The 72,089-nt window shown below is 43.9% G+C and overlaps 1 protein-coding gene across 1 annotated transcript; it reads right to left on the bottom strand.

The window, feature by feature from the left end:
- Positions 1 to 23,613: 23,613 nt before the first annotated feature.
- LOC8033695 (synaptogenesis protein syg-2) lies at positions 23,614 to 63,925 on the bottom strand. Its single transcript, XM_040213038.2, has 8 exons — positions 63,776 to 63,925; positions 63,027 to 63,171; positions 60,049 to 60,342; positions 51,114 to 51,401; positions 32,559 to 32,861; positions 29,849 to 29,989; positions 28,878 to 28,905; positions 23,614 to 23,794 (listed from the first exon to the last, which is right to left on the bottom strand). The coding sequence occupies exons 1-8, from the start codon at positions 63,914 to 63,916 to the stop codon at positions 23,614 to 23,616; spliced, it is 1,521 nt and encodes a 506-aa protein (XP_040068972.2). The 5' UTR covers positions 63,917 to 63,925.
- Positions 63,926 to 72,089: the final 8,164 nt, after the last annotated feature.

The following is a 72,089-nucleotide window of genomic DNA, read 5'->3' as shown; positions in this document are numbered from 1 at the left end:
CCTTGGTGCTACCTCGTCTAAAAATTTTGTTTGCGACGACGCTTTGAATATCACTCGCGTGGATACGGTTGAAATCTTGGAGGAGGTAAAGAAACTGAAGCCAAAGTTTTCATTAGGCGTTGAACAGATACCGAGCTTTATCGTTAAGGGCTGCGGACAGTTATTTGCGCCTGCTTTGGAGCACATTTTTAACCTTTCTTTGTGACTGCGTATATTCCCGTCCCTTTGGAAATTTCAAAGTCATACCAGTTCACAAAAGCGGTGACGCTTCTGAGGGAAACAACTACAGACCGTTTTTTTTTACTATGTGCCTTTTCTAAATTTTTTGAGAGAGTTTACCATGCCCCACTGTCTTACTACTTTCGGCATGCGCTAAGCGCTATGCAGCATGGTTTCTCGAAGGGTCGTTCGGTGGAAACGAACCTCTTTTCGTTCCTTCAATATTCTGTTCCTTTTGTTCTCACTCGCAGTCAAGTTGATACCGTCAACTTCGACATGTTTAAAGTTTTTGACAGAGTAAATCATAAATTACTTTTGCACAAGCTCTCTCTCTGTATGTTGTTTCTCCTGTACTTACGGAGTGGTTTCAGTCTTCTCTTACTGATCATATAAGCAGTGTGCAAATTGGTGACAGTTTTTCTGACACGTTTGTTCCTTCGTCCGGTGTACCACAGGGGGCTAACCTGGGGCCACTTTTGTTTCTTATATTCATTAATGATGTTGTATTGTGCGTAAAGAACTCGCAGTTGTTGCTCTTTGCAGATGATCTAAAGTTATCTTTGAATGTCCGATCAGTCGCTGATTGTGAACTTTTCAGGACGATATGTCACGAGTGCAAGAATGGTGTTCGTCAAACGTTTTGTTGATTAATCCCGATAAAACGAAAGTGCTATCAAAGTGTAGAAGACGGGAGGCGATTTCTAACGACTATTTTATTGATTCGATAGTTATATTACGTGTGTCAGTGGTTCGTGACCTCGGTGTGTATTTCGACAGTCATCTCTCTTTTTCTTATCATGTCCCTCAGACTGTGGGTTCAACTATAAGGTTGCTGGCCATGATCTCGCGACTAACCCGAGAGTTTTCAAACCCAATATGTATTATTCGATTATTTCTAGCCCTATTCGTTCGCGGCTTGAGTTTGGAAGAGTTGTGTGGATTTCTATTACAATGACGGATGCTTTACAGATTAAATATGTTCAGAAGAGGTTTATTTGAATTGTTTACGACCGATACTTTCGATGTAGGTGCTACAACGACTATATATTCGGGAATCTCGGCACACAAAAGTTATCAAGTCGAAGAACTGCGAGAGATTTACTACTGATGCACAAGATAATTCATGGTCAGATAGATAGCAGCTTGGTATGTTCTTCTAATTTTCATGTCCCGGTACGTTTCAGCCGACAGGCAGGCTCGTTTTATCCTGATTCAAAGGAGAAGCTCTGTCCGACAACCCGTATGCAGCTCTGGTTTAATGACATTTCATTGAAATCTTCTTTAGATGCTTTTACAGATTACATCTCTTTTAAACGTGAACTTGAAATTTCACTCTACGATTCATAGTCATGTAGCATTCCCGCATGTGTTTTGTTCACTGTACGCGTGTGCCCCATACCAAGACTGACTTCAGTCGTTCTGAGGCACGGAATAATAATAATAATAATAATAATACATTTCCCGCCATCAGATTTCTTTTAAACAGTAAGATAATACGGGACTAAACTCCAGAAGAATTGTAAAATGTTAAGGCGCATGGCTGACGAACTGCATAATCGAAAAGCGAGGGTCCGGAAACACGTGCACGTAAAACCTAAAGTAACATGATAATACCAAGGCAGTATTTCGCGAAGTTTATAACTTAAGCTAATCTCCAATTTTGCTGTTTACAGTAGAAATATTAATGGATCTTTATGTCTCTCCTTTTGCTGTGGGCATCGTGCATTAAATTTGTATAAATAATAATACATGTTGTGCATTCACCTTCAGATATGTCATGCAAGCACATAATTCGTTTTTACGCATTTCATGACTCGGTGTTTGACATTGTTCAACAGGGAACATTAAAAAACATATTTCCGCAGGCTCGCTCATTAGTAGGCATATTTTTAAGTAGCGTCCTTTCGTGTCCAATTGAGATACTGATGTAAATTTTCTACAGTCAAATTTTGATAACGATAAAAATGTATTTAATTACTGACGGACGATTTGGCAACTTCAAAGACGGGCCGATTACATTAGATTACATTATTCAAGATATACAGGGTGTCACAAAAGAAAATTTACACGGTCTTTTTTACCGCAAAAATAAACTAGGCATCGCCGAACGCTCATTCTCCGCCCAAAGGTAGCCCTAGAGGTCACAACTAGATGACAAAATTTCAGCTCGATCCGATAACTTAATAAAAAGCTATAAATGATTTTCTGAAAATTTCACTAGGAAAATGGCGGCCGACGGAGTTTTCAAACACATGGGGCTCTATGGCACCAGAAACCGAAAACGGGCAAAAATAGGCTCCATTTTTCCATTGCGATTTTCAGAAAATCACTTATAACTTTTGATTAAGTTATCGGATTGGGCTGAAACTTTGGCATCTGGTTGTGACCTCTAGCTATACCTTTGGGCTGAGAATGAGCGTTCGGCGATGCCTAGTTTATTTTTGCGGTAAAAAAGACCGTGTAAATTTTCTTTTGTGACACCCTGTACATCGTAAAGGAATGCAGACCACGTATACTGAAATATTGTCACGAATGGCGAGGTGACGAAACGAACAATGACTGAACAAATAAACGTTTAATGTGGGGAACTTGCGTCTAAAACCAAAAAAGGACAGAATATAACTGAGCGTCGCGGGCGTCGAAGTTGGTGTAACAGAAGGTTCGAACGCTGGGGCAAGATTGACTCCAGCTAGCCACGCGGAACACCTTTTGTAGCCGCGTGAGTTTCTGAAGCATTCGGTCTAGAATGTTCGGCGCGTAGAACATTCGCAACTCGATCATACGAGAAAGTCTTTGAATTTGGGAGAACGCCAAGCAGAAAGAGTCAATTAAGGAACGTTTCGCTCCCTGGAAACGAACCCAGACCTTCCGCCCGACCGGCAAGCACGGTGACTATTGGGCCATGTACGCGCTCGCTCAGGAACGCTCATTGCAAAATTCTCTGACAATCTTTTCTGGCGCTTTATCCTGCACAAGCACGTGCCAGTGAATTGCTGTGAAACACAGGTCTTATGTTAACGTTTATTTGCACAAATGTGTTTTCATTGCAGGTAATGGACTCTTCAAACATATAAGCCCCTTATAGATTTTTTATATGATAGACAAAAATCAACATGGCTTTGGTCTGTACGAAAACTAAATAGACAAGGCCGTCTAGTGGAACAATGGCGATATTTTGGTCACTCTCTCAGAGTAACAGAAATCCACTAAGGAGCTGATATATTGTATATCGCATTGAATACTACTTGGTTCTATTAAAAAAAGAACATTGATTAGAAAAGAGTTTTACCTTCTTGTAACGTAAATTGATCGCTATCTTATCAAGGATAGAGCTCTACCTCAGCAACAAGAATGGGCCAATTTATCCGTGTAGTAGAAAAGGTTCACATGAGTACGCGCTATTTCATGCCAATTTCCCCCTCAGTATGAAGGCCAGTGTATACTAGAGTGAGCTATTTTGATCACTCCTTTTTGTGTGATGCATCACTATTAATGTCCATTAGAAAAACAAGTTTGTCATTTATCTTGGAAAAAATCAGTACAAAGTCAGTGTACTGAAAACGTACTGGCAGTGTACTTAGATGATGTAATAATACCACACTCATTTCACACGTTTAAGAAACAAGAAAATACATTTTTTTCTGTACTCATAACACACTGTCTTTACAATCCCAATGTATTTCAGGTACACTGTCAATACGCTACATGTGTTTATTTAGTACACTCCGAGTGCCATCCTCGTAAACGATGAGAATTCTTCATCTAGTATGGAAGGATACTTTAAATGGACAATCAGTATTTACAGGGTGCTACGAACAGAGAGACTCGTTCTAACATTGGCTGGAAAAATCGATGCTTGCGCGTAAACAGCTCGAACTTCAACCAAAGGTGAATGGTGGTGGTTAAATTTACGATATGAAATTGTAAGGAAGACGCATTTCTTTGAACATTTACCGCAACACCTTTGGTAATTTGTATGGCAATCTCACAACCAGTGGCGTCGTTTGCTTTGCGTCATGTGGACCACTAGATGCCGCCACAACGTTAACTCTCTAATGACGCAGTTGGCTCTCTCGGCGTTTTCTTGAAATCGTGAAGGATGCGCCTGGTTCAAAAAGTTGTGTTCATAGTTACTGGAAAGAGATCTCTAGAAAAAAAACGGGATGAATCTTTGATGCCAAAAGTGGTAAAATATTAAAAATAATGCAAAAAGGGGCGGCCGTGAATTTAATACGAAATATACGGGATCTTCATCGCCTGCAAACTGGTTCGTGATGTTGGTCCCAGGTGTTCATTGTTTATATATATGGTTGAGAGTATTAATTTTCAGGATTATCCTGCTGATCGCCAGCCTCTGGTGTTGGCTTTGCGGTTTTGCGTTCAGCAAGCCACCCGGAAGCGAACTGATAAACTAGTGTGCAGAATATAAACAGGCTGCTGTAGGACTTAGGAAATACAGGGCCTCCGATTATGCTTTAGTTTTATTAGATCACTACCTCAAAACTGAGTTCTACAGATATTCACGAAAAGTCTTTCGAAACTACGTTCGCGTGTTCAATTTCAAGTACGTACGTTTCAAGTTCAACTTTGCAAAGCGTGCCAAATATGTTAGTCCATACAGTCATACTACGAGTTTCTAAGAACATATTGACAACGGTGTCTCTGGTGTGTTTTCAATGCGTGCATCTCTTTACCACTTCACGAATGACAAACGATTTTTACGTGAATCGCTGAAGCAAGAAGCTAACGTAAAGCGAAGTTTTTGCAGGGATAGAAACCTAGAGCTTCTATTTGCCTACACGTTGGAATTCTTTACTTCTGAGCGCAGGCTGACATAGTGTGAAAAAACGGAAAAATATATCAAACGACTTTTTATTTGCAGGGAACACTGCAAACAGCGAGTAAAGCTTGGAAATCAATACAATTTCAAGAAGTTGCTTCAGGGTGTGACACATCGCACGAATTTTGACCACGCAACGCGCGAACGAACGTTCACTTCAGTTCAGTTGTATTATCTCATAGGTGGTCAGGAGTGCACTGTGTATGAGGGGATGATACGTTGGTGGGAGCTCGAACGGGTGGGCTTCAGGTAACATGTCACGCTTCCGCACTCGCGGCCTGACTCGCGCGTCTCGTCGGTCTTACGTCTCGCAGTTTTGCCTGCCTAGATAATTGGACACTTCGACGATTTCGCCTGTGGAATCAGTTGGGAACCCCTGTGTTTGCTCTATCATCGTGTTAAATAAAACAAATGTGTTTCTTTGTAGCCCTTTACATTTTAAATCGTGGAACTTCCGGTATGATGGAAAACATCGTTTTGTCTTCACCACGCAGAGGGAAGGTGTTCATTATTTTATGGCTACAGTCAAGACTTCTTGTCTGAGTCTTGTACATTTTTGCTTGATCCAAGTTGTACTAATGATTTCGAGTTTCGTTTTTTCTCTCCTGCATGACGTATACGTGGACTACGCGGTTGGGGACGATCGTAAATAGAAATGGTGTAAACAGGTCAATAAAAGTATGCACTTCCGTCGCGTGATTGTCGAAGTTGTTTATAGGCCTGATCTCAGTTTCAGGGTCAGGTGACCCGATTGATTGTGCATACCTTTGATCGCCGCGTGAACAGCGCGTAGCTCGAACGAAAGTTCCTTCTGCTGCCGCCTGTCTTCCGCGCACTTATTTCATCCATGTCGTCGACCAACAAACACTCCAAAAAGTTTCGCCGTGACGGAAGCCATGTTTACACGCGCGGTGGAACGCCAGAACCGGACGCATTGAAAATAGACGTCACATGCCACCTTGGTACAAACAAAGTATAGGGCCGTTAACTTACGCCCCAAACCCGCGCTTGAGTACTGGTGCCTGGAATCTATAGCTCGCTAAATTAACCCGGTTAATGAAGAAAAGTATTCCTTAGGACCTTCGCTCTCGGAAATGGGGTCACCGTTAGCATGAGTAAGATGAATGACAGGGTTGTCATTATTTGGTGAAACCGAATTCCAAAACTTTATTGGGTTACTAAAGTGTCTAGACGATAAGTCATGAAAAAAAAAAATATATATATAGGTATATATTTTTACATTATAAAGCTAAGGGTAAATGTTTTAGGGCGAAATTATAAGCATCCCGAGCTTGTGATGTGCCGTTTCTCTTATTTTTTTTTTGCCTACTTTTTTTCTTTTTATTTTAAGAAGAGCATCGTTTGAGAAGCCGTGAATATTCAGAATTAGTGTGAACACAAACAGTGGTAACAAAAATATATACGAAATTATTCAGTTTAATTTTAAATGATACAAAATTTTCCTCGAGAAACTTTAATATTAAAATAATTAATAAACTGGTAAAAAAGCCAATTCGCGGTTTTTTATTCATAATCAATTTTGAAATTATCGTGAATGATTTTGGCAACGAGATGCTTCTTGAAGACAGGGAGTGAGAGTTCAGTATACAATAGCTTATGATCACTGAGCCCGTCAGCGTTGGGAATACATTTTACAATATCAGATGATATGGTTCGTATCAAGTTGACATTTTTAGCTCAACGAGCAGTTTGATCACTAAATGCATAAAGATTAGAATGAGACATATTTAGGAGTAGTTTTGGCTTGGTAAAGCTTCTCGATAATATATTTGACCGGTGAATAATAGGGAAGCTGAAACCTAAAAAATAGTATACACTTTCTAAAAACAATTTGCGATATCAAACAGGTCAGTGCACTGTTCAGTAAAAAGAGAACACAGTCGTGTAGCTTATAACACACCTCAATTGTGACGTCAATAAATGATGTAGAAGCGCATTTGCATAACAGTTCTAGCGTTAATTCGCTAAACGAAAGTAGTAAGGAAAAAGGTTATTACATACAGTTTGCTGAGCCAGTCAAGCCAAAAACTAGTATAAAATAAATAACCCCCAGATAGATATTTATCTTCAGTAACAGGTTTCAACCACTTTTTTTTTTTTTTAAAGAATGTACGTTTGATGAAGTGTCCTCAAGTAGGTTATTAAAATCTAAAGTTTTTCTCAAGACATGGTGCTGGGAAAGTTTGTGAACACGACAAATAATTTTTGGTTTTTATAGCGTCTTAAGGCATGATGGATAGAATTTAACATGTTGTGCCCCTTGTTTGAAAACATTCTTAGTTTTAAAAGTTGAGCAGCAGAGTGAGACTTAAGGTTAGAAATGAAACAGTTGTTATCGATATGTAATTTTTTGAATGAAGTTTTAAAGGTACGATCAGAGTTTTTCGCGCCAAATTAGTTTGCTACGGAAAATTAGCAGAGACTGAAAGTCATGTACGTGTACAAAAAAAAGAAGTACATTTTAGCATAAATCCGGCAGCCAAGATGTTTTCTTTAACTTTAAATTGGGCAAACTAGACAGCGGTAGTTCTGTCCATTTATTTTTTTTAGACCACTATTTGCCGAGGCGGTGCTACACGTCTAGAGTTCACTGGTCTAACAGAATATCTACGTTGTGCGCACAAAACTCGACAACTTTCTCTTTCGATCTCCCCACGTTTCAGTTCGACTAAAATAGTAACGCCTGTTTCTAATTAAAAAAAAGGAATAGCGGACGTTTAAGATCCCGCGTGAGCACTAGTCAAAACCCCAAAATCCGAAAAACGTTTACCGTAAAAGCGCGTCTTTTGTTTTGAAGCTAGAATACTTAGCAGCTTTTTTATTTTTTTAAGCACTTGGGACGTTCGTTTTAAATTACAGTAACCAAAGAACTATACACGAAATTCAAATAAAACATTTCCGTTGCACCGTCAGAAAAGTGGTCAACTCCAAAGGCACACTTCGGTGTATATAAAAGCGAAAGAGGGGCGAGAAAAAAAAGGAGAACGTGTAAGCACAAAACACAGGAAATATACCAAAGCAGCCCAATAGGGTTTAAAAGGAAGCTTTCGTGGAAGGTTGTGCTAAATTAAACCCAACCTTTGATTTTTTTACCACTGAGGTAAATTGCGCGTACAAGGGATTTTATAAAAACAAAAAAACACAGACACAAAGGGGCGGAACTTGGGGGGAGGGGGAGGGGGGACGTCAGGGGTACCGATCAGGGTAAAGTGAGAGGCACTATCGAAGAAAAGGGAAGGCCCGGTTCTTCTGCCTGTCGAAAAGAGAAGTTTCATTCTTTCGAGATGAGCGATGACCCTTCTAACTAAAAAAATGGCTTCGAAGAGATTGTGCGTGATGCCACTTTGCACCCCGTAAGAATAAGGAAAACTTAAGACCAGCTGCGAAAGTATTTGGATAAGGGTTCATCAGTGGAACAATACAAAATGGAAGCTAGCCGGTTGAAACGGATCATGGAACAACTCTATATTATCCGCTGTACTTAAAAAAGAAACACGAACCAATTTTGAAGAATTATTTAACAGATACTTCTATATATCCCAACCTCATTAAAACTGAAAACAAAAATGCATTTTCGTTTTAAAGCAATTTTCTTTACATGAAAAAAAAAAAACGAAGACTCGTGTCGGTTTTCTTTTTTTTATGTCGGCGGGATAATTAGCCGTCAAGTGATCATGAGATAACGATGAGCTCACAGAAATTAAAAGAGCGGTCATAAAAACCTGAGTCAGATTTTGTTTTACATAGATAGCCGTTAGTCAGAACATCCCGGGCAAACTGCATGATTGTCCTTTGCGAAAACTCCCGGCGACGTCATCAATCACATGATCGCTTCCAGGCGCCGTAACCGTCTCCAGTTAGTTTATAAGAAAACATTTCACACATCGAGCCGTATTCGAAACACTGACCTATTAATGATCGCAACTTTTTATTTATAATTTATTATATAGAAATAACGCACTTCCAAAAACTTTCCAAGCAATCAGGCGACCATGACTGCAGCGACTGTAAAGAAATCGGAATTTTGTAATACAACCCTCACACACACAAACAAATGTTAAACAAATAATACACCGAGCAGCATGAGCAGCCAGTCAGGAGCATCGTTCATGTGCTTGCAAATTTTCCTAACTTTTTTACTTCCCCAATAAAGATAACTTCAGTAGTTCGGGAGCATTTAGCAGTTCGATCGATCATATTACACCTTTAAAGGCCGCGTAAGTCGAGCAAAAGAAAAGGTCAAATGACTTTTGAAGAAAATGGCAGAAATAGAAATCCATACTAGGTAACGAAAATGTTTTCTAGATTGTCCTCTGCCGGACGTCCCAATAAAGGTAGGCATTGGTACAAAATGAGCAACTGTTCATTAGTTTAAGGATGGTTAGAGTCTAGTTCATGGTCCAAGTAAAAAATATCCCTTCGTCTTTGAGCTACGTTTTAACGAGCAGTGTGGATGTATGCAATTGAACATAAAAAAGGTTATAACACTTGGCGATATTCACATTATTTTAACACGTGTCATTACGTCGTCCCCCGATTGAGCAGTTGTCAATGTGCGATAGATTGTAAGTCGTAACACGCAGTCGATGTGAAGATTGCATGAACGCTTTCTGTTCAGTTCCAAACTGACATTCAAAATAGAAACACTTGATAAGGAAATTAACTGCATCAACAACACACAAATTGTTGGGGAAACGTTGAAACAAACCAACGTGCCAAATTTGTATAAAGGTCAGCTTGAACAAATGCCAATAAACAAGTGCACGGGGACAAGCCTTCCCGTTTTTAAGAAGTGGAAAAAATTCTCGCGGAGCAGGGGCTCCCAGTTCGAGCGTCATATGAATGTGGCAACAATACGGTGAAACACGCATAGGTCATGTTGTGCGCCATGTAGCAGTTGGAAGACGTATCAAAGATTGGCAACAAGTAAAACTTTGCAGGTTGCAGCCATTCCAGATAGAGAGATATCGCGTCCGTTGCGGAGGGTAGCTCACGATTTTAGGTTTTTTCCCACATTCTTTTAATAGTTTTCACTGCTTCAAATCCACATGAAATGAGTTTCAAAGTACACGGGCGCAGTGCCTAATCACAATATATCAGCGAACAAGGCTGGAATCGTACCCAGGACCCAAATAAAAAAACACTGCACTTACTCTTGTTGATTTTCGCCCCAGTCACATCACAAAACGTTTCTGTTAGTTCTAACGCTTTCTCGATGCTTGGTGGTTAGTGCAAACGCAGGCAACATCGTCAGCATTTGCTAGCACCTTTATCTCATTGTGGACGAAACGTTATCCGCCTGTTTAAAATATATTTACAGCAGTCAACAAAACCGGTTTTGAGTGTATCGCGAATAAGGAGGTTGATGAAGGCCTCCAGGCTTTACTTAAACATCAAGGCTTATTGCTGATGAAAGAGAGCCGTATATGATGAACCTTGTGCAGCTGTGTTGGTAGCACGTTCAAAAGCCAATGAAAAGAGTCAATTGAATGTTTGCTTCCTCAAGGTGTGAGAAAACGAACGAATGGCTTACACGGTCGAAGTCTCTGTCAAGGTCAATTTGGACTAAAGCTATTTAACCATTTCTGTTCGAGCAATCCTGTGTCACATAGTGGGCAACATTAATGTTGGTCAGTACCCTGCGACTTATAATTCTTAACGTCTCATAGTCCCCAACTCAACGGTAGGCGGGAAACTGTAAGCCGCTTATCAAAATTACAGTGAACATTTTATAGTCCAGATGATAAAATCCACATTACATTACAACCATCATGTTAAGCGTTCTACGGATGCTTGACGCCGCCATTACTGTAGTTTGCAGGAGCAGAGAACAGTGAACTAGACGGCGCGTGGCGCCTTGCGCTCTGCTCGCACGGACCCACGACGGAATTGCCACGCGTGCAGACTACAGTTCTAACGATGCGTGCCGGAATTGGTGGCGTAACGAAACTAATAGGTGAGAGCGGTCTATTAGAGGGAAACCATCGAAGATTTTTTGTGTGTCGGAATACTTTCCCTTTGAAATAAAAACTGCGTGGCTCTGCTGGAGCAATGGGGGCCGAACCTGGGCCTCGAGAGCTTCGAAAAATACAGCACGCATCGCAGGGGGAGCTATTGAAGGGACAAAGTTGAACGAAATAAAGGTAGTATACGTTTGGTTTCCTCCTACCTTCCAGTTCGCTTCGACGTCTAGGTGAGCATGCACTGTGCACGCGACGCCAGTGGAAGGCGAAAGGCACAGAGCGCGTGCTGGAGGCCAGACATTAAAAAAAAACGCCCTGCGGGACAAAGATCACATAGAAAACAAGTGCTGCGCCCCCCCCCCCCCCCCCCACAACCCTAACAAACAAAAACTAAAGTAAAGAAGCAAGAAAGAAGAGAGGTATTTACTACTGCAATTACGCAACGACGTTCCGTCTATCCGGCGTCGGCATCGCCGCCAGTACGTCTCGCAGCGTCTCACGACAAGCGGGACTCTAACCATAGCCTCATCTATACTCACAAAGCCTGGCAGTTCGACGGCGGAGTCATAGAGTGCCCTTTCACGGATTTGGAGCGCGAGGATCTGGTAGTACAGTGCATCAAAGAGCCATTTCCAGGGGAACCTGGGCGTAAGCGCACAGCTTTTGCAGCTGCGAGGATTCGAAACACACGTGTTCGCTTGGGAGAAGTGGGTTTAGGCGTCTCGCCGGAGCGAGGCGCCAGTCACGTGGCTCTCCTCTCATCGGTTGTCTGCCGCTCCGCCTTTTGCAATTCGGCGGCCACATCATGTGGCGATCTACCAGGCTTTGCCAGAATATGGGAGGCTATGCTCTAACCCGCAGCAACGCCAAGACTCCCGCGTCTCCCGCTTTGCGGCGGGTGTTGTCGTGCTTCAGCGTGCTTGCCGCGAAGGGGGGAAGGGGGGAGGGGGGTCGGGGATACGCTAACGATGACGAAATGCGCAGGAACTCGCACGCCGTGTGGCTAGACGCATGGATGTCCGTGGCTGTCCCGAAGAACGCGAATGTAGGTTATTGTGCGCTGAAGAGGGTCGTCCTAAGGGAAGGTACAGATGGTACACGGGAATGAAATCAAAAACGGGAAGCGGAAATAGAGCGAAAATTATCAAAATCGTTGCCAAGAGCCGGCGCTGAAACGACAACGGCTCTTTAAAAGGCTAGGCGTACACCTAAGCATTTCTTTTGAGTTGTAAATGCAAAAGCATCCACGCCGCTCTTCCGCTCCCTTATTCCGTCTGCGGCGTATCATCGACGGTCGAGCGAGCGCGCTGCCCTCGGCGTGGTGACCTCGGGCGTGGGGCGGTGGAGCCGCTGCCTCGCGGACGCGCAACGCCATGGGGTGGCGGTCGTTGAAACTGACGCGCAGCAGCCAATGGGGCCGAAGCCGACAACCATCGGCTTCACTTCGCTCCTTTGGGATCCGGGAAACTAGGTGCCATTTGGCTAGGCTTTTAGCGTGGTTTCATAGCTTCACTCGGAGAAAGGATTTAAGGTGCCGTTTGGCGCGGCTTCAGAGCTGATGACGTCGGCTCGTTCCATGGGACAGTTAATGCTTTCGCGTTAAAAATGCCGAATTATCCGAGCTCTCGAGCTGCTGCTGCTGTGGCTCATTACGTAAATTTATTGTGTGATCGCTCGTGTTCCGATAACCTTTGACCAATACCGCAAACGCGGCCCGGTGTGCAGTGCTATTGATTTTGCTCGTTTTTGAAGACACGCAATGAATCGCGAGCATTTTAAATGTCGCCGTCCACTACTAAATGCGGTACCTGACATGTACTTAAACGGGATCGACATCTCTTGGTGATCCCTCGGGTAAAACGAAGAAAAAAAACGCTTGTTCCTAAAATAAGTGACAAATCTGCAAAAGTTATCGTGGGCGCATCTCCGGGACAACATATTCGACTAGCCTTGTCCATACACCTGAGAGCGACTTCAAACCTACATATCCTTAAGCGCGTTCAAGTGATTCGTGAACGGCGAGGCATCGGCGGTGGGCACCTACATTCTTCGGTTGCCGAAAGTATGCGCCGAGCTTTCCTTCAGGGATTGCCGAGCCGGGTTTTTCTTTTGGCTGAATATCTTCCGCAACATTTTATTTCGCTACCTTTCGCGCGACGCGAGCATGCGTAATGCCTAGTTTTCTTGTGTTTTGAATTGCTTGCTGTGGCAGTCAAGGTTTTTTTTTTTTCAGATAACCATGCACATTGCTTTTGTACGTGCCATAAACGCCCATCGTTGCGCGGAGATGGGCCGGACGAGGGGCCGCGGTGCCGGCGCCACATTTACGCGCTTGTAGCGTTGCTCCATATCTCGGCAGTACATCAAAGCAGGCTAACACCGCCTGCCAATGCCGTTGTCCTGCGATTACCCGGGCTCGGCGGTGTCTGTGGCGTCCGTTGTTTGGAGATAATTGCAATAACTTCACGTGTAACATTTTGTTCTGCCAATATTCATCGGCAAACAAAAGGACGACACTGGTGCATTTGTAAAGCGTAGTTCTCAAAGAATTTATTTTCAATCGAACCTGGCGTCGTCACGCACCCACCCAAACACGACGTAAACATGGAAGAACTGGAAGTATTTCTGTCACCAGTTAAGAAGTCGGCAGACCTCAAAAAGTTCCTAGGTGAGGCGTGCGTATTGGAATTTGAAACGATGCACCAATAACTCAAAAATTGTCGAATCATGTCACCTTTGATTTATGTTTACTTAAAAATGGCTCATTTTAGAAATATATGCCGTAGCAGAATCTTGTTGTGGAGAGCCCTACATATTGTATTTCATCCCCAGTAAAGTTCTCGGCCGACCCCAAAAAGTTCTGGAATAAGGGGTGGTTGTCCAAATTGCAAATGATGAACCTAGTTCCTAGTTTGAAACCTTTTTTTTTTGTTTTTGAGAATTACTTATTTTAAAGTATTTGCCATAGTAACAGGGCATGCTTGATAGCTTTTTATATTCTGAGTTTAGTTAAGTATTTGGGACTGGGTCGTCCCCAGAACGTTCCCTGGCAAAACGCGGGTGCCCAAGTTTTAGGAGATGAACGAACGTATAAAAACAGCCGAAACGTCCTCAATTTAAGAGAAATTTTCTTAAAATGGTCTAATTTTGAAGTATTTATCCTAGAACCAGAATGGATACGAGGGTTTTGTTGCAGTCGTAGCGGATTTATTGTTCTCTCTACGTTCAGTTTGAGCTCGACAATTTAATACTAGTAAGGATATTTATACGTTAAGAGGAAACATCTACGTGGAAGCATTAAACAACGTCCGTTGGTGTCCGTTAATGTTTGCGTTCACGATAAACTGCCACAAACCGCAAGCACTCGTTTTCCTCTTCGCTCGAGCCTCACACATCGGAAAATCCTAACAATTCGTAACACTCTTCCTCCGGAATGAGCCCCTTAGCAATCATTCTTTCCATTAACTGCGGGAGAATCAGGAGCTTTACAGGTCGTCTCAGTATTTGTTCACCAGGCAGCACCAGAGAGCATAATCTTGATATTGCCAATCTTTCATGAAAGGACTCTTTAATCACTCCATTATGCCACCAATGACGCGGTGTCCTGCTCTGCTCTACCACCACAAACGCACCCACTCGTAATGAGGTCAGCTGGCGGCTAGTCATCACGTGAGCAGATCGCAATTGTGGCAGCTAATCGCGACACCACCTTTTCCAGAAGCGATCAAGTTGCTTCTGATAGTTTTTCCACAGGCGCGTGATGTTCTCTTCGGAACCTACCTCTGATCTCGATTGATGTGACGTAGGAAGCGAAGTGAAGCACTTTCCTGTCAGAACGGGTGCAGGAGTTAGAACGTCCTGCTTACCTGTTGAAGTGTGTAGAAATGTAAACGGCATAAACTAAAGATAGCTTCCACTTCACGAAGAAAGTGGTCAGTTTGTCGAAACTGTGACAGTCTCTTCCGAAAACCTTCCGTACGATGGTTTTCACCGTTCGTACCATCCTTTCCCTAAATCCTCCCCTCCAAGCACTTTGTCCAACAATAAACTTCAATTTTACCCTAAGTTCAACGTAGTGCTCTGGGACACTTTCGTCGCGAAACGAGTTCTATAAGCTGCGGAGATCTCTTGATGCATTTTTGAAGATGAGGGCATTATTCGTGTAAACGGCTCTCAACAGTGCACGTCGTGCCGTGAATCATAAAAAGTCCATGAAAAAGGTCGCAGTCAATAGTCACGAAACCAGTTCAAGATGAACTGCTCGAGTCGCTGCGCAAGTGAATGGTGCGATGCAGGCCTTGTCGTCGTCCGGGTTAAACTTCAGGAATTGAGATTCGAAAAAAAAAGTCAGACAGTTATTCCCGCCTAGCGGAACTACAGTGTGGCGGAAAAAGAATTTTCGGCCATGCCTATGCGTTAAATCCGTTTGACGTGTACCTAGTAGGCGCAACGTTCCAGATTCAGTGCAACTACTTAGCACTTTCATGACTGAGAATACTTCAGAACCCTGCCGGTCGGCTTGCTCCTTGGGCGCTTACGCTACAGCGATAAGACTACACCATCGTGTAGAGTCCTGGGGCCACGAACAAAATTGCTGATGATCTTTCCCGCGCCCCCCTCCACGAGGGGCACACGCAGGAATGTCCAGGACTGGTTGCTGACGCCAATACTACACAGTGGTCGCCTGAATCACGATGGGGGGCACTGATCACAATAGAGGAACTTGTAAGTGCTCAGCAGGACGACAGGCTGCGTCAGCGGGTGACCACCTGGCTGGCAGCAATGGGCACGGTTATTTGCACCCAAGAGACGACCAATTAGTCTCCTACTTGCTGAGCAGCGATGGGCTCCTGTTACCTACATCTGTCAGAACGATGGCTACCCGAGCAGTGCCGCGTTCCGGACTGTGATACCTAGATAGTTATAAAAATGTTTAATCGCATATATCAACAACTCTGCACTAACCGGGCACAGTAGTGAGAACAGAACCTTTGACAATGTGTCCCAAGTTATAACCTGGCCCAGTATGCGGCACACTTTTTTGAGGTATGCACGTTGTTTCTCAGAAAGTCAGAAACCAAAGCCACTTGGTGGTCAGCCCCTGGTCTCATGCAACCGATTGTAAGCCAGAGCCCCTGGCAGATCAGTTGTTGTGACGCCATGGGCCCATTCCCATGCAGTTCTCACGGGAATCACTGTTTGTTCGTAGCAACCGAATATTTCACAAAATGGGTTGAGCTGTTCCCTTTCCACAAACTAGACTCGCAGAAAATCTGGGATATCTGCTGCACAGATTCGCGTGCTTAGATTTTCCGACGAGTTTCATTTCCGACAACGCTTCCTTTTTACTAGCAAAGGGCGTGTGGTTGCGCGCACGGTCCTCGGAATTGAGCATAAGCGTACTTCATCGTATCACCTGCAAGCAAACGTCCCTGAAAGGGTTAACCGGAACCATAAGATGATGCTCGTTGCGCATACAAGTCGCCACAAGGACAGAGACACGAAGCTCCCAAACATGGCCTTCGCCACTCACATCACGGTTCACCAATCTACTGGTTTTAGCCCTACCCGAAAAACGTCTGCGAAAAGCTTGCTTTCCCGCTTTCGAACGCTTTTCGCTCAACAGATTCCGAGTCACAATGCCCAAGCTACGCGAAGCTTGCGGACGACCACCGCAAGCGCTTGTCAGACAACCTCAGAGAAGCTCGAGAGAGCCTCGACGTCGCAAGGCTGCCGGTGTCAGAGAAGTGCAACCAGGGACACCGGAACCTACAGTTTGAGGTAGGAGACTTGGTCCTCAGGCGCAGGCATCCCCTGAGTGGCGCAACTAGGGGATTCACATCCTCACTGGCGAACAGGTGGGAGGGTTCATTTCGTGTTGGCAAAACGTTGTCCCCGCTTATATACACGCTTATTCACTGCTCCAGTGGTCAGTCCACAGGACCGACCCATGTCACCGCTTTAAAACAATTCCACAGCCGAGAAAATTTCTCGCAGCATCCTACCGATGGCAGCAGCAGGCGCGTTCCTTATCCCCCCTCCCCGTTACCACTGCTGTACAAGCTGCGACGTCGGCGACAGCTAACAGGGAGATCACGATGCGAGTAGCCAATACAATTGTTCTACACCCTTCAAATTTTGAATGTTCTTTCCTGTTCAATCCCCATCAATATGTTAATCCTTTGAGAGGAGAGAAGGTGATATCTCGCTTGAAAATACTTATCTACTTTTATCTCCAGAGGCCCGCGCGGCGCACCTAATTTTGCTCTCATCGGTCCATTTCTTATTTTTATAAAGGTGAAGAGAGGGCCGCGATCGCGTCCCCGCGGCCACCGCAGACATATTAGCCACCACAGCCAGCATGGCGGTGGGACTGAATCCAGGTGGCGACCACGGTCACCCAGGTCACAAGGATAGGGACCGGGGCCATCGCGACGAAAGCTGGACAACGCAAACTTCCACATCTTTCGCCGCTACTGGCGACGACGGCGGTGGCAAGATGATGATGCAGACCGATGATGGACCGGTTGGCTGGGCATCGCGGCAAGCCTGGAAAAAGCAACCACGCCCAGAACGCGGGGAGGCGCACGTCATCGCCGCAGAGCCCTTCAGAGGACTGACGCTCTGACTTGGATTCAGGGAAGTGGATATACGTCTTTTTAGGTAAAGGTGTATAGTCTACGGTAGTCCACGTAGAACCGTAGAGTTTCGTCCTTCTTCTTTGTGATCACACCGGAGAGGCACAAAAACTGCTTGAGAGTTCGGTGATGTCCTTGTACAGTATTTCCTGAGCTTACTGTTGAATTTTATATTTTACTTACATTGAGAATAGATACGGCGACTGGTGAATAGGCACGGCGTCGTCGTCGGTGACAATGCGGAACTTCGCTACCGTCGTTTGTCGAACCCTTGAAGACGTGCCAAAGCACTCGGTGAAATCGCTGATAAGCTCAAGCAGCTGTCGTCGTTCAGTAACAGGAAGCCTCGGGCCAATATCGTGTTGCGAGGGCGGTACCTCTAGTAAAGTGTTGCGGCTTCTGTCGGAGATTCGTAACTAGGACCATGGCACGCACATCTTGAAGTTCGGTTACTCCTCTTACGAAACCGATTCTTCTTTCTCGAAGAAAGAGGTAGCGTCACCTGCGTCTAAGGTAGAAGTAGCACGATCGAACGCAATACCGAGACTGACTTTTTAACCGTGCCTGGGAGCCTAGAATATTTGGCCTTAATCCTTCTCGAAGTATACATTCTGATCATGAATAGGCTAGATGGTTCTGCCATCTTCTCAAATCTTCTACTTTCACAAAGAAAGGTGAAACGACACGCAGTGCCGGTAATCAAACCCGAGCCTTATTCGTGTGAGGCAAACGCGCTGCCGATTCGGATACGTAAGCACGGCAATAATGCAACCGCAATACACTCATTATCTCATCATTTGTTTTTTGTCTTTCAAGTAACTGTTTGTTTCCCTCGGAACACAGGCCGCTTTAGGCGTAGAAACTAAAGGCGAATATTTCACTTGGGGACAGATAAGCAAGCTAGAAGCGAATGGCGAAATTTTCTGGCGCATGGGAAGCCTATTAACCACAATCACAAAGGCGTAGTATAGATCACGTTTCTAATTTTTGTCCAAGAAAACCTTGTAACACGTGACAGGTGAAGCGCTGTAAAGCAATGCAATTTCAAGTTTTTTTTTTTTTTCGGAGGCTATGTCTTGTGATTATAGGCGCTGAAATCTAACTCTATCTAATTTTGTAAATCGTATTAGAATGGAAATTTGGCCGAGTTGGTAAGAGTTGATACACAAGAACAACGCTACAGGAGCGAGTACAAGGACACAAAGGTCAAGCAGTGATTAGTAACTAACAGTATTCTAGTAGATTGTATTGCCACTGAAATCTTGTTAAAGCAGAAACAGGAGAATGACCCCACTGAACGCGCGCACACACTAAGCACGACGTTCAGAGACTTCTTTCTTTCACCTCACGTGCTCAACCAAATCTACCTTAAATGTATATCGCTGTTGTTTCACAAGGAGGATGTGCTTGAGGTTAGTGATCGGCGGAACTAGCGGTACTCCCTACCCGACAGAAAAGTCGGGTGTGACAAGAAAATTCACATTGGTTGATAAGTTCATGAAGTCACAGCCACAGAACCTCGCGAGGGAGTTTCAAACAACCTACTACGCTCACGTGAAACGTCACGTGACGTGTGCAGTGAAAGTGATTAAGAAACATGACATGTATTGCGAATTAAATGTAGCCGCATTTCTGAAGTGATTTCACTTTATAATGTAATTCCTTTGCCTTAAAGAGATTTTAGAACAATTTTAGTCGGGATTCAAATCAACCTTCCTTCGGTTGCGTGCCAGACACGATACTGACTAGGCCCTCGTGTTCGCTGCACTTTCTGGTTACTGCCAGGAAGAGAACGAGAAGCGAATGAGTAGGCCATGCGAACGGGGCCCAATAACGTTATCGCGTTTCCACTCTCAAAGGCGAACCTTAAGCGTCCTCTAAGTTTTCGTGTTTTTATTGTAAAAAATTTCAGTTGATACTTAGTACCACTGCCTCCTCTATACTGAAAAAGCCGGGCAGATCGCCACGAGATGGGGCCGCCAAAAGTGAAAAGGTAGAACGACAGACAAGTGTCCCGTAACGGGCGCACCGCTGTGGCGAGACGCCGGAACACACTTGTCCCGAGCGATGGAATGTCCGCTTGTGCTTCTCGTGTTCCTTGGGCTAACGCTTATTTTTTCGTCACGTTTGAAAACCATGTTTTGGGTCCTCGCCGCTGCAAAAGCTGTGCCCTGAATACAAGACTCCCCGAGAAAGGCTCTGTGCTGCCAGATCCTCGGGCTCCAAAGCTGCGACCGGGTATTCTATAGCTCCCTCATCGAACTGCCAGGCTTTGTGAGTATAGAGGAGGCTATGTCAGTACGTATCGTGTGTACCTCTTTTCTTGGTCCTCATCCCACTCATGCTGTTTTCCTCTATAGATCATATGCTTAAATTTATTTGGATGCTCGTGCTACTTTTAAGTTGCTAACTAGAATAAATAGAACGGCGCAGAATCAGGTGCAGATTGCATTCCATATTAAGTTAAAAAAAAACGCGCTTCTATTGCTTCTTGTTACTTAGTAACTTTGTCTAAATCTGCAAAATGCTATTGTTCTCAACATTATTGGGAACAAAATAATCTTGCCTTCATACATAAATTAGGCCATAAAATATGTTTGATATCTGCAGGCCGATTTTTCTAACCAGTGTGTGCTGTAAATAAATAGAGCACAATATATAGTAGCCTGAAGGTTCATCTGAGCCTATCTAGTTTTATTTCTCGGTTTTAGCGTAATTTCACCTATAATTTTGAAGTACAACTGAATTATTTGAATTTTATTTTAAAGGTGCACATTCGCATGACTATGTCTAACAGGTCTATAAATGTTCTTGGACTTGAGAAAGAGATTTGACGCGAAATAAACTCAAGCAACTAGAAGTATATGCTCAACAAAACAATGCGTGGCTATTAGGCGTGACATCTGATGTTCTGTAAAAGGTGGTACTTGAAACCATGCTAATTTATATTTATTGAAATAATTTTGAAATATTTAGTCAAACAATAAATATTAGCATTAACTTATAGGTGGACAATTGCTTTTATTACAGATATGTCACCTGTGACGCCACTCCCAAGCAGCACAGATTTTGGCCAAGTATTGGCCAATGACGGGCGATGGTTTTTTGGCCAATCCCGAAAGAGTGGCCATTGATAGGCCAATGTTTGGCTGATGGCTGATAGCCAATAACCACTGGCCAATGGTCATACAAAGGCCAGTCATGGGCCGCTAGCTGGCCACTGTCTGGCTACTGCCCAAAGGACCATTAGCAGCCATTGGCCAACGATTGGTCAAATCTGTGCTGCTTGTGTTATTTGCGATACTATAATTCAGTGGTTCTCAAACAAGGTTCCACAGCTCCTTTGGAGTTCGCGAAGGCGTTCTAGAAGTCCGCGAAACCATGACTCATCAGCCAAGCCCGGCAATAAAAATTCAATTTTTTTCAAGTTGAAAAGAGACGTTCCAATTTTCGGGTGAGTTTTCTTGTGTGTGTGTCAATGAGATAAGCCTATTTCGTACTAGCGCTTAGTTGTGTTAATTTACCAAATGACTTTTAATTACCTTATAACTTTTCCTTCCCCTCACCACGAACGCGGTCTTTCTTCATCTCCGCCAATCCAGAAGAAGTCCGCTGAAATCAATGGTTGAGAACCACTGATCTAAGTGACCTTAACAAGATTGGTGCCTGGTGTTCTAAATAGCGCAATCCTTTAAGTATATCGAAATTTGTCAATATGATGTTTACCAAAAAACATTTTTTCTCAAAACACACAAGGCTACTCCGCGAAAATTAAGATAGCATTGTGAAAGCTGTTTTTTAGCGAAGTACAAGTGTATTTCAAAACGTTGTTTTCTAATCATTTCACTTTTGAAAGTGTGTTTTATCAATGGTATTTTTTGTATTAATTGGTACAGTGCAGTCATTTTATCTTGTTTTCGTATGTGCCCACCTTACTACAAGGCCCCACAAGGCATTCCAGGTACCCAAACAAATAAAATATACAAAATAAACCTGATACAGGTTTTTCTTAGAATAAAAGATGTGCACTCTTTATTTATATTGCCGTATATTTAGGAGCTTCAAGTTCTTCGCCTCCGTGTATACAGCCTATCCATCTTGTTCAGTCGTTTAATGACGCTACTGTCGAGACAGAAGGCAAACAAACAGCGAAGAGGAGCATTCTGCACCGGTTCGTTTATTCACACTTGAAATTGATTGTTTAACTGCATCCAGGTTCCACAGTTTTTCTCGGCACAGTAGCCAAGTCTCACCAAAACCACCGTATTCGCGCACCAATGATGTCCCAAATATGAGACAGACGTCACTGACGCAAGCCAGAGTTTGTTTGCAGTTTCTTTACAGACAGTGTCTCGCTAGCCACCGTGGTGTGAGGCAAAGAAAGGGAAAAATATTCAAAGTCTTTGCCTCTACATCCTGAGCAATCTCCCGTGTTAGACAACAAAGGCTGCAGCTGAAATTGGGAGCGCCAATAAAGCACCACCGATTAAAGAAGACGCGCACGTTTCAAATACAGCGAATACGCGTTACCTCCTGCGTGAAGTGTAAAAAAGACTTAGATTACAAAAGAAAAAGACACGTTGACATTTTATAGAGTACTTCAAAGTCGAAACACGCACACACAGAAGTTTTTTTTTCGTTTCACAGCGAATTAAATACATCTGTTATATATTTATTTATATATTTATATATATATCTTTATATATATGAGTAACTTCGATGACAAGCCTCCGGTGACACACAATAGCGTCCTGTATAAAATATATAATATAATATGTACACACGTTAACGTAGCGTACGCCTGACAAAACTTACAAAGGTAGGACGATGGCGCCACCTGGGATATCCGCTCCTGTCAGAAACTGTAGCCGCGAAGTAAACACAAATCCTCTCCGAAAAAAAAAAAAAACCCGAAGCGAAAACCTCTGATCGTTCTCGTAACTTCTGGCAGAAGACCGGCAGCGTAGATATCAACGAGAGTAAATGCCTACAGCGGTGGGGTGTGCACATAAATATTTGATGACCCCCGCAGCTCATGCGCTTCTATGGGACGTATGTATTCCGAGCTGTTGCGATACCGCTTTCTCCCTTTTCAGATTTTTCCGTCGAGTCGTCCCCTGCATAGTACAGCGTTGGCTGCACGTTTTCTACATTTGGCATTGGACGCACGGACATACCTACACTCAAAGCTGCGGCTCAAGTCAGCCGCGTTCACATGAGCACGCTTTCCTACGCACACGGAGCAATCCTAGCCTCCCCCTTAACTTTCTTCCCGGCCACGCACTCAGAGCGTGAGTTGGGAGCAGTTTGTCCACAGCTCCCCTTCTCGGGGAGCACTTCAGTTGAATACCACCGATAGGTTTTAGACTACCCAACACCCTTCACGTTGAAAGCCTCGTCAGCTGCAAACACTGAACAGCTCCAGAGCGGAAACGGTGGTCTTCAGTTTTTTGCCGAGTCAACAGATATCGCTGAGCCATGCGTTGCGGCCGCCGCCTTTGTTGATCATTGACATGATACACGTCTCAGGGGATGACGTTCGTGAGAGACGCCAAAACGAGCAACCGCGTAAACTTCCGTGGTCGCATGAATCGTTTGAAATTGCACGAATGCACTTGGTCCTGCTAGTCACACCACCTGAAAGAAATCCGGCTCGCACACTTCTTCCCAGCCTTCATCTCGAACCATGTCGGTTGAGAACGCCGGTACATCTAGTATTGGCAGCTATTGTCTCGAACACTCTTAGGACGACACTTTGTCACGGCACTGTGACACAGAGGCTCTTCGTCGCGAGATCACTTCGTCCTGGGCCACCGTGAGAGAGACCCTGCGACAGGTTGGGTGAGGGTCCCGCTCCTCAAGACATTGCCCCGGCGCCGTCGCCGAAGGTGGTCATGGCCATCGCGCTGCTCGTCGGGAGCACGTCCGGATATCAGAAGTCCACGATCTTCTGGCGCCAAAAAGCCGGAGTATGGTTGTTGACGTCGGTGATGTAGTCCGCGTGGAAGGGTGGCTTTGTCGGGGAAGTGTCCAGGACGGTGGGACGAAGCTCCTCCCCGTCGACGCAGTTGAACGTGGTCAGGGTCACCGAGCCGTCGCAGGTGCGCGGAGATCTGCCAGGGAAGTATAAAACAGCAATGGAGAGTGATTGTGGGTGCTGTTGGCACACTTGTGTTTGCCAACATAATACCTCCGGCAGGCAAGTAACATTCTCACTTTTTTCTTTGGGAACGCGTACTTGATTAAAAAAAATATTTTATAATTGTTCAACCTCACTAAGATATCTTGCAACTGCATTAGAGCTAGGGGCATTTTTTTAGGTCTCTGGCCCTATCGGGGCTTGGGCAGTATAATATAAAGTTGCGAACCATTAGAGCATCATAATTCAATCAGACGACGCGGAAAAAACGACTTGACCTACGGTGTTGCCACGTGCCGTTGAAAGCCAAATGCGAGTGACTTAGCATGTATGAGCTTTGTAACAAGTCAGAGCCATCATAATGCATTTTTAAAAGCCAAATAATTTTTTTTGAGGGCTACTATGTTCATTTTTTGGAAAGGTTCCTCTTTATTAAGTATCACATACAATTTAAAAGTATGAAAAGCAGCACGAAACAGGCAGAAAAGTAATTTATATTTTCGAGTGAAATAAAAGTGCCGGCGGATGGCCCCAAAACATGGTTTTTCAATAGGGCTGGCTCATCAAAATATTTGGCAGTGGAAAAAAATTACCCATCCGCGTTAAATGCCTATTTCTTTAATTTTTACTCCCATTCCACTCATTGAAAACACTGTGGAAGGGCGCAAGCAGCCATCTCATGTCGCCACGCCGCTGTCTTTCTTCGCACGATAAAGTATGTTTGCTCTGGTCACCGAATATTGATTGACGCATACGCGAACGCCGCTTTTCGGGCCAGCTACGGCCGTACCCATTGGCGAATGCCGTATTCTACCAAAGCTAGCGGCAACGCTAGCCTGAACTTTAAGCTGGGCTTTAAAACAGACCACACTGCATCAAGCCCCGTATGTGCTGTTGAGAGTTCTCCAGGCGGCCACGTCTTGTTCTTTGTGTCGACCACCGCAACTGTTTGTCCTACTTCGGCTAGCGTTGCTGCGTGTAATTTAGCGGACAGCATTCGGAATATGGTGTCTACCGTTGCTGGCTTCCGACGCTGCGTCCGCGCGCTCGCTCATAAAGAAGACTCTTTGTTGCCACGGTGATGCTTTCCACAACGAAGTGAATTTATCCTGCGAAAGGAGACGGTGGAGTGTCGAGATCAGCAGAGCCGTATATTGGGAGAGTTTGGCCATTCATTGGTTTGAACAGGCGATGATCTCGTGGCCAACCACGGGCCGTGAAACAGTCCTTAGCGGTGGTCGTGAGCTCTAAAAATGCGATTCGACTAACTTAAGCCCTTTCAGCGTCGCTAGTGTAAAAAGGTGTAACTACTGGTGACTGAAAACTTGGCGCGCGTGAGGTTTTCCTCATGTCCATATTCAACGGTATAATAAAGAAATGCTCGTTTCAAGCCAGAGCAGACTGCGTAGTTGCGATCATTGCTGCTGCGAAATCGAACACTCCTACTTTACGCTTTAAACGTTTTTTCCAAAATTGTGACATTGACGTATGTTGATTGGTCAACGCTGTGTCGCGCATTGGCCAAACACTCCCGATATACGGCTCTGAAGATTAGGTGTGTACTTGAGCTCTTTTGTCGTGTTCTTCAGTGAGCGGAAAGCGAACAAAAAGCGATGCATATAAAGACTTAACGCATACGGCTAAATTTTTCCACCGCCTAATACCTCGATGAGTCTGACACGATAAGTGTGGTTAGCTCGCAATTTCGACGAAACTTTGTGTATTGCAAGTTGGGGCCAAACTACAGATGCGACACAAAAACAACGCCGCGGGTAGAAGAGGGCGGTAGACAGAGAGCGATGTATTAATTGCAGGGACGGAAGGTTTCTGCTTTCCGCTGAGCCATGCATATGGGCTTACGCATTCGAATACATTAACGATGTCGAGTTTTGCGCTCCTTTGGAGAATTCGGAGCTAAAGCTCTAATAGGCAACCATGGTTGAGCTCTGAAGGATGAAGGCTTAGCAACGAGCCGACAATGTGTATCAGATTTTGTAGAGGTGACATCTAGCATAATCTGCAGCCGATTCGCCAGGTACTTTGCCCCTACCTATGGTGGTAGACGGAGAGCGATATACTAACTGCAGGGATGGAAGCTCTTTGCTTTCCACTGAGCCATGCATATGGGCTTACACATTCGAACACAATAAAGATGCTGAGCTTTGCGCTGCTTTGGAAACTTTTGAGCTAAAACTACAGTTCTCATGATGTCATGCGAATTTTTGGCGAACTTGAATAATTTCATGTTTCAAAATTAATTTCTCAAGAATAAAAAATAACTCAAAACACACCTTGAATGTCATTTGTACGTTCGTAATAAGCGCAAAACTTCACAATAGTGGGAGTATTTTCTTAATGTTTTTAGACTTCCGACTAAACGACAACTTCTAAAATGTTGGGAGCTACTTGAACAAAAAATTTCGACGTGTTATTGCGTTTCATAAAATTACTCTCGGTGAATACTTCCAATCAGTCCCGTCCAAATCAATAGCAGGGTTCATATAAGCTGCAATTCAAGCCGTTTAATGCATGTTAAAGAATGCTGTTGGTGCTATTTTTACTGTCAGGAGATACTGCAAACCAGTACCGTCCCAAATTATTACCAGTGTTCTTAAAGCTGCGAAGCAAACAGTTTTTTTTTTGTTTTGTTTTAAGAATGCTGTTGGTACCATTTCTACACTCCGTTGGATACTACAGTGACGACGGGATGACCTGCACGCAGTTTTTATTTCGGAATCCATGATGTCGATCCCTTTTTTTGATAAAATATATTTATATATACCATGTATGCGTCTGTTTCCAACATAAAAATGTTGGGGAAAAAATACGTGAGCATAAGACTGCACAATGTCTGCGTTCTGACAGGATGTCGTGCCAATTTTTCGAGAACATAAATAATTTCATCTTTTAAAATTACTTTCCCAAGATTGAAAATAACTCAGAACGCATATTGAATGTAGTTTGTACTCTCCTAAATAGCGCACATTGCGCCACCCTGTTGAAGCGAACGCGACATTGCCGTTTTTTTTTAATTTCACTTAGAGTATGGATAAGAGCCCACATTTTCCGCAGAGGCTGCTGCCCTCAATAGGCAATTTCCACGACCGAAAGTTTTATGGCATCCGCTCAGTTTTACAGCGCGACACTGTTGGAGCGAACAAATGATGACCAGTTTGATTTGTCATCAAGCAACCAAAAGTGCTAATTAAAAAGAAATCAAACTTATCAATGTTTGTTTGTACTAACAGTGCCGCACCGTGTACCAGTCTGCTCGATTTAGTATGAAACTCCATAGCTAAATTAATCAAAATTCTGATATACCCAGATGGAATCAATATTATTCAAATTGCCTGGTGGTGAGCGATATGTCAGACTGCCTCTCCGACTCTGCCCTTCAGTCTTCCATTCGTGACGTTCGTTTTTGTTTTCTGCTTCCGTTTAACTACACGCGAAGGTCAGAGCGGTCGCAAGACACGCGCTTCTGTCAGATGTATACGGTCCACAGAGCGTCCAAAGAGTCATAACCACACTTAAACGCACTGAGCTTAACGGGATCATAAAACCAGTTTTTGGGTACAGTACTTTTCGCGCATGGAATTTTGTAAACTTGTCACACTGCTCGTGCATCATCCAAAATACATTGTGTTCACTGCATTTACGATGACAAAATTATCTGAGGACGCCCCTAAAGCATGTTCAAGGCATGAGTGCTTCATGCATACATGTATGATTAGAACATGTCTAAACACAGTTTTTGCTTGGTCAGTGCGACAAGAGGAGGAAGCACTCCTCAGACAGTATATTCACACTGTCATTTGTATGATGTATTCGCAGTGTGACTCCGGTTTAAAAGTTCTGATATCGCGTGATGTTTCAAACAAGCCGATGCGCGTCTAGCGGCGACAGTTTCGCCGCACGTGCGCGACGAAGTGGGCTCAAGGAGCAAGGCGTCCCTCATCAGCAAAACGTTTGGCACAAAAGATGTTGCAAACTTCCGTAGAACTTTAGGTTTGTCTGCTTAGAGAAACGTTTGCACGTTTGGCCAAGTTTGAGGAGGTTCCACTTGTAAAAAGTCTCGTCCGACACCACACAAGAACACAAATTTGTTTTGAAAAAAAAAAAGAGTAAATTACGATGTTGTTCAACCCTACCGGAAAAACAAACAAAAATTATAAGCTATATTATGGAACAGAAAATCTAACAGGATATCTTGCTGGAAACATGAAATCTAGTTTGAAAACAATTGTCTGCAAACGGGATATCAGGTTTCCAGCAAAAAAATTTAATTCGATTTTCTGTTCGATAATCTAGTTTGTACTGGGGTTTTCGGTAACGAATATTTTTTTTCTCAAAAGGATTACCGAGTTTGAAGAACAAGGTCTCGAAGTGAAATTTTTTTTTTTTTACTTTTTTTTAGTAACTACAGCATACGCCAGCACACGGAACTGCCATCGCACACGCTTCTAGGTATATTTTAGTCATTTAGCAAAAATGCATATGCTGCTCAGCGGTATTCTCTGAAAGCTTTATGGATTTAACCAAAATAGATACCCAAGTACGACTTAAAATTCGGAAGAATTTTCAACCAAAATGTAACGTCAGCGTCGTGTTATCTAAGGGCCACGTGTTTGTAGAAATGATGAGGTAAACTTTAGTGTCTCATCGGGCACGCACTTTCGGCACTTTTTTGTCTTAAATTCCCAATGGCGAACCCTAGTCAGCCTAATATCGCCATCGAATATCGCGGATCAAAATTTGCCTATTGTATTTATAAAAACTAACATATCATAATTTGACGATGTGCAACGGATCTTATTAGAATGTGCCAGAAAGGCATAATATTTCAAGTTTAATTAGAATTTGTTTTTACTGGATTGGTTATCGCTTTTTATTTGTATCTTAACTTGCGCTGCCGTCGACAACGTTGTCCAGATAGAATATTTTTTTACATATTCAGTGTCTTAAAAAAAGGAAAACGATAATAAAATGTCTGGAAATTTTATATGTATACTGAATAGGCTTGTTTTAAAACATGCAATACAGAGAAAAGCACTTACGTTTTGCCGTTCTGCACTATTTTATCTCCTGGAAGGAAAAAAGAAAGACACACAAGACATATATGAAGCACGCTTAATGTCATGGGTTGGTGCACCTAAAAATATATTTAAATAATTTTTCTTTTTGTTTTTAGGAAAGGTGGGCTTTTAATATACGTCCAGAGCGCGCCTCCGGTTGTTGATGTTTCTCCCAGGGGAGCGCATTTTCATCGCCTGTCGGAACAGCTTCTACGCCACAGACAATCAAGAACCTCGGTAATGTTATCTACTCCCCTAGCAGAGACAGATATTTCCAGCCAAAGCATCAAGAACACGTGAAGAAATACTTGCGATACTATAAAACATTTTAAAAGAAGATTAATCTATGAAAATGCATCCGACATGTGCAACAAAGACCAGGGAAAGAATATGTCTTGGCATCCTAAAAACTTCGGGTTGACTTAAAGTGCAATTTTAGATTTTTATTACCCTGGCTATATCCCAAATAAGCATTAAAAAAGTTACTAAAAGAACATAAATAATGCAAGCAGAGGAAAGGGAAAGGAGATTTCTAGGATGTTAAGAGTACTACTCTCAAACACGGCAGTGAGACAAAGAAAGAAAGAAAATACGCTGATCGGTTGATTCGCGTTACTAGGATACTAAGTGACCAATAAGCTCATGGCCTTGGCTTCCTACGCTGCACACGGTATCTGGAGTGTTAGAAAAAAATACACACCCATGCACAATTAAATGCCTATACGGCCAGCGTAGCACCTCCACCATCACGAACGTTACAAAGGAAATGAGAATAAAACTGATGCGGTTACTTATGAGATTGCGTTTAGGGCGGATATCCAAATGCAGTGAGCCGATTCGCTTTTATTGTACGAATCAAAACTTGCTGTCTAATGTGGTAATAAAATTACTACGTGATAAACAAGCGCAAAAACATTCGGGACTTTTGTGGGGAAAGCGGGTAGATGTCTTACCTGAGTTTGCCTTTAACCTCTTCTTGCTGCGACACCGAGCCACGACTACGAGCAGAAGGAGAAGGAAGACGGTGGAGAGTGTGACAGCCACCAGAATGACCACCAAGGAGTTGCCCTGCTCACACCCGCCCCATTCAGCACCTGAGGTACAAAAACAATTACAAATTAAAAACAATATAAGTGTTTGCTTCCTATTGGTATATCCTTTGTCAACAAAAATAGTCGTTGGTAGTCTCCCTCAGATAAGGGGTCATAATGAGCATACGCATTAAAGAACGAAAGAGAGGTTGGTAACAAAACTCATCATAATCAGCGCAATGAACGCTCCATGGGGGATTGCAAGCCAGTCCTTCAGATGGCGAAATTCTGCAAAAAACTACTTTGTTCCTGCAGCGAAAACAGAGAAATGGTCATTCCTATGTTGCAGTGTGCGACAAAACAGATGGGTGCTCACGCTCAACATATAGTCCAATTAATACGTTCAAGGAAAAACACAATGTGGCGGTATAGTCTGTTCCGTGCAATGCTACTTAACCAACCAGATTAATTTTTTTAGTCAAATTTTTTTTTTTTTTTACTTTTCAGCGCAATTTAATTTTTAAAACATACATGTCAATGCCAGCTTCAAGCAACTAGAAAAAAAAAAGAAAACGACAGCCACCTTTATGTTTGAAGTCCTAAAGTGCATAAAATGAGGTTTTCAAGAAGCGACCGTTTAAATTTGATTAGAAGATATTACACAGTTGTTTGAGCGAATGAAAAACCTATATTTTTATCAATTTTCCCGCTACATTCGGCGATAATGCACGTCCGAAAAGACGGACAAAACTGAGTTCGAGGGGTTGGGTCAAAACGGGCATTTCGTGATTTGGAACCTCTGGATTTCCATACTAACTGCAGAATGAAGGTAATTTTAATCAAATGCCTTTACACTAAGCACCGTAAATCTTAGCTGGCTTTTCTATACGCCGGACAATTGTTGAAATTAATTTGGTCCCGCTAGCTGTCAGACTGTTCGTCCATGTATTTCCCAATTAATTTATTAGATAAATTGATGTCACCTGATCTAAGCGCGAATCCAGTTTTCCCGCTTAGTTTAGAGTAAAATTTGATGTCTCGTGATTGGCGTCACGGTAACTACGAAGTAATTCAGTTTCCCCGTTAAATTTAGCAAAACAATTGACCGCACACAATCTATACACGTATTCTCTTTCTCCGCTAGATTTGGCGGGAAATTTCATGCCACATGTCCCGACGTCACGTGACCTATACACCAATCCAGTTTCCCAGCAAAATATAGCGTTAAATTTGATGTCACGTGAACTGACGTCAAGGAACCTAGAGACAAATTCGGTTTCTCGCTAAATTTAGCGGAAAAAATTGACGTCACATGAGCTTACACCAATTCAGTTTTCCCGATAAATCTGGCTTGAAAATTGATTTCGCGTGACTTGATGTCACGTGACCCCGTTTCCCCAACAAATTTGGTGGAGAAATCGCCGCCACGCAACTTGGCGTCACGTAAACTATAATGTAGTTCCCCCTCTAAATTTAGAGGGAAAATTGAGGCTCGTTAGACGACGTGACGTGACCTATATAATACAAGACAGTATAGTCCGCTAAAAAAATTAAAATGATGGCTTTCTAAACACTGCATTTCATGCGTCATAGAACTTTGAAGTTAAATGTTGCTGTCATTTTTAACGCGATAGCGTTTAGGAGCTTGAGTTGCAAAAAAATCCGGTGTCGGAGTCGGTGGAATCGGAAAATCCCATAACGCCACGCGCGCAGCCACGTGTGTAACATGTGACATCACTCCTGGCTGCGGGCATTGCATTATGGGATTAACCGGATAAATGTGGCGTGAAAATGTTCCTGCCAAAGTTTAGCGGAAATGTTTCTCGCCCAACATAACGGAATATTTTACCTTGAAATCCAGCGGAAAATCTTTCCGTCAAGTTTAACATGAACGTTTCCCGACAAATTTATCGATTTCCGCCTTGCCTCGCCATGGCGAAACGGCAGAACGACATGGGAAATTGGTGGACCTTTTGTTGTTAACTCCGTTTCGCGCTAAGTCCGGTCGGAACCCACGCTGCGATCTCATGGAGCCAATCACGTAGCACCCATCCTCGTGGCACTCGACGTCTTCATGCGTTTGCTGTCCCCAGCTAAATCAAACACTGTACTTCGTTTCGGCTTAGGTCCTAGCACGGCCTATGTTATGAGCCGAAGGGCCAATCAAGCAGCGAAAGAGGCACAACGTCCATGGCGTGCTTTCTGCAGTTGGTAGGACCAGCCGGTATTCGCCGTTTCTCTGTGCGTGCTCCTCTGCCGGAATGTTCTATAAAGTGCAGAGAGCAGGCCATGACGCTGCGTTTTTTGCACTGTATGAATGCCCCTTCGGCTCATAACATAGGTCGCGCTCGGACCTAAGCTCAAACAAAGTATAGCAGAAAGAACCTCAATATCACGGCGAACTCAGTTCGCGTCATTGGCTTAGTTTGGGATGGCAAAGGGGCGAAGATGGCCAGCGCATAGACTGGGCACATTCGGCGTCGCTCCATTGGCTTCATCGAATGGTTGCGTCGTCTGTGGCGTGACTCCATGTTAATTGGAGTTTAGATTAGTATATGAACTCTATGAGTCGTATTCCATCGAGAGGCGCGACTGCGTATCAGCGTGATGTAAGCACGGAATGGAGGTGTACCGTGTCGGGCGCCGTCCCAGTAGCGGTCCGCGGCCTCGGCCCTGAGGAGCACGGGCTGGGAGCGGCCCATCTCGTTGGCAGCGTACAGCACGAGTACGTAGTTGAGGCCCGCCGGCACACCCTGTACCCAGAAGGCCGGCCGGTCCGCCGTCAGGTTGGCCAGCAGCCGGTGGCACGAGATGTCGTGCACCTCCAGGTTGTACCGCTGGCGCAGGCCGCCGCTGTGGTCTTCGCGACACTCGGCCAGGAAGGCCTCCTCCGTCTGGTTGCTTAGCGTGCAGTTGTACGGCGCTCTGGGAGGACCTGCGGGGAGAGGTCCGAGAGGAGACGCGGGTTGAGACGATCGCAGCCCCGAATCAGCCGCAATGCATCGGTGACCTAGTACTCGATGCTCGGCCAAGTTGGAGAAGTGTTCCGCCTATTCACGTACCTCCTAGATAGCGAAGACGTAGAACAGAATTTTCGACATCAGCTTAAGCTTAATATATGGCTCATACATGAGCCATATATGATGTCGACGATGACAAAATTATGTGCGGACTGGTCTTAACCATGTTGGAAGCAAGTTTGCTTCGAACATAACTGTGGTGATTATTATGATGATGATGACGGTGACGATGGTGATGATGATGATGATAATGATACGGAATAATGTTTTATATCTTTGATGCCCCAAAAAACCAGCCCGTCAGAATATGGTGGCACATAAATCTAAATGAAACACACAGTCCAGGTTAATAATCACATTCGACGAGAATGCCATGCAGACTAAGAGCCAAAAACTTGCAACTCAAGCTCCCTTTTAAAAACAGATAACTATGAAAATACGTCAACATGACGAGACAGGTGATGCAAACAGTTCCGCATTCTTATTAATGGTGAGAATTTTGCTTCAATAGATGAGTAAAAAATGCGTGAACATCTAGAAAAACGAGCGGGCACATGAAATTGTAATGATGACGACAAATTAATATCTACACCTCCATGAATCGCTTTATCTAAGAATAGAAGGTCACCAGTAGCCCTTCTTTTCGACAAGGCGCGTAAGAAAAGCTCATTAAGATTGTATTAATAGTTAAACAAGCATCTCTGAAAATATCTCATACACAATGCAAAAAAATCGTCTCTAAACGTTTTCGATTCTTGCTGCATCAGTCACCGTCAGCGAATTTCAAACAGCACTAAAAAACTTGAGCGTAACACAAACCAAAGAACGAAACAAGCGAAGGACACAGAGGATTAAAAAGCATCACGCGTCAGGCGTGATATGATTCCTAGCATTCGAGAAGAAAAGGAAACGATTTGGGTAACGTGGTATGAAAAATTAAGGTAGCTGTAAAAATAAACACCTAAGTCACGATTCGTTTGACCTCGTTGGATAGATAGAAATTACTTCACATTTTCTACAGATCGTTAGAATTCTTTGTTTTATCTGGAATGACCAGTAATAAGTTATCAAAACAAAACCCTGAGGTGCGGGCAACGTCCCTCGCGAAATAACACAATTATTCGTCGACTGAACTCTTATATAAAGCTTGATACCGTCTGGAAATAAGAGCAACTGAGGATTTCTTACACAATATTCAATATCACTAATAAATACAAGAAAAAGAAGCGGCCCCAGGTTTGACCATTGAAGCACACCCGAGGTTGGTACAAAAATGTCTGATAAGCTCTTCAAGACACGTACGTTTCTCTGACGGTCATTCCGATAACTACTGAACCACAATAAAAGTAGTGACGACACACCATATAAGGCAAGTTTATTTAGAAGCAATTTGTGGTTTATCTTATGAAAAGCCTTAGATAAATCTAAACAAACAATATCGACTTGCCCTCGCGCAACAACGAACTGCACAGTGCATACATTGAGTAGTAATCAAAGGTTCACTGCTGAACCTCAACCGAGCGACCTCTTACAAATAGTTGCATGTTGAACGGCGCTCGGTTTCCAAAAGAAGTGAAACTAAACACGGGTGTAGATCAATATTTCAAAAACTTTTGAGAAAGTACTTAGTAACGATACATGGCGGTAGTTCCCTGCCTTAGACACGTCACCAGCTTTGTGTACTGGTACAACATACTTTTTCAATAGACTTGGAAAAACACTTTTTTTTAATTGAAATATTGAATGCATGTTTTAGTAAAGGGGCAACGATATCAGCATTGCTCTTAACAATAAAACTAGGTATTAAATATGCTCCAAAAAATCGCTTTGGTTTTAATTTTTTCATTGCCTCTAAGATTTCATCAATATTAACTTAGTCGAAATGAGAAAGTGTGATTAGAAACATTGCTACCTACAGAATTCGCGTTCTGGAGAAAGCCCGATGAATATTAATCGCTAAAATAGCTTCGGAATATAGTAGCTACCTTTTCGGGACAAGTTCCATAACCCGTGTAAGTATGTAAAAATATGTTCCTACTTGGCTCTTCCCTATGTTGCCTTACGAATAGACGAATAGGCAAAATTTATCGGGTTCTCGGCACAGGCTGCTTCCTACTTCGTTTTCATAAACGCATACGTCACGCTTAAACAACTTTTTAACGAGCACTCGGTAAACACTAAATTTTATAAACCGTACTTCAACGCCACTTCCTTTTTGAACAATTTCGAACACGTCCACAATAACTTTTTCGGTGGCCAAAGTGACCGTCATACCATAGCCTCCTCTGTATTCGCAAAGCCTGGCAGTTCGACGATGGAGCCATACAGTGCCCGGTCGCAAATTTGGTGCGCGAGAGTCTGGTAGCACAGGGCATCAAAAAGCTTTTTCTCGGGAAACCTGGACGTCAGTGCACAACTTTTGCAGCGGCAAGGACACGAAACACACTTGTTCGCTCGGGACAAGTGTGTTTCGGCGTCTGGCCGCAACGGGGCGCCAGTCACGTGGCTCTCCTCTCATCCGTTGTCTGCCGCTCCACCTTTTCCGTTTTGGCGGCCATATCTCGTGGCAATCTGCCAGGCTCTATCAGTATATAGGAGGCTATGGTCACACAAGCACGTCTTAGACGCTGTCTGAGGCGTGTTTGGGATTGCGCCTTTGACGAGGCCAACGAGGGACGCAGCTTAGTTACACGAGGATTGCATTTGCATTCTGCTCTAGAACTCGCTTTCTCACCAATTGGGCCTCAGCCGAGAGCTGACTCTGAACTCGTGTTTAATGTATGCCCAACATTGGCTTCCCGTAGGTTCTGTCTTCCTTCGTTACCCGAAGACTGCGCCTTGTCAAACCTACTTCGTATCTTGCTGCTTTCGTGGCTACCGCCTCGTCGATCCGATACCTGCCTAGACATCCCCGTGGAGGAAACGTGTGCAGAAATACAAAATAAACCTGTAGAAGAGGTCTTTATTGACTGATACGCTTAAGCGCGTTGCTTTCAGTAACGTCAGCGGAGCTGCCTCGATCCCCCCGAGATCGTTATCCGAACTTCAGAGCTGCCGCGATACGCGGGTTCATACAACGAGAAGGCGGATCCGGGCGGAACACGTGGTTTTCACGAGGAGACATAAAATAAGTTGAGCGATGCAGCGTCATTATTTTGGACGCGTTGAGAAAAAGCATGCGCAAAAAGCAAATTGAAATTCAAACAAAAATGCTATCCCGCTAAAAAAAAAAAAAAAAAATTAAGTACTTTTGGAAGGAGCACTCTGTACCGATCGCTAGACGAAGTTTTAGAATCCCGGCCTTGAGAGTACCAGCGCCGCAATACAATTACGGAGAATATGCCGTGCCTTGTAAGACAGATTTCGGTTTAGCGTCGAAGGTTTCCTATCCTAACTCCTCTGCTCGGAATTGGTAGATGTTTTTCGTTTCTTGTTGTTGGTTCGTGGTGTCCTCGGTTGGAATTTCGTAGACTGCTACATGAATTACCTGCTCACAAATGTACACAAATTTCAACAAAAAAATTACGGTGAAAAAATACAATCACCTTACTAATAATTATGATTGAAGAATATATGTGGTCTGTGCAATCAAAAATACGGGAATGTAAAACTGGAGCTGGTTATCAGGCTAAAGAAATAGTAACGCGGTAACTTAGAAGCGGAGAAAAAACGGACGGACAACACAAATACAATTTATTCTATTTATCTTTTGATGTGCCAAAATTTTCGCAATTGGTGGATATCACATTTCGCTACGAACTCACGCGTGTTTGTTGGATGGTCACTATGGGCTAATATAATCCCTTCTCCAGTTGGAGAAGCCGGAGGCCGTACATACTTGCAGAAAAAAGCGACAGAGTGCTATGATAAAAATAAAGTGGCATGATATGCGTCAAGATCACATTGCCATAGCCTTATCTGTAGGCCACGGTATCACCGCAAAATGTAGGCTGAAGTGCGGTAGGACATTGAATGGGGTTGCTGGACTTCAAATCTTTGTGCCGGTCAGCGAGGGGCCAATTTTGACTGGGTGTTTTACTTGTGGGGAATCTACAAAAAAAAATAAGAAAGATGGGCAGTGAACAGCAAATAACAAAAATATCCTCGCAGCAGGCGGGCACGCCTGTCATGGCAAAAGATCGATCGCATAGCAGAGCCCACGAAAGTTCCCCAAATATTTCCCTTCAAGCGAATTCAAAAATTACTCAAACCGGAAAAAGCTTTCCACCCCTTGCGTGACCACCGGAAGGCACTGGAATACCACAGATATAGCGAAATACAGAGTGATCCAAACTTCAAGAACGTGGTAGTAATTGTAATGTAAAATGGCTCGAAATCTGATGTTCAAAACTGATTAAATCATAGTTAGAATTGAGCTGGCAGAGAAAAGTACTTAAGTACAAAAATAAAGTACCTAAAAAGTAATTTCCATTACGTATTTCAATTATTCTAATTTAACTATCACCTGAGTATGGATAAGGTGGAGAAGCGAATGACAATTCGTCAAATCGGTGGTTCATATTTAAACAGCGTAAAACGAGGCCAGCTATGTATCCGCTGAAAAGGTGGGGTTTGGTTAGGCTAAGCTACACTCTAATAAAAGTATGTAGACTTCACACTTCTTGTTCTATACAAGGCACCCCAAAACTTCAGTTCGACGAAAAACTGACGGCCCTAAGTTTTAGGAAAGGTTTGAGGACCGGTGCGATATAACATATTAGACGACTAAAGTACGTATCAAAAGCTATAGAAAAAACAGAGGATTTCCAGTAGGGTCAAGACAACTCCGATCACTTTTTTTTGTAGTCAGTCACACTTAAATTAGCTATTTTAAGTCAAACTCGGTTGTCAAGCCACTCCTGAAAGTTGGTACCGTCGGTTCAAAGTCAGTGCGCTGTACGTTCAACTGAAGTTTTGTGGTGTATTATATCTGACAAGGGGTGTCGGAATATAACCTCTTTTCTAGTGTGTAGGTTAAGTTTGGTTTGGCAAGGTTAGACTGGTTAGGTTAAGTTAGAATACACTCGGTTGTAATTTTTTTACGTGCATGATATGAAATATGTTCTATGAATTTCAAACAGTACAGCGCCATCTCTCTCATAAAGTTTAGCAGGAGACTGATCAAACCTCTTCAGTCGGTAGCAGCACCTTCGCACCACGTGCGAAGGGTGCTCAGTGATCATACTCCCTTATTCCCCTGTGGAAAAGTAAGATAATCAAAAGAAAGTGGTTGTAGGTTTTGAAGCGATATGCAATTAACCTAGCAGCGATTAATTATACCCCAAAATTAAACATTTTTTTACAATAATCGAGACCGGTTACACTTGTGATTAAGCTCCATGAATACGTGCGAGCGCGTGCTTCCGCTTTGAACAGAGTCAACGTCAGGTTACTGTATATTTCTTATAGTAAAATTGTTAGTTGGGCGAGTTGGTAATGATTGAACATGGTTAAAATTGCGCCCAAATAGAAAGGAACAGAGAAGAGGAATGAGAGAAGAGACAAGCGCTTCTGTCTTCTCTCTTTTTAACCATAGTTTGTATAATCAGTGTAACCCGTGCAGTAGCGATGCACATGAAGGCGAGCTCATGATCGCCGCCTGGCAACGCCATGAAACTACGGCAGTTGCGGCGTATGTGTTTCGAGGAAACACAAGGTGCGAGAGGTAATGCGCGAAATCCGCCGCAGCCGATGTTACATGACGCTGCCATTACAGAGCCGTCGTCTGTCACGCGTTCACCTTCGTATGGATTGCGACCGTGCTTCAAGGACTCTGAAGTGAAATGAAATTGACTAAACCCATACAAAGGCTTGACGAAATAAACTCTATATGCGCAAACAAAGTACTGCGGCGGGATTGATCAATGCTTAAATACAAATGGCAACCTCGTCGACCGATCCTCCAAACTCGATGCGCAACCTTAACTTAAAACACAAAACAAGGTAATATTTCTTTCAAGGTATGCGGTTTACTTTATTATCGGGGTATTGATCTCCGCAATTTGTGTGTTTGTGTGCGTTCGTGGTAATTCACACACAAATCGCCTCACGCTGACTTCTTGATGCGACAGGTGCTTCAAACTGAGTGATCGGATCGACATCGACAGCGCGCTTCACTATTTCAAACGTTATCATACCGCTAATACAGATGAACTCTTCCATAAAAAAACACGCATAAAAAGCAACACTAACAACAGAAAAAGGAAGCACGTGAAAGGCGTCGCCTCCCATTACGCAAGCGTTCAATTCCAGGAAAAACCTGCGGTGCTGATAATTTTCAGCAAGCGGAAGTTTCGTCGGGGATAATTGATGATCCCGGTACCGCAACCCCTCCTCCTCCGCGTCGAAAAACCGCAGACCCGTCTGGGTTCCGCAGGCTTTATCGGTGAAACGTCCCCTTCTCTTTTACCCGTTCATGCTTTCATGAAACGAAACCTTAACTCCGAGGCGTGCTAAAAGCGACTATATGAAAAAAAAAAGCCATTTGTAGTATTCTGCAAAAGATGAATAGTGATAATGGAGCGAAGAGAAAAATTCAAAAGAGTTATTAAACACGCGTGTAAAAAAGCCTAGGACGGTGCATTCTCGCAGACCGCTTCAGGAGCCGATATTGATGAAGCGGTCGATTCATATGTAAGGCCAAACGATTAGATGATGTGCATTTTCTGGTTTAGCTTTATCAGTTGGACGTAAAGAACTTCGTGCTTTACCTCTATTCATTTTCGCGCAACTTCACTGTTTGGGGCTTGGGTTCCGAGAGTCACCATAGGACGGTTGCATTTTAAGTTGTTAAAGCTTCTGAACGCAAATTTATTCGGGTTAACTAGTTCAGGATTTTGATTTATTACACTTAGAAGTAATGCCTTCTAGAAGTAGTTAAATTATAATTATAGTTACTAGTGCAATGAAATTTTTAAAGACAATTATTTATTACTTTCAGAAAGTAAAGCAACTACTTCGCACTTACTTGACTTTGAAAACCTCCGACTTCGACGGTGTTGGTATGGTGCCATTCTTCCGCACCAAAATTGATTTCTCAGTTCATCATCTGTTTGTTTATGATGCAGTAGACTATGGGCGTTTTGCATTGATTCCATTGTGTGCCATTGTTTCACTCATTTCAATAATGACCTGAGTATGACTTATGTCAGTTGCTTTATTTCGCAACTACACAAAGGTCGCGTTGACTCGTATTACGGCGGTGCAGCATACGGGATTAATTGCGTTAGTATGCACTGAAGGAATCTATTATAATCTTAATTCTCAAGTATTTTGGAAATTGCCGATATGATTTTCAATCAGATAATAAAAGAACACATTCAAATTTCATCATTTTGAAATTTTCCCTGCCTCTAACAATGTAAGGCACTTTCGCTTTGTGCGGGGCATCCCCTGTGTCCTTCTTTGCTGTCGCTTCGGCAGTTCTTAAGATGTGCATCCACCGCGGGCGCCCTGACGCACTCTCGGCGCTTTGAAAGCACCACTATTTAGAAAAAGATCCATGAGGCAGAGACTCAATCCACGATCGCATATTGTTGTCATAGGAAATTAATTTTGAAGTTGACAAGGTCATAAGAAGTATTTGTAGCTATAATTAAATTTCACAATCAATTAGGTATTTTTCAAGTTACAACTTAAATTACTTTTGTAGAGAAGAAAACAATTTTAAGGACAAATTACTTAGGCGTAATTAAACTATACTAATTCAATTACTGCAACTGAATTACTACCCAGGTATAAAAAATATACATAAAACGCGGCAACGCATGTGAAAAGAAACCAGTCATATTTTTCTCGCAATCTAAAAATGCAAACATACTTTACCTCCATTAAAAAAAATGTGAGTGGGTATTTATTGTACAGAAATCAAAATAATGCTTTTTAGAAAGTCCTATTTGATATTTATCCGCAGTAGATACCATTGCCATATATGTTTTTTTTTAATTACATTGAAAACTCTTTTGGATATTTCGATGACATATTAGATTATGTGTTTCAGTCTGAAAGGGGCGATGCAACGATTTTTGTATTTTGCGCAAATACCGCTTAGAACGGATCCCTGACGTTAATGACCTGTAAAATACCCGTTCGTTTTTCACCACACGCAGTCGAAGTCGCAGAAAAAAAGGAAAGAAAAACGAGCAGAGTTCACCTCCTCAACTCGCAGCCAGAACAAGCGGCCACGTGATCTGGAGCCGATTATAAGCCGCCAATGTTGATCATAGCCATGCGCTGGGGTTGGCAAGGCACAGGACACGCGCTGAATTCCAGACATTGTTATGGTTCGGCTGTTGTCGTGATTGCAGCGATTGGACACAGGACACTACTCGAATGCGTTTCGAGCTATCCTTTATCACGAACCCAGATCGAGTGTCCACGCCTTGGTCGGGTCCAATCTATGAGCCGCATTCAAATATCGACACAGGGCGGTACTCCAACCGCCCAGCTACGTCATCAGGTTTTGCGAAGGAGAGATTGAATGAAAACACTCGGTTTTGTCCTCGAAATTACAGCGAAACGAAGGAGTTTCTTGGTCAATGGCGTTGCGTGCGAGTACCCTCGAGTCCCACTAGTGCCAGTAAGCTAGTGTAAAGTGAAAACATTCCAATTGAATATCGTTGCACCGCCCCTTTAAGATTTGTTCTCACGGCCGGATTTGTCGGCGACAAGATACACTTAATTGACTCATAACTCCCGCAGCTTGGGGTCGTTTAGTTTACTGCGCAGCTGACGAAATCGCTTGGTGTCAAGAATGTTAAAATATTAACCTGAACGAGAATCTTAGATTGTTTCAGAAATAATATTCACGACTCTGGCAGTTCGATTAGGAAGGTTGATTCAGGTGTCTTAGGAAACCTGAATGTATCTACCACAAGTTCATCCAGGCGCTCAAGACCGACTGGTTTGTGGCTGACAATGGGATATTATCCTTGCGCTCTGGGGTTGCGAGTGAATCACAAATGGCCTGCGTTTTGTCACATTTATTTATTTGTGCAGATGAATTGTATGTGAGAGAGCCTTTAGGTAGAACAATGTGCAACATTGCCACGCGTAAACCAGGCATCAGAAAAACAAAAATAGGTGACATAATTCTCATAAACGTATTGTCAGTGGGTCTGCGTACAAGGGTGCTTAGCGTTTGAGATATTTAGGAGTTTAATTGTTCAATGCACAGCCATGCCTTGCAGTGTTCTGCTAGTTGCTGCACGAAAGAAGCATCCATTCAAATGTGCCTCGCTCAGTGATTGAAGTTTATAATCGGTTTCTGGAGGCAGATTCCAGTGAATAGACAGTTGAAATCTGGGTTGGGCTTTTCACATTGGATGTTCTTTAGAGCGGCCATAGGGCACTGTACGTGCCTTAATATAGCTATCTGTTACTGATTTTGTGGTTTTGACTTTCCACGTATAATTTCTCCTTGAAACAATGCTTTTATACACCTAACTATTATTTTATTATTGAAACTTTAATGCGCATTGATATTATATTAAAGAGTATAGAAAAACAAAAGTTTTCTAAATCCAAATGAGAGGTCCAGAAGAGCTCCTAACCCTCTGTGTGGGATAAAAATATATGTTGCATTCATCTGTGAACGAGAGAGTCAAAGAGATTATGATACCGCCAGGATCCCCACCCAGTGTTAGGAAACTATGCCAGAAATACTTACGAGACACATATGGAACGAGGGGCCTTGGGTATAGTTTGAACTCTCACGTCGGATATAAAGCGCGTGGTTCACGAGATTGAAGATTTGACAGAGCGCCTCATGTCGCGCAGTGTACGATGTGTATAGTTCCTGACTTTTGTAGCTTATAATTTCTATATGTTTCTACCAGCAATGAAAATCTAGGAGTATGCTATCTCGTAACAAATTCTAAGTGATGTATAGCGTCGAAGGACCGAGATTAGTAGGCGTACCACAGTGACCGGTGTACCCTTCTGAAGTGACGTACAACACTGCAAGAAAAATTGATTTTCAACCGGCAACTTATTTCCGAGAGCATAACCGAGAAAATACGCTTCTCCGTACATCTAGGAGATTCGTCTTTATTTTTACTTGGACAGTAAAATATAAGAAGGGCCAGAATGTCCTTGCCTAGTTAGCCTCGACTTAGCTCACACACGAACTTTATAGGTCGGATATTCGATAAACCGAGTGTAGTGGATAAGGAACTGAGCGCCATTTTGCAGTCATTCACTCACGCACTAGCCAGCTGTCACGTCGACGCAGCGTTGCTCGCTGCTGCCGCCATCGACGTTCGGTCCGGCTTTCTCGACGTTTCGTGTTTCTTTGTTAGTGACATTAGTTCGTCGAATAAACCTTTATTCCCAGTTCATTATCGTTCGTACCATCGCCTTCCTCCGTGTGATTTCTGATGGAGGTTAGGAGTACACCATTTCAAGCAGAGAAAGAACAAGACGATGAAACCGTCAGCTGCTACCTAAAAAAGTCCTCTCTCAACACATAAAGGCACCGTAATTGAAGAAAAAAATAGTTTCTGGTTGTCTCCGCTCCTAGTTTCGGTAGCTTTCGAGTAGAATCTGTTACGAAAGTGAAACATTTACACTTCATATTTTATGTTCAAAACAAAATATCTTCATAACCGAAAGGTGTTTTTATGCATTTTGCGTACTTTTGTATCGTTTGTTACTCGAATAAGGCGTCTCTTTTTACAACCGTCGAGCTCTTACTGGTACGGGTTATGTATCATTAGTAGAAAATCTCTGCTCTTCATGATTGAATTGCCGAACGATGTTGTTTTGTTTTTTTTTTATATTTGAGGCTTTATGAGGTGAAACCTAATTCCTCTTAAGAATTACCAGCATTACAGTTGGAGCCATGGCCGCCGGCGCGCAGAGTAGAATATCCCCTTCGCCAGCAGTGCTCCAAACAAGGCACTTTTTAGAGCAACACTCAGATGCTTGTTGCATTAATGAGTCATTTCTTAATAAGGAAACTCGCACTTCTTAGAGAAACACTGAGATGCTTGTTGCTTTAATGAGACCAATTCTTAATCAAGGAAATTTGCAATTAAGCGTTTTGTTTTTATCCTGGGCCTAAGTGTGTATTGTGTACCCAGATATGAAGACGACCAAGCGAATCCAGTGCTTGGTTTTTCTCCTCGTGCCGAGTATCCGGCGGGTTAATAACTGACTAAACCCCTCCTTTCACCTCATGTGTATATAGCCGAAGTAAACACATTTATCAGGAATCAACGAATCCTGATTAAAATAGTTATAGTGGGCATTTTCAACCGACAAATGTCAACCTCGTGGACTGCTTCGAACCGAGACGGGGTCGGCGGAGCGCTCCCATGCCGTCGATCACTCTGCGCTGGCTCCGCAACCATCTTGTCCCCCAGTGGCGTCAGCAGTGCGACGTAAGTGCAGAGGGGAGGGATCGACGTCAGGGGCACTATTAAGTGGGCTAGTTTTGATTCAAAACCGTCGACAATTATGCTATTCCTTGGCCCGTAGAGCCCACTCACATTGTTGAAATATAAATTTCACCTCGCGGCTAAAGGTAGTGGGTCCTGGGAGTGTAGAGCAAAGCACCCCGGACGGTCGCCATTTTGATTCATGCAATGACATCTTCCCAAAGTTCCAAGCCGATTTCTATTTCTATTGACAGGCTACTTTATATTTTTTTTAACAACCATATTTTTTTCATTTACAGACCAGCAGAAGAAGCGCGCATTTTTGAACCGCCAGCACACGCGGCGTGGGTTTCTAGTGGCATTAGCAAATAATTTCTCTGTCTTGAAATACTCCAGAAAAACAGTACTCTTTTGAGAGATCTACGGAGATAAGCACGATTTATAAGTATATTCTACACGCAGTGGCAAAGACGCTTATATTTGCGAGGAACGCGTTCAGCACTGTGCGCCATAGCGATTCTCCATAACGACCCTTTGGAAGCTTCGAAGATTTGAAGGGACCAAAATGGCGATTGCCATGGCAATTAAGATCGGTCAGTCAATCACCTTGCGAGGTTAAGTCGCTTTTACGTTCGTATTTGCTTTTGTCAGGCAAACACGCATGAAATGGGAAAGGCGCTTTTTTCTTAGGCTCCAGAGACTTTAGTCGCGGGTCGACTGTAATGAGGCAAGGAATCAATTCTCTAATGGCATTATGCTTTCATTAGCGCCTACTCGCAATTATTCGTTTTTTTTTTTTGCTTTAAAAAAGAATAAATAATACACGCAACGAACTCTTTCAAACGTGCCACTTCCACCCGTAATAGCTGCTTACTAGGGCACGCGCTGGACTTTATTGTAATTTTCAGGAACTGCAGCTCGTTTCTACACAACGCCACTGACGCCACACTTATACAGTTTTCTTCCCCCTCTAAGAATGTGAAATGCCTCAAGCCCTTCGCATGTCACCTTGTCCATGTGTCGTACTCAGATAGTGGGGGAAATAAATGACAGTTCGCACAGGCACTCTATAGAGTGAATCGGCCGGTGTCCTCCCGCAGTCGCTCCTTTGGAATACTTATCGGAGCTTGTTGTTCAGGCAGCGTCGCTTCCGGTCAACGTATGTGCGGCCTCAAAAGAGTGTGGTATCTAATACGCTACTCCCATAGCACCTGTAACCATCGGATTGGCGTGTTTCTTACAATACATATCGCCTGCTATTTCGTTTGCCTTCGCGTTCACTCTGCGACAAATTGGGCATAATTTTCTTTTAGAGCTTGCTTGTCGTGTATCTTCTGGTTTTGTCCTTCTTTTTTTATCAACATGTACAACTCTCAGCTAGCTTAGTTTTCTGCTTACTTAACGGACTTTGCCTCTTTTCTAGTGTTACTCGCAGCCCCCAAGTTACGCGGAGCTAAAACAGAAATATAACTGCAGGTTTCTTACTTTCTTAATTCTGGTCCCAGAAAAAGAGAAACCATGTCTAGCGTTGAAAAACACTTGTCATTTGGGAATGGCTTCGAATGCTTTTTAGAACTCAATATACTATACTGATCTTTATTATTCTTCATTTGATCCCAGAAAGGTTGAGGTTAAATGAACCGCAAAGAGCTCACCATTTGGCACATTAACGCCACGAGGGAGGTTATCACTTCCAGCTTTTTACTCTTTTTTACTATTTTCTCTTTATTTTATTTTAGTCTTCGTAGAGACTTCCTTCTAGTTCTTGGTTCTACAATCATCTGCTGTTTCATCTCTTCCTCCACTCTTCTTTCTTCTTTCATTTCGCTTCAAAAACGCTCTCGGTAGCTCCTTTCTCTTCCTTCTTTTCCTCACCTGGGCCTCCTCTTAGACCCGATCATGGAAAGAAAAAATAAAACACCGTGTCGTGCTTCTCTTTTTCTTCCCCCTCTTCCAGGGCTTTCCCCTCACCCGAGCTTCCCGTCAAAATTTCTTTCTCGCCCGGAGGCTCGAGGGAGGCAGAAAGGGGCCCACTAACGAGACTGCCCAATTAACGCAAACTCGGCACTTTATTGCGAACCAGCTGCCCAGGAAGCCTGGCCTCGCCCGCCTCAGGGACGTCGACGTGGCCGCGTGCTGCGGGGGCACCGCGCTTATAAAACGCCGACCAAGGAACGCGCCAGTGGAAGCGGAGTGAATATTTATGAGACAACCGTCCGGGATATGCCCCCACCTTTTCCCTTTTTTTTTTTTTTTCTTTTTGCGCGTAGGCGGTTTTCCCTTTCCTCCAACACAAAGTTGTTGCCGCCGGCGGCTCTCTCGCTCTAGCGTCAACCTTTTTTGGGGAGCGGTCTCAGATTTTGGGGAAAACTCTTTTGGGGAGCGGTTCACGACCGGGCAGGGGCAACAAAGGTCGTGAATTTGGAGAGGAAAGAAGCACGTGGGCACTTGCACCTTATATCGTAATAGGGCGCTCCGTGGAGGTTGGGAACGGACCGTTGATATCGTGGCTTCGCAATGTTTAGAATGTCGACACAGTCGAAAGAACCTTCCGATGTACAACACTAACACGTTCCCCCCTTTCCCTCTCTCTTCCCCTCCCCCCCCTATTATTTTTTTGCGGCAAAAATGAACAACGCATTACTCAGCGTTCATTTTCCGCCGATAGCTGGCTCTATTAGTCGCCATCAGGTGCCACAGTTTTAAACCTAACCATTATTACATTCGACTGTTTTCTGCAGTTTTTTTGATTTTATGAAATTTTCAATGGGCACAATGGAACCCGCTTTTGGTAACTGGCGCAATCTACCTTCGTGCATCAATGGCTCTGCCAACAACCATTTTCTCATAAAAAATTCTCATAACTTTTTTTTTTTAACAAGACACCTGTTTGCACCGAAACTGGTTCGGTCCGCTAGTGCTAACTTTGGGCGGAGGCTGAGCATTTAGCGGTCCGTAACATATTTTGACGACAGACAATAAAAGATGGTCACGTTTTTTGTGGCGACAGCTTGTATATTATGCATGCCTATTATTCTATGTACTACCACCGTATAACGACGTCATTTGATTGAGTCCCCTGTATATTACATAGATAACTGTTGCGTACAAAACAGCAAAGAAAATTATCTTCTGTTTGGACTGGTACGGTCGAGTGGTCCAATACCATGACTCTCTACCTTGCCTTGGTATAGGCGTTGCGGACTTGAATTAACCCGGGAACCGTAGTTTTGTTTCCCTGGCGCGGGAGACGTGGCGCAACTTCTTTTCGCTATCTAAACTTTCTCCAGGGGTGTTTATGCATGCGCTGAACCCTTATTTAAAAAGGACCACTTTCTGCCGCTCCTGTGGATCCTTTCTGCTTCAACTTGTATTTATATTATTCATCTACCCAAGATAATGTCCTCGCTATTTTGTTCCTTCTAAGAAAAAGATTTTGCTTCTTGTGAATTGCCTCGTCTTTCTTCATTACTAAAATTACGTCCCGGAAATATATATATATATATAAAAGACGATCCTTGACTATTTAAGAGAGCCGTCGTTTTCGTACAACCGAAGCGCAGAAATCCCGATCATCGCACAGAACAAGAAAATTCGCAGGAAAAAAGGGAGCAGCGTTTACGCTAGCGAGGAATCGAACGCTGTGAGATTTTGTAAACAGCGCTAATCCTTTCTTCGGCAATTTTTCCGGATTCTTAATTAGAATTTTAAACACCAGACAAGAAGCCACCGGTGCAACGATGCCATTAAACTGTGATTAGGTTCTTTTTATTTTTTTCGGTGCTTGAAATCGCTTGCCAAGTTTTTGTTATGTTCAACATTAGGTTCCTTCTCACTCAGAAGGCTTCCACTTCCAATTACCTCGGTTTGCCAGATCCCGCGTGCCAGGCGGCGCTGCGTCTCAACAGCGGCGTCAAGTGCAGTAATCCCCGCGACGCCAGTCACTTCAGGATTAAGAACATCAGAGCGAGCGATAAGAATTCCGCCTTGAGAATTACATGAGGCTGTCGGGATAATATTCCGCCGAATGTTTTTAGAGTGTGAGACATCATAATTATGCGAGAAGAGTAGATCTTGTTGAGTAGCTCTATCACACCTAGCGTGCAAAGTGCGTATGGCTTTATAGTGCATTGCGGTATGGTATACGGCTGCGACTAAGGGTGACGCGGCAGAGTCAAATAATAAAGAATGGTTCTGTACCGCATAATATTAATTGAAATAATAATTCCAGCGCGTCTCAATAGAAAGATAACAACATGTGTTTCTGGGAAGCGTATCATTGCGTAAGTTTCAACGCTGTAGCGCAAGTTAATAACCAACGTAGTCACCCAGAGGTCACGTGGCAACAGCGCTCGACACAGAATAAACTGTATATATAATAAAGTCTTAAGTTATTGGTAGCCCTTACTGTTTTTTTGTTTTCGTCATATGAAAAGAAACGGTAAAACGGCGTCAGGAGGATGGCAGTTGGGAAGCACAAAACGACTGATTCACAAAGTATCGCATCATCAATATTAAGCACCTCGTGAAATTATGCCCGTCCAATGAGAGGCCTCCACAACACAGACGCCATCATGCCAGCGATTTCTCAGCAATTGGCGTTACAGAGAACAAGCGACAGCGACTGACACCCTGGCTGCAGCCGCAGCCAGAGGGAAAGAGAGCTGAAAACCGAAAACCCACAGATCTTTGTTCTTGTGTGGTGCCCTGCCAACGAACGAAGACGATGACGAAGGCACTTGCTTATGCTGTCAGCGACAGTCGTCACTTTCACCATGACGCACTGAGCTCTATTTAAACACTCCTTGGATCACTCCCCGCCTCCGCTTACAAACACACACACACACACACACACACACACATGCCGATAAGGGGCCTACTAAACCACGGTCGCTCGATTCTGTTTTCCGCATCGCTGAGAACAGTCAATTCAATTCAATTTTTATTTTCAGATCAAGTAATACAAAATAAAGAGCTGGCCCACAAAAGCAGCATTCTGCTTGTATGTGGGGCCAGCCGACCAACTAGAATACATGTTGTAACAAAAACAAAGAAAGAAAGCACTCCGCAGCACAAAACTGTGTGGTTCTTTTTGCCGATAGAAACGAAGGTGGCCAAGGCGCCCGCAGTGGATGGTGGTGAGCCTGGTGGTGCTGAACAGCGGCCACATTGGCTGGCGACCAAGCCAAACCAAAGCATTGCTCCTGGCCCCTCTTCCACGCCTTTATCGATAAGCTTATATAGCTAAGATGGATCGCTGTTTTTATGAATCTCGCGGGAATCGGCAGGCCATAGCGAAGTGGCAGTAATCAAGCTGCAGTGACTTAGGACTGAGGCGGCTCTCGGTGGCGCGGAACCATCATAGGAACCTCCCAAGAAAACTCGCATCAACCAACATGTAAGTGCTGTAGAAGTCCATCCTGGGTGACTTGCCATATATTTGAGGCACCCGCTAACCTATTTAAATTTTGAAGTGCTAGTGAAGGCTAGACAAAACCTACGTAGGTCTCTATCGTGACAGGCATGCGTGCGGGAAGTCAAAAGATTTCAGCACAGCGCACTTAATTTGCGCTTTTCCGCCGGACATTAAAAAAGTAGGACATTTTGGCCACGTGATCCCGAGGCAATCTTTATTGTGCGTGCGTCCTACTTCGTGAATTACACGAGTTCAGAAACAGCGCCGAGTTCGTCGCCTGCTTCGAACAGATGACTAGGTGACTAATGTTATCGCAATGTAGATTCTGCCCAAAGCGACAACGAAGTCGATTGTATTGACCAAATCAAACATTATCATCACCATCACCGCCATTTTAACGGTGGTTCGTGTCCCTGCGGCACCCTTTCTTACCACATAGTTTCAAGGAAAGGAATGAAGAGAAGCTAAAATAGTACTGGTTGTTGAGGTCGTGTGACTTGCCCAAATGGTATACGGTACTAAACCACTGAGTGATTCCCTTTCTTCTACATTAATTTCTACAGCAGTCAGGAGTACTTCGGTACTCGAGCAGCTTCAAATCCAGCAAAAGAAGTCGGCGTCGTTACAGCACGGTGGCACACTCAAAAAGGCTTGCGTGGCCACGGCCCCTCGCGTCTATACCCACGGCATTACAGCCGTGAGCACTTCTTCATTTATGAAACATTTTTCGGTGCACCGCTGCCTAAGGTTATAACAAAATTCACTGCAAATCGCATACCAAGTGCTCGAGAATCCAAAAAAGTAACGTAGTTGTGTGTGTTTTAGAGTTATCACGCAACTGACCGCACTTCTTTTTAGCAGCACTTTTCGCATTGCCTAGCCGTGAAAAGAATACTTCTTTAAAACACCAATAAAAGTAATCCTTAAAGTATTAAAAAAAATTAACAATCCGAAATATTTTCTGTGATGCAAAAACGAAAAAAGTAATGTTCCTTACCGTCTATAGAAACTAATATTTAAAAAAAAACATCGGACGCATTATGGTATCTCCTACAGCAATCTCTGTAACAGTTATGAATAAAAGAAACATTCAACAAAAAACAGAGGCAACTTTTCATTTCTAATTTTGTTTTGATCTTTTTATTGTCTTTGCGTTTACAGCAAAGCTTATATTTGCGTGAATTTTACGCGCAGACCTTGGAAGACGTCCCTTAGGCTGCAATATATTGTGATAGTATATTTTTTTTCCTGTGCGGGACCATTGTAAGATTTTTTTCCCTGCGCGGGACCATTGTAAGATTTTTTTCCCTGCGCGGGACCATTGTAAGATTTTTTTTTTTTTTCTGCGCGGGACCATTGTAAGATTTACGTACCGACAGGCAGGACCTTGAACTCGCAGGGCGTCTTCTGGCGGCCGATCTTGTTGGCGGCCCAGCAAAAGAGCGAGCCGTAGTCGGCCTTCTCGCGCGGCACGTAAGAGGCGATGCTGCGGGTGCCCTCGGACACGAAGGTCTGCACCTCGTGGTTGCGCAGGCTGCCGTTGAACGACCAGTGGAAGCCCACCGCGGACGGATGGGCGTCCACGTCGCAGGAGACCTGCAGCATCTCGTGCGCCGCGGCGGGGTACACGGTGCGCTGCCGCGAAGAACAGACAGGAGAATCTGGATGGGAGGAAGAAAAGTATACGCGTACACTTAACTTTCATGAATGTCATAATACCAGGGGCCACTGTAATGGCCAGGTGGATCTGCTCGTACATTCTGCAGATTACATTTCGCGCTATTGAATTTGTATTTTTTTTTTCCGGTGAGAACATGCTGGAATGGCCACTGTAAACATCTGATAAGATTAGAATGGCCATGTATAGACTGGGGTAACGTAGGTTACGCTTAAAACGCTCAAACCCCAATGTACAGGACGAAAACGGTATCACTGCGTACTTGATAAAAACGATATATATATATAACGATATATAACGATATTTTTCTGGCATCATTACATCCAACACCGGAAAACAGGCGCTTCTGCAGCAACGTGAATGTTCTTGGAAACAAAGGTAATTGCTGTTTAGAATTGTCAGTGATATAGTGTTTTGCAGCTGTCACTGTGAAACATTATACAAATTGTAAGTACCAAAAACATATTTTCGTTTTGTCTGTGATTTCTTTTCTTTAAGAAGCTTCTGCCACAGTTTTATGTTGTAACAGATCATACAGCGTGAAGCAAAGAGATCGATGACTGTTTAAAAGGGACGCATGAGTCGGTTTGTTAATGTATTGTGCTAAGAGTTTGTACGGGCGTGGCCAAACAACGTGTATTGGGTGTACATAAATTTCATTGAATAAATTCACCTAACTAAAAAGTTAGAAATCAAAAATATACCTACCTACCTACCGCGTCCGTCTGCTAGCAAAAGTTACATGATCGGCGAAAAAACTGAAAGATGGCGGCTCGTACGTTTACAAATTTTTCCAGAGCTTAGGTTAAAAAAAGAGTCCATCTCAAACCATGGGGAGCGTTTGTCTTTTAATGGCGGGCGCATCATAAGGTTGTTCGAAAGTACTCGAGAGCAGCATTTTCGAGTGGTGACGAGGAGTGCAGTCGGAAGGGCGAAGACTTTTGCAGACTATCAAAAGATTTCTTCGTCTACTAGCAGCTCTTGTTGTAAACGTGCCCCATAAATCACATGAGCCCGATTGAGCAAATAAAAGCTCTCTGTAGTATAGGTTTTCTGCAGGGGCACACGACGGGCGCTTCCCTCGATCTCGGCTTTACAAGACGACGTTTCTGAGTCAAAAGCGATGCGTTTTTTACTGCGCCAATCTTGAGTGCATGGACGTTTTATTCTACCAATAAAACATGCAAATTTAAGATGAAATGATAAGGCAATAAATGTGTTGTATCGTCTTTTTTCGATAAAGATTTTTTTTACTACATGTCGTCGTATGCTTTGCACACTGCGTGTTACAGTGTCTCATTTCTTGTCTGCAACATTCAAAGGTGTCGTTTTGGGGTGGAATTCGTCTTGACTCTGCAATTAGATCCCAACTAGCGAGTGAATGTTGCCCTCTGGTACCTCTAAAACAAGCCAGCGAGAGCAGTGATCTCGTCATCGAAGCTGATGCTAAAAAAGTACGTCACTTGGTGCCTTCAGTGCCGACCCTACCTGTCGACACGTGGAGCACTGTCGACATGCAAGGGCTGTTGCGCCGATTCGACGCCCTTGGTTTGCGCACGGCCACTGTATGAAGGGGTTACAAGTGTTTCATTTCTCATTTTTTACTCGGGAACTTTTTTCTGTTAAATATGTATACCCTTTATGGACGTTTTTCGGCCACCTCTGTGCAAAATCTTAGATCATTACGTTCTCAAACCGAGATATACACCAACTCATCTCTGTGACGTCACGGCGCGGTGGTGGCGCGTCGGTCGCACTTCCGGTCTGGGGCTGTGGGCAGAAGTCCCCATGCCAGACGTGTATTCCTGCGTTGTTTTGAAGGGAACCAGACAAAAAACTGCCTTCTCGTCGAAACGCCGGGACTGGGGCCGTGCCAAAAGAGTCGAGAAAGATTTGAAGGCCAGTTTTTACGTGCTGGGTTCGTCCGAGAATCTGGATATGTGCCGTGAAAAGGGAAAAGCAAACGCCGACGGACAACGATTGCTTGGGCGGGAAGCACTTTGAGTTGAATTCACGGATACTTGTGGTCATCAGATTTATTTGTTTTATTCCAACATGGACGCCAGAAAACCATCAAGTTGTGCGGACCATCTGCGGACTACGTTCAGTGCGTCTGCAAGTTCAAACGGCCGCCTGGTCGTTCGAACTGTCGTCTGCTCTTTCAAACGTTTCTGCTTGTCGTCTGCTCTCTTAGACGACGCCGGCCTGTAGATTAAATGTTGGCCCGGTACTTGCTATACGAAGTAAGTGCAGGTCTCAAAAGACTTCAGTTTGAAGGTTGGTAAGCAGGCTCGATGTAAACAGTAAATACAAGGAGATGTTGATCATTGTTGCGAGTGGCGGTCACTGACTTGGTATGCCTAATTGACTTGGTCCGATTCTGCTTGCGATTTTCAGAATCGACGTCGACTATCTCAACTACGGTTCAAGCTTTTGCTGCCCGAGCGGCGTCGCGACTGAAAATTGCGAACGAAATCTCATCATGCGAATCAGGTTTTAGCGTGCATACTGCGGCGTCCACGCGGAATGAATCGCCACATGTCACATTATTCACGCGAAGTTTCGCGGTGTAGCGAGCCTCGGTAATTTCGCTGACGCGGCTCAAGCAGTCAGACATCGCCAGGAAGACGTAGAATCAACAATTCGAATGCGAAAAAGAGCAGGGGGACTAACACCGACGCCGACAACATCGCATTCCAAAGGTTTGTTTACGGGCGACGGCGAACTTCTTGCCCACACCCCCATCGCGCATGCGCGGCGCCGGTGGCGTCCGCTAGGGGCGCTTCGGTTTGTTTGTAAACATGAGTTGGTGTATACGGTCCCCTCCACCAGGCATTAATCCCTTTGCTTCGCGCTGTAGTCATGCATATAGTAACTTGATGTGCACATCAATTTGTGTCCAGATGGTGACATCGCAGGCCATACTGCTCATGCTATTATTGCGGGTTTTTTTTTTTGTTTTTTTCTAAGCTACTGAAACTCTTCTGTTAAAGAAAAAGTCTAACGGTCTGAGTAGCTAGGCCGCGTTTATGCAAGCTCAACGTGCTTCTGTAGATATAAAAAGCGTATCAATTTGAGCTCTCAGTTTAGACATGGGCCAGTACGGCATTTTGTTGCACGTAATCTTACTAATATTACTGCTGCAACGCGTTGTAATCTTTGGGCTATTGAAACAACCATTATGCTATATACAAAAAAGCGGTACCCTAATTGTACCTAGAGATCGCATTTCCTTCAAACTGTATGGCTGGCTTACTCGAATAATGCCAAAGGAGGAGGAAACGAACTTGAGATCACGGACGTTTACCCTTTTTAATGGGCCACAGCGCTATTGATAGATGTATCGAGAATATGAAGACAAACCAGAACGTATACGCTCTGGAGGAGATCTAGACGCCACTATAGCATCGCAAGCTATAAATGGTGTCGCTCTATTAAAGAAAGGAACAATCGGGTAAGAACAATGACCTCTTCGATATCATGACTCTGTCAGGTATACAGTGAAGTGTTCATAAATATTTAGGTGGAAAAACTGGAGATATAGTCACGTTACTTCCTCATGAAGGCCGTTTAATTTAATACTAAACTGCCAGTTTTGATACCTAACTGAAAGTAAAGACTAGTTGGCTTCATTCAAAGAGCAATATAGCGAAAGAAAAACGAGTGAGAGAAAGAATACAAATTGAAGGGTTGCACAAAGCGAAGTCGGATTAAGGCCCACGTGGACAGATGAGGCAACACTCTGCAAGTATTATCAGTTTATGGTTAAGTGTCTAAAAAAGTACTTGAAGTAAAGTACAAAGTAAATTAGAGGTCAGGTACTTCAAATACAGTCTAAAAAATCTCTGTGCGTCTAATTTCACGCACAGCACTCTCAGAGCCTATCAGCGCAGCTAACGGAGGCAGATCGGCGAATGACAATGCCGAAACATAAGTTTAGACCAAAAACGCAGTCTGAGTTGTGACATTAAGCAATGTAAAACGTCACGCTTGCATTGATTAATGTCACAACTCACTCTGCGTTTTATGGTCTAAACAGATTTTTCGGCATCGTCATTCGCTGAGCTGCCTCCGTAAGTTGCGCTGATTGTTTCTCCGAGTGTTGTGCGTGAAAGTTGACGCACAGAGGTTTTTTAGAGTGTAAAGTAGTAAGTACACCCAACGCAATGTACTTGATGCGAAGATAAATGCTTGATGTGAAGATAAATGCATTGTAATTTAAAGTAAAGTATTATAAATGCAGTGTACTTTTTAAGTAAAGTACGACTACGTATAACACGATATTTCATGATCTTTCAAACTGGCATGCATTGCCCCCGGAGTTATCGAGCGTGCATCAGTTATTTTCCAAAATGATGGCCAATATTGAACGAAGTTATGGGCTTAAGCTTAACAAGTTGGTTCATCACTTATGAATGGGGCCAGCTGAACATGAAAAACACACAGAGAAAAATTATAACATTCGCACCGCTGGACTAGCAACATTTGATAATGCCTTTTTTTTCTGCTAATCCTTGATCCCGGTTTTCTTTTTCTTTACACTCAGTTAGATTTTTTTTAATTCTTTACAAATGATTTAGGTTTTCTTTTTCTTTACACCTAGTTCAGAATTTCTTTTCCTTTAACGCATTGATTTTTCTGCTGTCGGAATGTTCTCATCCCTTCTCTTCGGTCTTCTTTAAGCGATCTTCCTCTTCTTCTACCTTTGACTGGAACTAATATCACTGCGCAGGAAAATCTTCTCTGAGTTGTGTAGTGCAACGGAAGGAGCACTAATACAGTCCTCGTCTTTTTCTTCGATGGCTACAGCCTCTAGTAGTTTACGGGCGCGTTGATTTTGATGTCGCCCCACGATGTTTACGTTGCACAACGTTGCCTCGCATTGGCATGCGCGACAATGGGCTGCAAGGTGTCCTGCTGCTGTCAAGTTTTGTAAAGATGTGACATGTTCCCTGGTTCTATCATTAATACAGCGCCCTGTCTGCGCAATATAACACTTTCTACATGTTAATGGAATGTTATAAATGACTTTTTGAGATTGGGCGTACCTTGTTTTGTGTGCGATATTACATGCCTCTTGGTTGCTACGTTGGTTTTCGTTTACCCTGCCGCACATTGAATAGCCCTTGTACGGCGCGCAGCTTATCACTTGGACCCCTTGCCGACCTGTGATCTTTTTTAGCCGGTGAGTGATGCCATGGAGATATGATGCTACCAACGTCATAAGATCAGCTCAGTTGACAAGCTCCGCATTAGCCGCGCTTCGGAAAGCCGGCCCCCTCCGTTCGCGTGAGAGTGGTGGCGCTGTCGTCGCAGCCCGCCCGGTCCGCAAGGCCGGCCACGCTCTGGACAAGCTCAAGACGCTGGCTTTTCATTCCAAAATTAGGCGGTCGGCGGCACGTCGACGGCCCTTGCGCATTTATTTTTAAGAAATGAACTCTGCAAGTAGATTCTGCTGCAGTCACGATTGTAATTATGCATGTTAACTATTTCTCCGGTTTTTACTCTATAATTCATCGGATAACAGCATGGGCGGCTACAGGTTTTTCCGCAGGAATTGAAATGAGGGGGGGGGGGGCGTCTAAATTTTAGGGGGGGGGGGGGGGGGCATTAAGATTAGAGGAGAATTGTCTTGAATTTATTAGGTGCCTTTAAAAAAACAAGGGGGGGGGGGTATGCACCCCCCCCCCCCCCCGCCCTTCGTAGGAGGTGTGTAGGGAAATCACTGGGCGCCTAGTTTTTAGTCTGGCTTCCGAGTGCGATTCTATGTTCGTGTAATACCAAAGTACACCGGGATTTATATCATAGTTGATGTCTCTCATATCCGCGCTTGCGCTGTCAGCGCCGTATGCAGTTCTCGATAAACGCTCCCACTTGTCAAAAGAACACGAACAAAATACGTCTTCTGTCTTTTATTTGTTACCACAACAAACGTTCAGCAAGGCTAAAATTGCAGATAATTACTGTGCAACGTTTATTTCTTTTTGCATAAAAAAAAATCGCGAGCAGAATGCAAAACACCACGACTGTAAAGACATGTAGTTGGTAATCACAGGACCCGAGCTTTCCTGTTTGCTGCTCCCACCTTCTTCATCGTCTCTCGATTGACGTATCTCGCATAGAAGAACATTTGCGTTAAAACAAAGAGGCATTGCGGTTTTCGAAACTGGTATTTGCACCTCCGCCTTTCTATGTCGCATTCTCAGGGTAGCTAAAATGTCTTTATTTTGGCTTGAGATGGATCGCAGAAACGTCACGAGATCAATAAATTAACATTATCTTTTATGAACTACTGCAACGTTAAGAAAATAGAAATTAACATAAAGCGAATTTAAATTAACGCATGCTTATAAACATGTCAACAAGCATGTCGCTGTCAGGCACATGGAGCATGCATACACTTACACAAGTGAACTCGTTTCACATAGTCAACGAGGGCGTCTCACCACTCGTGCACTGTTTCCGCGAAGCTGTAGTAGGTGGTGTAAAATAACGGTTCTAATATCTACTGCACTTTCACCTGTAAATCTCCAAATATACAGACACGAATCTGAGCAAATCAGCTAATCGGAAGTGATGTCTTGAAATTCTTACCCCTTAGTGACACGTCTCCGAAATGGCACGCAGACGAGAGGGAGCGAGGTTGTCACACACGTGAAAAACACATAAGAGGAATAACTCAGTTGTTTTCCCCAATAGCAGGCCTCGACTTAGTCGAATACAAATACAAAACAGCCCGCTTCCTTCGAATGACCAAGACGTCTTCAAATTGTCATTTTTTCCTGATGCCGGTTTGGTATGTAGGCAGCAGTTTACGCTTGAACTTCTGATACAAACACGGAACACCAGAAGAGGGAAGTTCATGGAATTTAAGTCCGTAGACGACGAGAACATAACGGTTCATGTGCAGAAAACCACGAACGAAAGACACAGTCATTTTTTCGAGCTGCTTGCCTTGGTGCCAAATGTTGGAAAACTGCCAAAACTAAGAAGGCACGGAGGGCTTAAATTTACCTCAAATATCCCAGGAAATGTTGTCTTGATCCGGACATTATCACACTGTCAACAGCCCTTAGTAATACACTCTGTGAACCCACACAGAAACGATGTTTCACAGCGTATCCACGGTACCGAGGCCAGCCAGACCGAACGAGTCGTGCGGACTTGGACACGAGCGCCGCTACGCGGCAGTGAATGGCAGCGCGTCACTTTTTTGCTGGGAGCTTGTCAACTTCTCCGATCCAGTAACGTTGGGTGCTACCACTATGGAATTTCCATTCTTTTTCTTTGTTTTTCACTCGATGCCTTTCTGTCCGCGCTTCAGCTTCTGGGAGATATTTTCACATAATGATACCAGTAGTGTTTCCGAATACCTAGCATCAAGTAGCCTAGATATCTGTTAAGTTAGTGTAAAGGAAAGGTTACTGACAAGTTAGAGTAAAGACAAAGAAAACCGGAATCAAGGGTTAGCAGAAAAGGAAAACGATGCATTATTAAATGTTGCTAGTCCAGCGGTGCGAATGTTACAATTTTTTACTGTGTGTTTTTCATGTTCAGCTGGCCCCATTCACAAGCATTGACTCGAGTCGAGCGGGCACAAAATAGTGATTTTCGGCAATGGCGTCAAATTCAGGTTCCTCCGACTTCTGAATGTTGCTCCGCTTGTACTGTCTTGCACACAAGGGACTAAACGTACTAGGGTAGAGAGCATGAAGTCAGCACCGTAACTGCGGAAGCAATCCCTTGCCGAGGGAGTGTCCTCACCTGATATTTTAATCTCCTCACCTGTGTTGACCGCGAACAAGAAATATCGGTAGCTTAAAAACTGCATGAAAGCCGCTCCAGTAAACCTTGTAATGCGTTGTCTACTCGGGTATTTGGTGAAAGTAAAATATGCCTCCCAGAAAATCTTCATAGTTGACAAAATGTACTTTGAAGTATGGAGTTGCAGGTTTTTCAGAAAGTATAATAGCAAAATACTTTAAGCAAGGCGAAACTACATACGCAGTGAATGTACTTCAAGTAAAGTCGAAGTTTTTTTAACGGGCTTGAAGTATTATTTTAAGTACAATGTTGTTCAGATACTTCCCAACACTTAAAAAATGTGAGTCAATATATTCCTTAAAGCAGCGTGAACATAAGCCACAAGCACCAAATGTGTATTTTGTCGTTGCTCCGTATGCATCAAATACAATAGGCTAAACCATTCGACCGCTCATAAAAATAGGTTATTAATCCGTGTATTACTCATTTACCAGGTACACTTATTAAAACATATATTGAGGCTCTGTATTTTTTTAAAATACGCTTTGTTTTATCTAAAGTCTGAGCAAAGGCAAAAGCTAGTTGCAGCCCGAGCACGAACGCGCAGAGTAAAAACACGAAGTCGCGACGCATTTGTCGCGCTTGGTGAGGTCGGTTGAGGTTGAAGCAAGCACAAAAAGACGGAAAAAAACGGTGATCCGGCGCTATTCGGTAAGCTTGAATGGCCCTATTGACCCAAAACGTTGGTAGCGCTCGGACTTTAGGCGAAACGTATTATACACCCACTGCCACTCATACGAAGGACCCTTGTTCCTGCTGGCCGGTCAGGTATCAAGTGATCCGGAAAGCAGAATGAGGGTACGCACATTGCACGCTCAGCTGAACCTCGTTGCTGATGGACTCCCCCTCAGAGTTGATGGCGACGCAAACGTAGCGCCCCGCGTTTTGCCTCTGGATGGCTTGGAAGACCAGCGACTGGTTGCTGGTGATGACCTTGGCCGCGGGGTCCGAGTGCACCTCCTGGTTGTCCTCGAAACGCCAGACGACCTCGGAGACGCGCGGGTTGGCATCGATGCTGCACTCCAGGTACACGTCCTGGCCCTCGAAGATCTCCTCCAGCCGAAGACGCTTGCCCAGTTGCAGCGTCACTAGCGGTTTGTCTGCCGCAGGGGGAAGACGGAACTGTAGTCGCGAACGAGCGGGTTGCCATCTGGTTGAATTGGGGTGCCCAAAAGGACCGATCTCTTACTCCGATGTGATTGGTGAATGAAGCTACGTTCGCCAGCTCCTTTTGATTCTTCGCGCACGTAGAAGTTACACCCTCGAAGCCACTAACCCAATTGTATGGCAATAAGCGCGAACACGTACCGAGATATACGTAGGCGGGCGTGCACAAACCTGGGCGCCTAGGCATAAACGCATATGCACTGCAGCAGATGAACAGACCCGGTGCAACTCCAAAACTCAGATACGAAAGTACGAATATTCGCAGGGCTACTCGCAAACCTATATCTAACATATACGCGCGAACACCCGCATATAAAACAAGAACGGTAAAGTATATTCACAAGGACACATTACGCTTTCAGAAATATACGAGTACATATATAAACTTATGCACAATTCCGCCTGCGCGCACACATGTGTACACATGTGCCCATGACTGAAAATAACTGTCCGTACTTGCTAACCCAGATACCACGAATCCTATTAAAATAAATGCAGACGGTAATCAAGCCATCAATGGAATTGTGCACCCCACTTTGTGGGCCAGTTTTGAGAGTCATGACGATCATTTTAAGGTCGATTGGAAAAGAACATTTAGTACTGAAACAAAAACTGCGCTTAAGAAGGTATATTTCATGACTCGTCGTGCGATGCGGATGCATCGCGGGTCAGTGAAGTACTTAGTATGCTTGATAGCATTGTTTAGCTATCAAGGGTGGATACAGAAGAAATATTTAAAAGAAACAAAGAGCTGCCTGACTAACTTTTCTGCCATTATCTTGGAAATCCGTGTTGATGGACAAAATAATTTGTAAGTTTCACGCACACACGACAAGCATTATCAGGAAAATATTTTTCTTTATTCGACAGTGTTTTATCTGGTTAGATAAACGGAGCACTTTACGTTTCTTGGTTTTAATAACATTGTGCTCGGTGCCTGGCGACGTAACTGTACAAGCTAAAAAAAAAAAAAAAGTGAGAGCCGTTTACAACTTCCTGCAACTCCGAATTGGAGCGCAGCTCTTGAGGAGGAGGAGTGAAGGGTATATTCCTCCTCCTCCCTCGTGATCATGCCTGCTAGTCCTCCTCCCCTCCTGCTACCCCTCCCTCTCCTTTACCACCTTTACTGGGCGGGGGAGGAGGGGGAGGAGGAGGAGCGGAGGGGGAGAAGGAGGAGGGGGAGGGGCGACGCCGACGCCGCACAGGCTGGAAACGGGTCTAGTGACCCCCTCCCCCCGAGGTCACGTGACCCGCCCGGACCATACTACACAATGAGGGGAGGAGGAGGGGAGGAGGAGGAGGAGGAGAGGGAGGGGCGCAATTACGCCGACGGCGACGCCGACGCCGCTCAGGCTGGAAACAGGCCCCTAAGAGCTGCGCTCTAAAACGAAATACAATAAACTAGAAGGCGCCAAATGCTTTACACCGAATGTGATCGTTATTCATTAGTCTTAGTTGGAAAAAATTATGCTCAGTGCTGAGGGAGGTTTGGCTGATTTGATCTGACAAAATCCTTTCGTGCGGCCGTCTTCAAAGAGCCGTCAAGTGAGTCCGCAATCTTCTCGCAATTAACACGGCAGAATTGAGACAACTGGTCTAGAAGCGCAGCGGTTATAACGCGAAGCCTCGCACACTCCCCACGCACCGCGCCACTCGTCATTCTCATTTGCTGTCAGAAAGTGTTCTCTGTATAATTTTTGACCGCGTAGTCATTGACCTCATTTTTAATCAAGCACAACTGCACAGGTACGTGCACACAGACACAGGAGCACATGTACACAATTTTAGAGCGCAGCTCTTAGGGGCCCGTTTCCAGCCTGAGCGGCGTCGCCGTCGCCGTCGCCGTCGCCGTCGCCGTCGCCGTCGGCGTAACCGCGCGTTGCATGCAACTCAGAGGAGATGCAACAGGTTGCATGCAACCTGACATGCAGCAGGTTGCATGCAACCTGAGATGCAGCAGCTCATAGGAGATGCAACAGGTTGCATGCAGCCTGAGATGCAGCAACTCAGAAGAGATGTAACAGGTTGCATGCAACCTGAGATGCAGCAACTCGATGAAGATGCAACAGGTTGCATGCAACCTGAGATGCAGCAACTCAGAGGAAGTGCAACAGGTTGCATGCAACAGGTCACGTGACTCCCCAGGTCACGTGACCCCCCGGTCACGTGACCCTGAGGGGGTCACGTGACCTCGGAGTGGTCACGTGACCCCCTCCCCCGAGGTCACGTGACCCCCCCCCCCCCGATGGCGTCATCGTCACTGATAACGTCACCGGCATCCGCATCGTCATCGTCATCATCGCTGATAGCGTCATCAGTGACGTCACTTATGACGTCACCGGCATCCGCATCGTCATCGTCATCATCACTGATGACGTCATCGGTATCCGCATCGTCATCGTCACATGAGTGACGTCACTGATGACGTCATCAGTGACGTCACTGATGACGTCATTGGCATCGTCACGTGGCCCCCAAGGTCACGTGACCCACCCACCCCCCCTTACCCTTCCCTCCCCCTCCTCAAGAGCTGCGCTCAAATTCGGCGTTACAGGGAGTTGTAAACGGCTTTCACTTTTTTGACTTCAGTCAAAAGCACAAAAGACAGTCCACTCACAGTGAACGTCGAGGTTGTATGACGCCTCTATTGAGCTGCCGACGATGTTTGGATTTTCGGCCACGCATCGCAGTCGCTTGCCGTTGTCCTCCCGTGTAGGCGTGTAGGCCACCACGGAGAAGATGCGGTTGCCGATCAGCATCACCTGCGTGATAAAGCGGCCGCCACAGTTGCACTCTGCTAATACCCGAATGAAATTGAACTCACAATCTGTGAGTGCACAGACAACGCAATACGGCCCAGGTAGCGAACAAGGAAGAGTGAAGTGGCATATAGAGGATGTAGCAAGATTGCCATAAATTTGTTCCTAATGTTGTGTTGCTTAGGATATTAATATGATTTGTTGTCGTAAGGATTAATAAGTGTAAGTAAACATAAATTAAGAAAAGTCCCAATATTGACAAACATACAAAATATTGCTCGTACACTATTGCTTCAGAGATCTCACATTTTGCTCTTAAAGTCTTTTGGGCCATGATATTTACACGGATTATTCTTTATTTCAACCATAATCGACCTACAGCATGTTTAGAAAGAAAACAAAGGCACGGACATTTTTTTAATGGCATATTCATAAAAATTGTGTAGCATTCCAGTGAAAAGTATGCTGGTCAGATACAGGTCGCAAACGAGTACAAACATTTTTCGGAACGGCGACCAGTTACAAATGTTATGATAGATCGAGCAAACTTTTTCGAAGCATCTGCAAACGAGCTCAGCATGTAGATGTAAATATTGTCAGAATTCACCTTGACGTGGTCCATGGGTATCTTGGCCTTGCCTCGCCACCAGGAAACTGTCGGTGCAGGGCGGGACCCGGCGGCCTCGCACTCAATCTCGGCCGCCAGACCAGCCGCCAGGGGACGCTGCTTGGACCGGATGCGAACCATTGACGGCTTCACTGCAACGATGATAGATAACAGAGCATATGACCATTACGCTCATGCAAATTACAGCGTACAAATGAAATATTTCGAACTTTGAAATCCTTGTATGTTGAGCATCGTGTCTCTGTATCAACCCGTCAATGCGAAGTGATAACGAAAATAAGCAGAGGTGGAAAACAGCAGCCCTGAAAGGTCTCATTAAAGTACTTCTCACGGCTTTATTTGAACGAATCTGTAGAGCCTAAACAAACTTGTACTTTTATATATCTAGGGTGTTCCATACGGTAAACAATGGTATCATTTTATATAGATTTTCACGAAATGGGCTTTTCCGTATTATCCTGATGAAGTTCCACATCTATTTGAAAAACCTTTAATGTCTTCCTCACGTTCTGAAGAACTTCTCAAAATGTTTTTGGTTGTGAGGGGTACCACGAGGGCTAGCATATTTGACAACGTATTCTGAGTTTGATCAACTGCACCGCAGCATTTTTTTAATATTTCAATTTTATACATACTTCCTGAAGATATCATAGATCTCTAGTGTTCTTCCGAACGATAACCATATGGTTCTGTAAGGACATGTTCTGCCTATCCTAAATCATTGTTATTATATTTTTTTTCGTGATTCTATTTAAAAATAAATACATATTTTGCATTCAGAAAAAAACAAAAATAAATTTATTATCGGTATTATATTGACAGTAAGATTGTTACTCGTGTGTCAATATTTCGTGTTTGCAGGGTGTATTTTCATATTTCATTTTTGTTTAGCAGCCCCGTCACTCATATTGCGGGCTCTGCAGTCGGAGCGTTGTGGTATATCACTTGTGTTAACAAACGTTTTTTGAAGCCTGCGTGAGTGCTTCATTTACTTACATCCAGACTAGAGTTTGGTTCAGCGACATAGAATTTGCTCGAGGCGTCCTTTGACACCCAATTAGAATGAACTCAGCGAGGTATTGAATATATATTTTATGACATATTTTGGCCGGATATATATTTATCGCAACGATCGCCTGCTCGATGAATTAATTTATTAATTTCTTTCTGCATGATAGCTCTCGCAGGTTATCGTTTTTTTTTGTTTTTTTTAAAGAAAAATGTACGCTGATATAAATTCCGAGCATTTGTGCGCAGCAAATAATATTGTGTCTGCTTGTTTCAATGAGAATATTCTTACTTTCTATCCTCGCATTAAACATATTTAACCACAAATAAAAACCATACACGTACGCGCAAATAATTTTATGCACGCAACACTATATGTAGTGTTAAATTCGATGTCGCGTGACGTGCCGTAACGAAACCTATAAACCAATTCAGTTTCCCCGCCATATTTAGCGGAAAGTTTAGGTCACAAACTATACACCAACTCATTTTCTCCGCTAAATTTGACGAGAAAATCAGTGTCGCGTGACCTACGTCATATGACCCAAACACCAATTCAATTTTTTCGCTCGATTTGGCGGGAAAATGGATGTCACGTAACCTGATGTCACGTGAACTACACACCAATGTATATTTCCCCCTAAATTTAGCGGGAAAATTTACGTTTTATGACACGACCCGAGGTGACCTTTCGGTACAAAACAGTATATAGCCTTAAAAACAAAATATATGATTACTGCTTAAACACTGCATTTTATGCATCATAAGCCTTTGAAGGTAAAGCTCCTTGGCGTTTTAACCAATAGTAATAGTAATTGTAATTGATTACTTTTTTAGAGTACGAGAATGCTTTACAGGTGCCAATGTCCTAATAATGTTTTTCGTCCTTATTCTAGGCACAAAAAACAAACTGAAAGCGTTTGAAATCGTTGCACCACCTTTCAGAAAAAGAAATCAAAGAAAATCAATAAATATATTGAGTGACCGTTTAAGTGTAGTGTTAAGCATTTGGAAGACATAATTTGCTCGCTAAGTGACCATGCTCCACGTCTCTGGGTGACGAACGGGGCAGGACGGAAAATGCATTCTCAACGAATTTAGGTTCCTAAAGTTGGTACATAATTCGGAATTAAAAACCGCGCGGCAAGACGAGGACCAGACAAAGAAGTGACACGGACGTAACGCTGACTTACAACTGAGTTGTAAGTCAGCGCTGCGCTTTCCAAACTGCAGTCATTTTGTCCTTAGGTACAGAATGATTAGACCATGATGACGCAAGAACGTTATCTACGTACGCCAATCCGGCCTGGATGTGAAGCCCTAGGTACAGGGACATTTGTCCTAATACATCTTGAAGCTTTCATGAAACTTTATTGCAGTAGTTGTTGATTCTGAGAGCCTATAATAGTAGTTATTGATTTACTTGGTCGGCCATATACCGAGTGTTCCGTTTGAATTCGAACAGATTTATTACAAAAAAAAAATCCGTAAATGATGTACTGATAGAGTTTGAGCAGGTGAATTATCAGGCCTGGAGGACATCATATTAGTAGCTAATCTTAGCCATAACTCGGATATTTAACTAGACTTCCGTAATTAACTTTTATTTAGGAAAAATATGCATAGTGTTTCCAATAGGAATATGCTGAGCATAATTGAAAACCACTATATCAGTAAATTTTAGAATGACTTAAAGCTTGTGGGAAACTCGGGGGTGCACCAAAGTTATCAATCGTGCAGCAGGCGCGAAGCTAGCCGTGGCGGAACGCGACGATATTCTACTCATCAAAGTTTCGCCACTGCTCGCTTATAAAATATTAATTCGCCCCATTCTTGAATACGCGATCGTTCTATGGGACGCGTTTACACAAAAAAGTCATAGACAAATGGGAAATGGTTCAGAGAAGAACTCTTAGGTTTGTGTTCAACAAATTTGGACGTAACAATTCCCCTTCAAAGCTAATGTTTCAAACTGATTTAATTCATTTGCAAACTAGAAGAAAAGTTGTCCGCCTTAATACCCTCCTACCAATCGTTAACCACTTAGTTAAAATTCCAGACGACAAATACGTAACTTTCGCGACTAGAACAAATACCGCATTTACACATTCGAAAACGATTATTGAACACCGGTCTCGAATTCATTCCTTTAAAAACGCCTTTTTCCCACTCACAGCATCAGAGTGGAACAGCTGCTACCCAGGCATGCCGTTGACTGTGATAATGTTTATTTGTTTTTGGACCAACTGACACATTATGTATAAATAAGTTGTTTTGTAGCGGGAACAACATTCTAACCATTTCTACTTCATCGAGATTGACCTTTTGTTTTCATTGGTGTTGCGGTACTGTGAATTTATTTGTGCATGTATTGTCATACAGTTTTCTTTTTTCAATGCTTTGACCCTTGCCTTGCTCTGGTGTCAATTGTAATCTGTATTTCATGTCATAGCATTGTATTGCCACATGACCGCGTTGTCTTATGATTGTTCATTTTGCGCTAATTTGTGTCACTCCTATTGTATTCCTTCCAATGTATAATACTATAGCTCAATTAAATATTAAAAAAAAATAAAAAAAGCCGGAAATGTGGAGGGGCACGCCCACAACGACGACCAAAACCAAGACACGCTAGAAGACGAAAAGGAGAGAGTTCTCCTTTTCGTCAAATAGCGTCTATAGGGAAGTGTGGAGGGACACGCCCCCATCAATGACCAAAATGAAGAGACGCTATTGGACGATAAGGAGAGAGCTGTCCTTTTCATTCAATGGCGTCTCTTGGTCTTAGTCATCGTTAGGGGTGTGTCCTTTTACACCTCCGGGTTCCCCTCTGGTGGCGAAATGTCGCCTCCAGAAGCTTCCTACCCCCATGGTCTGCAAGCTCGGTCGTCTGCGATTCTCGCGGCAGATAGTTAAAACCGTTTTTTTTTTTCTTTTTTGAACGGGGTAAGTTGATTTGTCGAGATTTTCACTCTAATGTTTCCACCACGTGGTTGCACTTGTGTAGTAAATCGCAGCGCGATACGTTGAGAAACCGATTATTGCGGGCCTTTTGAAGTGGCTTAGAAGCGTTCGTCCACATTCTGTAGAAACATTTTTTCACTGTTTTATCATTAAGAAACGAGTGACGCTATTTAGCGGCGTCAGGAAAGGAACGTATGCAGCACAAACACCGAACCTAGTTCTCACCCCACATTCTCAAAAAAAGCTCGTGTGTCTACGTTCCCGCACAACACTCGGAGAGCCAATCACCGGAACTTACGGAGACAGCTCAGCGAATGACGACGCCCAAACATATGTTTAGACCAAAAGCCGCAGTCTAAGTTGTGATATTAATCAATGCAAAACGTCACGCTTGCATTGCTTAATGTCCCAACTCAGACTGCGTGTTTTGGTATAAACCTATGTTTCGGCATCGTCATTCGCTGAACTGCCTCCGTTAGCTGCGATGATTGCCCCTTCGAGTGTTGTGCGACAAAGTAGACTCGCGGGCTTTTTTTTAGAGTGCAGCTCGCGCTTGCGATTTGCATGATAAGAAAACTATGATCGACCTAAAAATTGTGCACAAGGATTATCAGTATTGCCACAGGGTCATTCAAATATCGTTAAATAACCAGTACATATTAACGACGACACATATACAACACAATGTAGTTAATGCAAATGTGCAACTGAGCTGCAAAGAAATAACGATCATAATCCCTGGAGAGTGGAAACAAGAGGGACAAAGTAAAGACGCAAAACTCCAAAGGTAGCTAGATGACACATTAAACAAGACGTGAGTGTAACACGTTATTTCCGAGCGGATGTTCCGCTTTTCTTTTCAACATCTGTAACGAGTAACGTACGTAGTAACCTATTTATTGAGAAGCGAGCGAATAACGGCATCTAATTACTTCATTACAGTAACGTGTACATTTCAGGATATGGGTCAATGAAATACACACTCTGCATGAAAGTCGGGCGACGTTCCAGGGGAGTAAACAACCCACCAACAACGACTACTCAGACACTTGTTTTAAGCTCAAAAGGAAAATGACGTTCCTATTCAACTAATTTTTTCTTCTCTTAAAACTTGCCAATCCGTCCAACTAGAGAGCGCAAGTGTAAACCGACTCAACCTTGTTCTTCACGGGCTTCGGCGCACTACCGGTACGGGGGTGAGGGCGAAAGTCGCTTAGCGCAAAGGGTATTTCTTTACTGTTTTGCAAGGAATCAGTCTAAAACGTGCCTTCTCGTCAAAACACAGCGAATGGCGCTGTTACATAAACGCCGAGAATACGGTGAAGATCACTTTTTATGTTTTCTGCCCTCTCGGCGGGTGAGAATACAGGTACAACTAATCGTGGTCGGATCACAATTTCGATAAGAAGCAAGAAGATAAACGTTGCTAAAAGAAGTATCTTAAGGCCTCAAAAGTCTTCCAAGTTTGAAAGTTGTTTCGGGCAAGTAGGCTCGGTATAAATATTAGTTCCAGGGATATTTTGACAATTGTTACCTGCGGCCATCACCCACATGTCATGCCTGATTACTTGGTCGGATACTGCTTGCGATTTTCAGTACAGCCGCTGAGGATCGCAGCTACCCTTCACGCTTTGACAGCCCGAGGCGACGTTGCGTCTGAAAATACACAGCAGAATCTCATCATGTGAATCAGGCTTAGCGTCCGTTCTGCGGTGTTCATGCGGAATGAATGACCGCACGTCACAATATTTACGCCATGTTTTACGGTTTATCGAGTCTCGTTAATTTATCTCCCTTCACTATAGAAGTAAGACATTACAAGGAAGGCGAAACCCAGCAATTACAACGTAAAACAGAGCGTGGGGAAAGACACCGACGCGGACAACACCACATTCCAATGGTTTGGTGAAAAGGGACGCGTCACTTCTTGTCCACCCCCCATCGCGCATCCGCGCCGCCGGTGGGTTGACACAAGGGGCGCTCCTGTTTGTTTGTAAACATAAGTTGGTGCACAGTACAGAAAAAAACAAAAAAAAAAAACAGTGGGGACGAAATATGCCTGAAGGAGCCGGGGAGCAAATCTCATCCCGGAAGCTAGAGAAAAAAATATACACACCGTTCCTGCGCTTATCGCCCGGACGTGAAGTTTCTAGTCACTGGGTTGTGCATGCATATCTGAGTGTCAAAAGACAAAACAGAACAAAAATAACTACCGCGGGTGCTCAGGACGCGTACCTACGCCCAGTAAGGAACGATGGGAAAGCGCAGAAGGCGATCATAGGATTTGCCGAAAGAGATGGATGGGGGGCTGGGCGAGGAAGAGGGCAATGGAGAGAGAGAGGGAGCCGCTTTGCTGTATAATTCAGCGTGGACACGAGAGTTCCTCGAAAAACTCTTCAAGGATTGCGCTGAAAGTGACTTCGAGAATGACGCGCGTGTGCCGGCCATGAGATTTCGAGGGTTTCTGGCTCGAGGCCCGCTTCGAGATCTGAATCGTGGAGCTGCATTTTTTAGAACCGCTTGGAGCGCGCTTTTGATTTATGCAGCGGGGACATCGCCGCCGCGTCCCGAGTCAACAGTCGCGATGACGACCGAGCTTCCGAGAACCGACCCTGCGTCAGAAATGTCTGCGTCTCGTCGCCGCTAAAACCCTCGCGGTTTCTAAATGAGAGGCGGTCTCTTAATAAATTGGACGGACTCATATTTCGGTTTCTGGCAGTAGCACTGAATGTTTTACACGCATAGCATTTAGAGGGCCAGCCTCTGGGATTTTGTCTGCTTCATGTTGTCTCGATGACGTCATATTCTCACGAGAAGCTCTGACATCTGTCCAAAAGCGTTCTAAATGCATATTATTTAGATGCGTGTCACGTCGAAACAGAATGACGTCGCATAAAACCGTGACGAACGTGACTCTGTAAGATCACATGAGATTACGACTTTACGTAACTGTGGGTCGATGGTGTCACGTGAATTATTACATCACGTGACGCGGTTACGTCACGTGACATATTAGCGTCATGTGGAACTGTAACATCATGACGTCACGACACGGTGAGTCCAGATGACACCTTCTAGTCTTAGTGTCACGGGACATAAACTGACGTCACGTGATATTGACATCGTGTGGCACCTTCAGGTCAGACTATGTCGGGACGTCCCTTACAACACAGTGTAAGATAAATATATGGGAGCGCACACAGCAAGGCGAATGATGCGACGTGATCGACCACATAAAATCCTGTTGGCCCTCACACGTGCACCCTTAGCCGACCACGTCTCCACCGTCCAGACAATAGAAAAAAAAAAAGTGCGTCTTTTCAATGTATTGCGGACGCGCACTCATTCCGCTCGGAGCGTCTGCTTTTAGCTTGACGAACGATAACTTGAACTAAAGCTTTAACACTACGTCAGGGTTCTCCCCGCTTCAGCGCTTTCACAAAACACGTACTGTCGCCGCTGAGGCACGCAACTAGGGTCAATGACGAAGTAGTGTCGAAGCAACCTGCGTATACCGCGAGAGCCAAGGTCTTCATGTCATGGCAAACCCGTAAGATGAATTTAAAAGAGAAACCCGGCCCGTGACAGGCTGCCGTTAGCCGAATATCGAGGAGCCATCTGGTTTCACCGCTTGCAAAGGCGAGGAGAGGACTTTATCTGGCAGCTGCGACGCCCGTGGTGTCCCCACGTATACGGGTAAAACATAAAGCGCAGGAGACGAGTTTCCACGGGGTCGAGAGAGAGCTGAGCTCTGACTGGAATGTTCCGTGGGCAGAGGCAAAGCAAGCTGTCCTTGTCATTACTTATTCTTTGAACGCGTTAAAACGCAAACGCTGGCGTCCTGCTTTCGGCGTTCGCTTTCGAACACGTTCGAGCAGTGATCAGAGGCAAAAGCAGCTTTGCGTGTACCCAAGAATGATTCCTTCCAGTCAGAGCTGTGCTTCCTGGTGCTCCCACGCGCTCTGACTCCTTGTCAACAGTTTCTCACAGCATAATCTATCTTAAGCCGCACTGCAAAGTTAGAGGACACTATAATGTCACGTGTCACCAAGACGTAAGGTGAAACTTTGCTGGCTTTATATAGAGGGTTTTTTTTTTTTTTTAGCTTAGCGGATTTGGTTTTGATTTGTTCAACGTTATGTTCTCAGTGAACATACATAAAACAAGGAAATATTATATTTCCTCGTTTTAGGGATTAAATTGCTGAACACGGGTTGATTTGGTTTTACCTTGCCTATTATTTGAACCACGACCAATATAAAGCGTTTATTAAGCTTAAACGTAAGCCGCGCTTCGTCGCGAAATTCAGCAGCGCGCGTGT

The sequence above is a fragment of the Ixodes scapularis genome, unplaced genomic scaffold (genome assembly GCF_016920785.2).
Source record: "Ixodes scapularis isolate PalLabHiFi unplaced genomic scaffold, ASM1692078v2 PGA_scaffold39__5_contigs__length_11793443, whole genome shotgun sequence".
NCBI lineage: Eukaryota > Metazoa > Arthropoda > Arachnida > Ixodida > Ixodidae > Ixodes > Ixodes scapularis.
This window is presented reverse-complemented; position numbering and strand designations above follow the sequence as displayed.

Coding starts and splice junctions, on each gene's coding strand:
- LOC8033695 (XM_040213038.2), bottom strand. CDS start 63,916: ATGGTTCGCATCCGGTCCAAGCAGCGTCCCCTGGCGGCTGGTCTGGCG. Junction 60,343..63,026: donor ATACAACCTCGACGTTCACT/GTGAGTGGACTG, acceptor CCCCTGCGGCAG/ACAAACCGCTAGTGACGCTG. Junction 51,402..60,048: donor GGTTCAGCTGAGCGTGCAAT/GTGCGTACCCTC, acceptor CCTCCCATCCAG/ATTCTCCTGTCTGTTCTTCG.